The 72,089-nt window shown below is 40.4% G+C and overlaps 2 protein-coding genes across 2 annotated transcripts in view; both read right to left on the bottom strand.

The window, feature by feature from the left end:
- Window positions 1-6,947, bottom strand: part of LOC106548838 (keratin, type I cytoskeletal 19-like) — a 7,520-nt gene extending 573 nt beyond the window's left edge. Inside the window, exons 1-7 of the mRNA XM_087713507.1 lie at window positions 6,309-6,947; window positions 4,526-4,608; window positions 3,959-4,115; window positions 2,879-3,043; window positions 2,291-2,416; window positions 1,916-2,139; window positions 876-1,159 (exon numbers count right to left, since the gene is read on the bottom strand). Coding sequence (XP_087569633.1) covers window positions 876-1,159; window positions 1,916-2,139; window positions 2,291-2,416; window positions 2,879-3,043; window positions 3,959-4,115; window positions 4,526-4,608; window positions 6,309-6,908 — 1,639 coding nt within the window. The 5' untranslated portion in view covers window positions 6,909-6,947. The remainder of the gene's footprint in view (window positions 1-875; window positions 1,160-1,915; window positions 2,140-2,290; window positions 2,417-2,878; window positions 3,044-3,958; window positions 4,116-4,525; window positions 4,609-6,308) is intronic.
- A 17,896-nt stretch (window positions 6,948-24,843) lies between these two features.
- Window positions 24,844-32,660, bottom strand: LOC148045993 (keratin, type I cytoskeletal 19-like). Its single transcript, XM_087713508.1, has 8 exons — window positions 32,022-32,660; window positions 30,623-30,705; window positions 30,055-30,211; window positions 28,975-29,139; window positions 28,161-28,286; window positions 27,786-28,009; window positions 26,740-27,023; window positions 24,844-25,129 (listed from the first exon to the last, which is right to left on the bottom strand). The coding sequence occupies exons 1-8, from the start codon at window positions 32,619-32,621 to the stop codon at window positions 25,104-25,106; spliced, it is 1,665 nt and encodes a 554-aa protein (XP_087569634.1). The 5' UTR covers window positions 32,622-32,660; the 3' UTR covers window positions 24,844-25,103.
- Between the last annotated feature and the right edge of the window lie 39,429 nt (window positions 32,661-72,089).

A 72,089-nucleotide genomic window follows, 5' to 3' on the forward strand; every position in this document is an offset into this window, starting at 1 on the left:
ATCTAAATGAACAAAATAAAACTATTTTTTTCAATTTAGTGTTTTAAAAAAAACTTTAAGAGCAAATGTTGAAAAAACTTGATAACTCTGTTTGCAGATGAAATAAAGTACCTCACAATATTTCAAAAGTTACAGGAGAAGACTGGGATGGTAACATGTAGCTGTTATGTAGCTGTTTAAATTGCTAAGCCCCATTTAAATAACCCAGTTCAGATGAGACAAAGAAAATGGAAGAATTTCTTACATAGGGACCTGAGAATCTAAGGTTTAAGCCAAAAATCATTGAAGGATTAAAGGTATGCTAAACTCTGCCTCAACTCTTGCCCCCCTCCACCAAACAGAAATCTATATGAAGCCTCCAGTTTGGTTGCCATTTGTACAATTATTGCATTGCCCATCTTTTGCTCTTCTGCCAAGCCAACAAAGTGATGTTCTCTGCCTGTTATATATTCCAGCCTCAAATTTAGTTCTGGTTCCTACTACTAATCTGAGGAACTCTGAACTCTGCAAAATATAGCCTCAGCCACTAATTCCAAACTTTATGGGCAACCTTAGTTGAAGAAATGGATGGCACTGAACTCTCTCTTTAGGATAGTAGACACAGTGGCCATATTATTGGCAAACCAAATGATACACAATTCCTTAGTGTGCCAAACAGCTGCATAGATAATGGTCAGATACAGCATGGTAATTTTCCAGCATTCCTATTTCTGATTTTCCATAGTTAACCAGACTTTATGTACTTTTCCATTAAAGAGTTTTCCATTGTTATAAAAAGAAATAAGCTACATTTAAAGTCACCTTTACTGATTAATATTATTCTTTCCTGCAAGCAAAGAAAAAAAGAAAAAAATGATGGTCACGGTAATTCTCACCTGTTTTGCCTCCCTGAGAATGTGAAGATGTCGGATAGTACTGAGGACGTGAAGAAATTCCTCCTCCAATGTGTCCTCCACCAATGCCTCCTCCTATACAGACACCTCCTCCACTATGGCTTCCTCCGCTGATGCTTCCTCCACTGACACCTCCGCCTACACAAACACCTCCTCCACCGAGGCTTCCTCCACTGACACCTCCTCCTACACAAACACCTCCTCCGCTGATGCCTCCTCCACCTCTTCTTCCACCTCCATGTCCTCCTCCATATCCTCCTGAGCCACTGGAAGAAGAGAAATATAACCTCTTATAATATATTTCTGATATAAGTGTAATCCATCCATCCATCAACCAATAATAGAAATTCTTACCCAGGGAAAGAATCGCCGCCCCCCTCAAATAAAATAACTATTATGATGTTAGCATCAAGCTCAATAACATAATTATGATTTAATGTGGGGAAAAGTTCTACATTAATTCTAGTAGATCATCTCCTAACTGGTTGCGTCAGTATTTGTCTGTATGAACTAGTGGTCTAAGTCAATTCAAGGCAATGTGGTAACTTTGTTCACTATAGTTATTCATTATCTCTTTCCTTCTTAATTCACAGACCTTCTTTAGGCATTATACATGTAAACTTCCCCTCTTCTAAGTAAGTGGCATAACCTGTTTCTAGTCATGTTTTTTCCAGTGACAGTTAATATTGCCAAATTTCAGTTCACAGGGAAACCAACAAAACTGGAGTTTGAGTACAGCTCAACTCTACCCTCCTTGGCTTCCATATGAAATTCTGCAGTATTACTTTTACTCTAAAGGCAATGGTAACTTCTGATAAAAAAGTCACTGAAGCAATTTCGGGGTGTTAAGGTTGTGCGGAATGCTCACAAATTAAGTATAATACGACACCCTAACGGGGCTAGAACCTTCCAGGAGAAGCTTATGATTTAATGATAAATGATTATCAGCAAGTTTTGTTCAAGAGCACAGAGCCTTACTTCTGCCTGGAAAGCAATCAATTCACATTTCCTAGTCAACATACATTTCTTGCTGCCCTTCCTCAAGCAATCGGCGGTATTGGCAGATTTCCTGTTCCAGACGAGTTTTGATGCCAAGGAGAAGCTGATATTCTTGATTCTGACTTTCAATCTCACACCGGATGCTAGCCAATTCTCCTTCTACTGGTTCAATCATATTCTGAATCTGTTGTAGCTGCATGTTGTACCGACGTTCTGTATCCTCCAGATTGGTTTGCATAGATTGAATCTGAAAATAGAAAGGCAATACATAGGACCTGATCTTCAAGAAAATGCTGAGGTTCTTTTAGCAGAAGGGAAGGGAGAATAGAAATATTTAGTTACTAGACAATCATTTGTATAACATGCTGACTTAATCGTTTCCACATGCTGTCACTTACCAGGCTTATTTGGGACTGGAGCTCAATCTCAAGGGTTTGGTACTCGCGTCTCAGTTCTGAAAGTTGATGGTTGCTTGAACTTATTTCCTGATCACTTGAAGTCACTTCTTGGCGAACCTCTTCCATCTGAAAGAATCAAAGGAATAAAAATAAGAAAAAAGAAGAAGGTAATTTGGGGGCATGGGAAAATTTGGAGTAGAATTGGCAGTGGAGTTAGACCATGTTAAGATGTCTTCTTTTGAAAATATCTGATTCATCCTAACATGCTAGTCCATTTCTTTCTTTCTCCAAAGCCCCTCTCCTTCCACAGCCGCTCTTTTATAGGTGCTATTCCATTGCACTGCTCCAACTGCACAACCCTTCAAAGGGGCACAATGGGACTGATTGCCTGTTTTGCTTGGGGGAAGGAATGGAAAAGGGATTATTGTTGTTGTTTTCTCCTTATTTGTGGGTTTCCCTGAATTGAGCTTTTATTGTCAATGAACTGTTGATCTGTTTTATGTTAAGAATTATGCTAATCACTTTCTCACCACCTGCAATTTCAGATCACTGGAAGATGAACAGACTGTTTAAATATATTTCACTTGCCTTGCTTTCATACCAGGCTTCAACCTCTTTTCGGTTTTGTTCAATGATGTTTTCATATTCACACCGGAGCTGATCTAAACGTTGTTTCAAGTCTTGTCCAGGGGCAGCATTCACTTCAACACTGACATCACCATGGCCTCTCTGGCCTCGGAGTCCTCTCAGTGTCTGTAGTAATGGGGATGAAGAAATGAATCATAAGAAACTGACACTAAAAAACACTTTAAAAGGAGAATAACTCAATTTGTAATGTTAAAAAAAAACACCAAAATAAAGTAGAAGGATGTTTTACATTTCCTTCTCATGAAAGAAAATGTTTTTATGACAGGTCAATGCCTGGCATACATTTGTTTTGTAATCCAGGTCTATCTATGGACAATATAACTTCTTATAGTTCCATGATTTCTTCAGTCTCCCTTCCCTCTCTCTGAAGTTAGTGTTCTGACATGAAATGCAAAAGGACTCAACATTTGGTCACTATGCAAAAATATTCTTAAAAAAACAAATTACTAGATGATTATTCCCAGTAAATATAATCATGGGTAGCAGTAGCCTCCCCCACACCTCATGTATAGGCCCTTTGGGTTGCTCAGACTCACTGTGGCAACAATTTTGTGAATGTTCAAACCACAATCTGCTCTCCAAATTCTGAATTTGCCTACTGAACCAGTTTGTGTGTGCATCTGTGCATAATATTTATTTATATCCCATCTTTATTAAATTTATCCATCTTTCCCTATGGAAAAAATAAAAGAAGAGGTAGGCCTATAAAATGTGGAAATGTGAGATTTGGTGAGAAAGTAGATTACTGCATCTTCACAAAATGAAGGGCAAGGTGCCACTTCAAAGACATTTGTTTCCTGGATGCTGTTTTGTTTTGAATTGTGTGTCACCGACTCTTTACTACAGAAGTGTTGCCTGGCCCAAGCTATATCAAGGAACAGCAGTGAAATATTTTTGGGTGTCATTCAATTCATTCTTTGAATTTTGCTCCCAAACAAAGTGGGTGGTTAATAGCCTATTACCTGAAAAGTAAGGGTCAGAAGCTCTGGATGTTAGACTTCTGTTCACTGCTGCTCTTACCTCCTCATGATTCTTCTTCAGACATATCAGCTCTTCTTTGAGGGATTCAAATTGCATTTCCAGTTCTGACTTGGCAAGAGTGAGTTGATCCAAGAGTGGGCGTAATCCATTGATGTCAGCCTCCACATTCTGACGGAGACCAGCTTCAGTGTTATATCTATTCCACAGGAGAGTTTACAGGTTTCATGATTAACACATTTGCACAAAGTGCACCAAAAAACAAATCCTAGTGGAAAAAGGTCAACAATCCCCCAAAGTACAGTGAAGAGTGAAGATGCTCAGAGATTATTGAAGGATGAATGTTTATTTAAGGAGAAGAACACATGGAAAAACAGGGGAGAAAGGGGATGAAATGGAGTGTCTTCCCCCAAAAAAGCACTTTAAGCTGGAGAAATTCTGAAAAGGGACATTTCACACAATGTGATTGTGTGAAACCTCCCATCTTTGAATTGTACTATTACTAGCTACTTGGAGTTTGTAATCAAGAAAGTGGTAAATCCCTTTCTCAAGCAAAATAACTGAGTGCAGCAAGATTAGAAGGAAGCAAGTGAAGTGAATCATACTCACTTCAACTTAAAATCTTCAGCAGTCATCCTGGTGTTATCTATATTCAGCAGAATTTTGTTATAATCATCTGTTTCAGCAATCAGCTGAAAAATAAATAAATAATAGAGTTGTTTATGACACAGCAATAAGTAAACCACTATGATTGTTTTGATTGCTTGGTACAACTGATGTTGAAATATGTGATTTTGATCTGTCTGTAAGATTACACTTTAAGAAATGTGAAGTCTGAAAAGGTAACACTTTCTTCTTCTTCTTCTTCTTCTTCTTCTTCTTCTTCTTCTTCTTCTTCTTCTTCTTCTTCTTCTTCTATCTTTCTTCTCCTACTATTTTCTGGTTTGATATTAGTTCTACTTTTAAGACCTGACTTTATGAATATCTGTTGTGTTTTGCTTATATCTGAAGACATGACCTCCTGCGTCTATGCACCAACATTATTTAGTTTCTCTGGCTGCTGAGTTTATGACAGTTCCCATTGAAAACCATTTTACTTGAGAAGGAAGAATCACTGATTGACCAATCGCATCTATTGTCATCTGGTGTTCCAAGTATTAACTAGAGAACACACATACTTGAATCAATGCCTAGATAGAGAGTTCTGTGCAGTAGACATGGAATCATATGTGCTTCCTGCCCCCTTTCATTATGGCAAATAAGGATTTGAATCTACTTCCCAAACTGATGTCTATAAATATTCTAGACTGGGTTCTTTTATACCTTGCTAGAAAAGATACCAAGAAATCCTAAAACACAGAGAGTGAAAGTAAAAGTAACATTTCCCATTTTAAAGTACATAAAATATGTGTACTTCATAGCTAATTATCATTACAGGATTTCTTGTCTCCCAGGGGTTCCATTTTTGCCTAATACCTCTCTTTAATATACTTCTTCTTTTTTGTTTAATCTCTAAACAAATATTTCTAAATAATTCAGTCTTGTTATATATGATGTTCTCAGTAAATCTATTTGAAGAAAATAATATCTCTGCTAAAATATATCTCTTGGAAACCCTGCTGACATCAACCTGTTATTTTTTTGTTTACATTATATGGTTGATCTGTATTAAATACAGACTGGATGATCAAATGATGCATTTAGAGAATTAAGAATATTTTCAGTTAATAACTTGTTAAATTAGTAACTAATCTTTAAGTTATCATATCAGTATTAATCACAATCTAACAAGAATGAAGCATAGGAGCCATAATCCAGATTCTAAGGGCAAATGTAATTTGAAATATGCATGTCACCTCTGATAAGAATATCTCCTTCCAAGGCTGCTATGGCAACCTTTCTCATTTGCAGCACAATCTTGGAAAAAGCCAAGTTTGGTCTTAGGTGTTGTCAACTCATATTTCAAACTTCAGTGAATATCTGCACAGTCCTAATAAATAATTTAAAAGGCTGCTGCCACTGCCACAAAAGAACTAATTCTTATACTGATGTTGTCTTTTTTTCTCATTAGCTTTTTTCTGTGTAGTAATGTGAGAAGGGGGCAGGAATATGATTGGTTTTCATTTTCATTAATTTAGAGAAGCTGTAGATTATGAAGAATTAAATTAGCATTAGTGTGAAAGGAACAATTAATGTAGGATTAAACTCTATGCTTATTTAGAAAATGATTATTTCTATCTCATCTCATGTCCTTGATCTATTGATCTCTTTTCTCTTCCTTCCATTTCTCCTTCCAAATTCTCTTTCATTTCTAGGGGCCTTCCCACTTCATCTTTTATATAGATGGCATTAAAGCAGTAATCTACCGTATGATCACAGATTGTATACATACCTCATTGTAGAGTTGGTCAATTTCTTGGTAATAGTGACTATAGTCCTTGTCTGGTCCAATATCACCATGCTTCTGATACCATTCTTTGATCCAGATCTCAAGCTGACAATTTTCATCTTCCAGTCTTTTCACTTGGTCCAGATAATTAGCCAGGCGATCATTAAGATTCTGCATGGTTGCCTTTTCATTGCTGGAGAAGATGCCTCCATCACCACCACTAAAACTACCACTGCTGAATGGGTAGCCAGAACCACCACCATAGCTGCCACCGCCATAACTGCCACCACCATAGCTGCCACCACCATAGCAAACACCACCATATCCACTTCCCCCATGGCCACCATAACTTCCACCACCATAGCTGCCACCACCATAGCTGCCACCACCATAGCAGCTACCTCCATAACTTATTCTCCCTCTACTAATTCTCCCACAGCTACCACTGCTGAAACCACCTCCTCCATAGCCACTCCGGGATCCTCCATAACTTTTTCCAGAAAGTCCCCTTGAGGACCCTGAGGATGTAATCTTGATGCTGCTTCCACCACAGATCCTGCCACCACCAACACTGCTTCCACCACCCTTAGTGCTGAAACTCATAGTGGTTTAGATTTGGAATCCAAATATTAGAAAAGGCCCACTGCACAGCCTGGTACTGGAATTCCAACTGTAATCCTTCATCCCATTTGCCCTTATTTATATCCCCAGTGGAGGGAGTTGCCACAAAGGCTGTTCCTGGTCCCTCCCATGGTATTTGCCAATCCCTTTGTTTATGCCAAGATTTATCTCCCAATGGGAGGTTTTTTTTAAAGTTATCAAAGGCAATCTGATACGTAGTTGGCTTTGTCACTCCCACAGAAATTTTAAGTGATGATAAAGATATAGCTGCATATTCAGCCTTATATTTTGCTAATTTCTCCTGTATGTTTCAATTTTTGTTTGCCAGCACATCATCATCTTTGGCAGTGAAGGAAAAGGCCTTCATAAGTCTTTACATTAAAGTAAAAGAGAAGGCTCAAGAGAGAAGTTGATGTCAACTCTTAATTGCCACGTTGACTCTTAGCAACCACAGTTGTTGGACATTGTAAATTAATACAAACAAGATTCTGGGAAGGATGATCTTAGCACTTTAATACATTTTTAATTAATATAAAAGGCTTTGTGGTTTACATGTTTTGTTTTGGTGCTGGTTAAAATACATAAAATTAAATAAATTGCATAGGTTATTTTCATAATAGAGTATAAGAGAGAGTAATTTTTGATCACTAAAGATAATTATTTTTAAAATTTGAACGAATGGCCAAATTACCACATGGGAGGGGCAATAGTATGCTAATGTTATAAAAAAAGATTTTTAGTCTGATTTTATTTTTTATTTTTATGGTTCCTTTGGATGGTTCTTTTCCACTTAGCATGACATGGAACCCTCATTCGGAGCCTGTGCACTACTGGCAGTTTTCTAAATTTTCACTCACAATGTTCTTGTATCATTCAAGAAATTGGTATTTAGCTCAGTTTTTTTAAATATTTACCTGGTATTGCTGAACCATTTTCATAACCAGCTGACTGGTGATGTATATGGAGGTGGGGAACGGGGTAGGAAGTCTGAGTTGCACCAGTGTTTACCATCTTTAATTCACTGACCATCTTTTGATAGCTTATTATATTTCACTTTTTCACATTAGTGTTGTTTTCATGCAGATAATATTGATATCCAAATCAACAAGTGCAGCAGATGCTTCTGTTCTATTCAATCTTTCATTATGATGTACCAGTTCAGACCAAGATCTTTTTCATTGTTCATCTCTCCATTCTGCAGAAGGTTGTCCAAGTCAACACACATATTACCATAATAACACATTTAGGCTGCAAAAATCTGGATGACTACTAGAAATAGACCGCCTGGTACTTTTTTCAGATCTTCCTTTGGTGTGCTTAGTATACAAAAGTGTACAAAGCAATTACATTGTACTCCAATAAACTAGCATAATTGGAAGCTATTGTATATATCTGAATGTTTGTACATATTTTAAAAAGTGCATTTGAATGTGCTATGATTTAAAGACTTTGATGGTGAACGAGCAATGAGTAGATCCTCTTTGCCAGTGAAAACAGGCTCCCGAGCTCCGTTTTAGACTGCGACGGTTTCCTGCCACTCTTTGCCAGCAAAAATGGAATTCAGGAGGGCCACCCGATATCTATTTTCGCTGGCAGAGGCACTACGGACCAGTCCTTTGATGTTTCCAGGGTAGCCCTGCAGACCAGCTCTAAGCACCCTGCAGGCCAAATCTGGCCCGTGGGCCTTGAGTTTGACACCCCTGCCCTAAACTCTAATGGACAATGTCAGAAATTCCCCCCCCCCAATTCTTGAAATGTTGCAATTAGAATTTTTGGTAAGATGCAGCTTGCTGTAATTATAGCAGCCAAATCAGGTTCAGCAGCATCCGTCTGCTGCCTGTTAACTAGTTTAGGAAGAGGAGGGAAAACAAAACCCAGAGCAGCTGTTCCAGCTTCTTTTGTTCCCTGGGCTGTGCTGCTATGGCTCAGATTTAAACACTTGATAAAAGAAGTATTTTCATCACAATGATCACACCCAGAGTTTCCTCATCGATTACCTTTCCTTACTAAGCATCTCATACTAAGCAAACATCTCATTTAATAACTCTTCCCTAAACTCCCTAAACTATGCAGATGTGGTTTTGCTAATATCATCTACGCATATTCCAGTGATGTGCTTACTTCAGCTCTACTTTCCCCTTTACTCATTCTTTAAACAATGTTAGCAAAAGTGGGATTGTTTTCCAACTCCTTTCTCTTTCAGTTTCTCCCTTTTTGTTTGTTTTAGTCAACCTATACAACTTCATACAGGTAATCCTTAACTTACAACAGTTAATTCAGTGACTGTTCAAAGTTACATCATCACTGAAAAAAGTGATTTATGACCATTTTTCACACGTACAACTATTGCAGCATCCCCAGGGTCATATGATCAAAATTCAGATGCTTGGGAACAGACTCATATTTATGACGGTTACAGTATCCTGGAGTCGCATCACAAGCAAAGTTAATGGGGAAGCCAGATTCACTTAACAACTGTGTCACTAACTTAACAATTGCAGTGATTCACTTAACAACTGTGGCAGGAAAAGTTGTAAAAGGAGCAAAACTCACTTATCAAATGTTTCACTTTACAAAAGAAATGTTGGACTCAGTTGTGGTTGTAACTTGAGGACAACCTGTAAGCCATTTTCTGTTTGAGCTCAGTTTAGTTTTTCTCAGAGGGCATCCTCTTTGAAAGAATGAAGACATGGATTTACTAGCATTTTTTTTGTTTATGGAGATGCATTTTGAAGGGCCATTGCTTTATGATGATTTACTGTGATTTTTGGTGCTTTGTCATTTCATAAGGATGAAATCCTTTCAACCTTCCACTGCATTGTGTGCAACATGGATGTTTGTGCTTCAGGAATGAATGGAAAGGGGAGATTCTTCAGGAGACATGGAAGCATGAGCATAGCATCTCTTTGACATGAACAGATGGGTCTGCTTTAGTGGTTAGTGTTGTAGCCTCGTAAGTCCTCGGATGACAGCTCGGCAGCAGCCAGGCGCGTCTTAGCAAATCAGACGCGCCTGCCGGTTGCCGGGCTGTCATACGCGAGGCTATTGGTTGAACTACTTGACAGCCGAGTATAAAAGGCTGTCAGACGAAAGAGAGACGCCGGTCTACTCACAGTTGATGTTCTATTCGTTCTTGTTTGAATAAATGGTTCAAGGTTACCTCAGATGCCTCCTCGTAATTTCTACCGCCAATCTAACACTGGCGACGAGCGGTAGGGGACTCCGGCTCTGAGCACAACCTGACACCTGAAGAACAAGCAATGCTTATATTAGGCGCATAGACCGGACAAACCAACCGCGCCTCATTCGCCTCAACCGCCTCACAGAATCGCCTCAGCCGATTACTGATGGCTGGCATGCCAGCCTTCGCTCCTTTCGGAGCTGGCGGAGAGTCCTGGGAAGCCTTCTTAGAAAGGTTCGAGTGCTTCCTCATTGCCAACAACCGGCAGGGGTACTCTCAAGCGAGAAAATGCGGTTTTTTTCTTGACCGCCTGCGGCTCTGAGATGTTTGCAACGGCCAGATCTTTTGCTGCCCCTAGGGCCATTTATGACTTAACCTGGCAGGAACTGACAGACGGGCTTCAAGCCTACTACGCCCCTATGCCTTCACAGATCGCACGCCGTTTTGCCTATCGCAGGCGAGTGCAGAAGCCTTCTGAAACAGTTAACCAATTTCTCCAGGCTCTGCGAGTCGCTGCAACACAGTGTGACTTTCTTGATCTCGAAGACAATTTGGCGGAGCAGTTTGTTTGTGGCCTCAAGGACATATTCCTGAGGCGCCGTTTACTAGGGAAGCCAAAAGTAATGTTGGTTTACGCTATTGATGAGGCTCGGGCCGCTGAACTAGCAGACCTCTCCTCCATCGAGATTGACGTTACTTATCGCAAATAGCTGTTTCTGCTAATATGCCTGCCTCGCCTGCCTTGCCTGCCTTGCCTGCCCTGTCGGCTCCAGATCCATCGCCGCCACAACAGTCCACCTACATAACCAACCTAATAGATGAACTAGCTCCACTGCCAGAACACCTCCGTTCCATGCAAGTGGATCGCCTGAGGGCCACCCCTCGCCGTCCGCAACCGCAGCAGACCCAAGCGCTGATCCGCTCTCCTGCCGCGGCTTCTACTTGCCTAGGCTGTGGAGGCGCACACCCCCGGTCTACCTGCCCATTCAAAGCCACAATCTGCCACCACTGCGGCAAGAAGGGCCATCTAGCGCAAGTCTGCTGAGCCGCTCTGCCTCCTCTGTCTCCGTCTGACCAACCTACTGCCTACGGCTCACCTCCACCCCTGAAGAATCCATCCTCCCGGAGGCCTCAGCCGCACCAAGATGACTGCTACGACACGCTTACTGAAGCCGTCCCCGCCATTCCCGATGTTGCTGTCAATCTGGCCTCCGAGGGTAGCAATAGCAGTTAGACTTATATACCGCTTCATAGGGCTTTCAGCCCTCTCTAAGCGGTTTACAGAGTCAGCATATTGCCCCCAACAACAATCCGGGTCCTCATTTTACCCACCTCGGAAGGATGGAAGGCTGAGTCAACCTTGAGCCTGGTGGGATTTGAACAGCCGAACTGCTGAACTGCAGTCAGCTGAAGTAGCCTGCAGTGCTGCATTTAACCACTGCGCCACCTCGGGTACGCTGAAGATTGCCATAACTGTCTCAATAGAGGGCTGCCCCTGTCTAATGGAGGTCGATTCTGGCTCCTCCCGCTCCCTCCTTTCGTGGGCTACCTTCTCTAAACTCTGCCCTTCTGTGACCAAGTCCAACTTTCACCGCCGGACGCCATCCTAAGGAACTATCAAGGGTCACAAATCCCCACCCTGGGGTGCTATGGGTTGAGGGTTACCTATGGGAGTCACTGTGCTGTCCTCCCAGCCCTAATAGTGCTCAAGCCTCTTCCCTCAATCCTGGGTTTAGATTGGTTTTCTCCTTTAGGGCTATCCCTTACTGGAGTGCACAGTATAATGGACACGCCCCCTCCCGATGTAGCAGCAGTCCTATCAGACTATGCTGACATTTTTGATGGACAGCTAGGCCAATACAAGGGCAACCCCATCTCCCTTAACTTGGACCCCCAGGTTGCTCCAATCAGGCTGAAGGCCCGCAGGGTGCCCTTTGCCTTGAGGCCAAAGGTTGACACCGAGCTTGACAAGCTTGTGGCACAGGGCATGCTGGAGCCCGTCAACCATTCTCGCTGGGAAACCCCCATAGTGATTCCCGTGAAGGCCAACGGTTCCATCCGCATCTGCACCGACTACAAGTCGACGATCAACCTTGGCCTCCAGGCAAACCCCTATCCAGTCCCTGTCATGCAGCATCTGCTCCACTCCTTGGGGCAGGGCTGCATTTTCTCTAAACTGGATATGGTGCAGGCCTACTAGCAGCTTCCTGTGGATGACAATGCGGTGGCAGCCCAGACCATGGTCACCCACTGGGGGGCTTTCTGTTGTCGCCGCCTACAATTTGGCGTATCCGTTGCCCCGGGGATCTTCCAGAGCTTCGTGGAGCGTTTGCTCCATGGGCTCCCTGGCATTGTTCCCTATTTTGATGACATCCTGATCGCTGCAAGCAGCCGCTCAGACCTCATCAAAGTTCTCAGGAGGGTCCTCGACCGTTTCAGGGGCGCGGGTTTAAAATTGAAGCGCAGCAAATGTTCCTTTGCTGTGCCCCAAGTGGAATTCCTGGGCTTCTTGATAGATGCCCAGGGAATCCACCCCACCCCTTCCAAAATTGCAGCCATAAGGAACGCTCCCTGCCCCAACTCGAAGGCGCAACTTCAAGCGTTCCTCAGCCTTTTAAATTTTTACGCACAAGGCATCACTAGCCAATCCGCTGCATCGGTTGCTCGACCAATCCACGACCTGGCGCTGGGGCAGCCGCGAAGCGCATGCGTTCGTGGCTGTCAAATCCCTGCTGACGTCAGAGGCAGTCTTAGTACAATACAGTGACAAGCTGCCCCTGACTTTAGCCTGTGATGCCTCCCCCGTGGGTTTGGCGGTTCTGAGCCATGTCCTTCCCAATGGCTCAGAAGCCCTCATAGCTTTTTACTCCTGGACACTTTCCTCCGCCGAGAGGAACTACAGCCAGATTGACAAGGAGGCTCTGGCTGCGGTGTCCGGGGTTAAAAAGTTCCACGATTACCTATATGGTTGGCACTTTACCCTCTACACCGACCACAAGCCGCTCCTTGGGCTTCTGGCCAGTGATAGGCCGACCCTGCCCATTCTATCCCCTAGGATGACCCGTTGGATGGAGTTCTTGGCGGCGTACTCCTATGCCCTATGCTACCATCCAGGCAAGCACCTAGGGCATGCAGATGCCCTTAGTCGCTGCCCCCTTCCCTGCGAGGATACTCAATCGGTTCCTTGCCTTTCTGTCCTCTCCATTGCCGAGCTGGACTTGCCCCTAACATCCATGGATGTGGCCTCCCACTCTCAAGCTGACCCTGTCCTGTCTCACGTAATGACATGGGTCCTGAGAGGTTGGCCTACAGCTACCACACCGCCAGATTGCAGGGCCTTCAAGTCCCGTCAGCTGGAACTATCCCTCCACTCAGGCTGCCTTCTCTGGGGCGACCGTGTGGTCATCCCATCGGTCCTTCGCCACCAAGTATTACAGTGGCTTCATGCAGATCACCCAGGGGTCGCACGCATGAAGGCGCTCGCCCAAAGTTATGTTTGGTGGCCAGGCTTAGATTTGGAAATCAAGGCCTGGGTTGCCCAATACGTAACCTGCCAGCAGTCCCGGCCATCTCCCCCCTCCTCTCCCTCCTGGGAGTGGGAGATGCCCCGCGGGCCCTGGTCCCGTATTCACATAGACTTTGCAGGCCCCTTCCACGGCCAGGTATTCTTGGTCGCTGTAGATGCGTACTCTCGCTGGGTGGAGCTGGTTCTTATGCACTCCACCACAGCCGAGAGCACTGTGCGGGCCTTGCGACGATTGTTCGCAACACATGGGTTGCCGGACACAGTGGTGTCCGACAATGGTCCACAATTCTCTTCTACAGTCTTCCAATCATGCCTGGCCACCCAAGGGGTTCGCCATGCGCCGCTTGCCCCTTACCATCCGGCCAGCAATGGCCGGGCAGAAAGGGCAGTTCGTTCGGCCAAGGAGGCTTTGGGCCGTATGAACCGAGGCGACTGGCAGGCAAGGGTGGATGTGTACTTAATGGCACAGCACTCCACTCCTTGTCCCCTAACTCAGAAAAGCCCCGCAGAGCTGCTGATGGGCAGGCGCCTGCAGACCACCCTGGATAGACTGCACCCCCTCTATTCAGGGATTCAGCTGGCAACCTGGGGTCTCCCTCCCGCTCTTTCCTTCCTGGGGACGTGGTGTGGGCTCGAAATTACTCCGGTGATCCTTGATGGGTGCCTGCCACCATCATCGAGGTAACGGGACCCGTCTCCTACAGGGCCAGACTTCCAGATGGCACCATTTGGCGGCGGCACCTGGATCAATAGAGGAGCTGCCACAACAACGAGAAGCCAACTCAATCTGTCCCGCAGGGGCCAGCCGCCGACGCCTCACAGCCAGCCCCGGTTCCGCAACCAAGCTCGCCATTGCAACACATTCCAGCCTTTCCGTATGCAGGCCAGCCTACTCCAGCCTCCGGGTCTCCACCCTTTGCTGGCAGATCCATCCCATCTCAAGCCGAGCCCGCAAACATCCAGCCCTAGTTAGTAGGCCTCTTTGGGCCTGGCCCTCCCCAATCCCAGGCCGCCTACCGGCCTATTCAAAATCCACCGCCATCCTCGGCCGCGCCGCCTTTGCCCAGCCTACCTTCTCAGTCCAGTCATCCAGCACACCCGGGATGTTCTTCTGACGTCACCTGGAGCTACACTCCCCGAAGGGAGGAGCTCTTACAGGGACATCTTCTTCCATCTCCGCCTGCAGTCCAACTGCGGTGGTCAGGGCGTGTCCGCCGCTCCCCTGCTTACTTAAGCGACTACGCCTGCGCCGTTTCAGATGCATGCGCATCACTGGGGGGGAAGGAGTGTTGTAGCCTCGTAAGTCCTCGGACTTACGAATGACAGCTCGGCAGCAGCCAGGCGCGTCTTAGCCAATCAGACGCGCCTGCCGGTTGCCGGGCTGTCATACGCGAGGCTATTGGTTGAACTACTTGACAGCCGAGTATAAAAGGCTGTCAGACGAAAGAGAGACGCCGGTCTACTCACAGTTGATGTTCTATTCGTTCTTGTTTGAATAAACGGTTCAAGGTTACCTCAGACGCCTCCTCGTAATTTCTACCACCGATCTAACAGTTACTTTTTAAACCCAACTCTCTAAACCAATCCTGTTCATTGTCAGTAACCATTAATACACCCATTCCAACTTTTTGTCCATAAATCAGGGGGAGTGATTTTAAAGCCCACGTGAAAATTTGCACTTGAATATGGAGTTACCTTTTTCTTTTTAAAATGCATTTTTCTCAAAATTTGTATTTCTAAAGGTTCCCCTACACAAACACCTCAAAATGCTTCAAATGCATTCCTGTGCGGTTTTTTTTAAAATATGGATTGCATTGGAATATGCAAAAACTCATTTACATGTTTATATTTACACATTTACATATCAGTGCAAAATATGAAATCAAGTTAGTCCATGTAAGATAATTCATCACAATCTAATACTCTGAATTTCCCTTACGGTGTGGTTCTTGTAAGACTGTAGAACTTGTAATACATGCTGAAATACATATCAAAGAGACCTGAGAAATTAATATCAGCACAATGCTTCTTGTTATTTTTTTTCTTATTTTCTATATCCAAAACAGTTGTGATTTCAGATATTTCTAGGAAACTATATCAATCTGAAAAGAGCTGGAAGGGACCTTGGAGGTCTTCTAGTCCAACACCCCCTGCTCAAACATGAGACCCTATATGATTTCAGAATGGTGGTTGTCCAGTCCTTTCATAAACCTCCAGCTATGAAGCCCCTACAACATCTGAAGGCAAACTGTTGCACTGGTTAATTATCTTCACTGTCAGGAAGTTTCTCCTTAATTCCTGGTTGCTTCTCTCCTTGATTAGTTTCCATCCATTGTTTTTTTGTCTTGCCTTCTGGTGCTTTGGAAAATAAGTTGACCCTCCCTTCTATATGACACCCTCTCAAATACCAGAATACTACTATTGTGTCATCCCTAGTTGTTCTTACCTCTGGACTGTCCATATCCAATTTCTGCAACCGTTCTTCATATGTTTTTATCTGTAGGTCTTTAATTGTCTTAGTTGCTCTTCTTTGCACTTTTTCCAAAGTCTCAACAACTTTTTTGTAATGTGGTGACAAAACTGGATGCAGTCTTCTAGATGTGGCCTGACTAAGAGTTTATAGAGCGATACTAATACTTTTGATTCTATGCCTCTATTTATACAATCAAGGATTGTATTAGCTTTTTGAGATGCAGCTGTTCACTCCTGGCTTATGTTTAAATGATCATCCACTAGCCCTCCAATATACCTCTCACAGTTACTTTTTTGAGCCACGTTTTGCCTACTCTGGTTTTTCCTGCCCAGGTATATAACCTTGCTTTTCTCCACTTTAAATTTCATGTTGCTAGATAGGACCCATTGTTCAAGTCTGTCAAGATCTCTCTGGATCCTGAGCTTGTCTTCTGGGGTGTTGGCTATTCCTGCCAGCTTAGTGTCATTTGAAAATTTGATGAGTTCCCCTTCTGTTCCCTCATCTAAGTCATTTATGAAGATATTGAAGAGTACCGGCCCTAAGACAGACCCTTGTAGTACCCCACTGCTTACTTCCCTCCATGTAAACACAGTACCATTAAGAATTGAGTATGTATTATCAGCTAGGTGCAATCAGGATTTTTTTAAAGATGTGATACAATGGTTGTGAGGTAACATCTGCCAGCTCCTTCAGAAGTCTGGGTTGTAATCCATCAGGTCCCAGTGATTTATATTCATCAAGGTCAGACAGATGTTCTCCTACCATTTTCTTATTTTAATTTTTATTTCTAGTCTGTCTTTTATAATTATGTTTTGGTAATTCTGAACTTACTGTTCTGTACTTTCTGAGTAAGTACTACCCTGAAACAATATTAAAAATACTTAAATCATCCCTAATCACTTTGGATTTAGATAATAAAATCTGGATTATTTTCATGGCTGGTACTTGTACTATGAATAAGGAGTACTACATAATTCTTATGAATTGTGGTATCTCCTAACCTAGTAAGCTTTTTGTTTCCCAGAGGGCACTCCAGAAATATTGTTCCAGCTTGTGCATTAGTGAGCTCTCCAGAAAAGAAATGGAAGTATCTGACAAAATTTGAGGAATTATAACATTTGATGCTCATTTTAAACAATGCAAACATGGGACTAGTAATCTCAGATCATAATGGATGTTGGAATTTCCATAATAGGCAGCTGAATCTGATCTCCTGCCTGTTTGCTGAGAAATTAAAACTTGGTCTGGGAAATACCTTAGAACAGTCAAATTGTACCTCGGTAACTTCCACAGACAAACATCCAGGGGTGGGCTGCTGGGGGTTCGCAGAGATTCAGGAGAATCTCTAGCTAAGATTCTATGCAGTTTGGAAAACTCCCAAATCCCATTCCTGGTTGACCATGGCCATCCTGCCCCAGAGTCACCAGTGCAGGGTGCACACAGAGGCTCAGGGAGGGTGAAAAAAGGGACTACCTGAAGGTTGCGAAGAGGGGCTCCAGAGCCTGGGTAGGCCATTTTCACCCTCCCAGAGGTTCGAGGAAAGCCTCCGGAACCCGGAGAGGGCAAAAATGATGCCCCCCCCACAGTGGTGCAGGAGGCCAACTAGACCACCCTCACCTTGGCCACGCCCATCCAGCAACTGGGCAGAGAACCCCTTGCTAAAAATTTTGAAGCCCACATTTTTTTAGGGGGGGGGTGAATGGTAGAATTTGAAATTTAATAAATTCAGATATGGAAAATATGTAGTTAAAGTATTTATCCAGTACTACAAAAGCTCAGATTAGAAGTGTAAATCTCTTTAGAGCTATTTTATTTCAAGTGCATTAATTTAATAGAGCATGAAAAGAAAACAAGAGTCATTTCCTTCTAACAATAACATTTATTTTATCTCCCCCCCTCCATATGCATAACTCATCCACCCATTTATTGCTCCACTTATAAGCATGATTTCTATGAATGTCTCAATGTAGGTATTAGGAAATGAGGCTTTGGGAAATGGATCCACAATAGGCAAAGGAAAGATAATAGGCAAAGGAAAGATAACTTACATTATCAGGGATGAAAGGATAATCTTAATGGAAAAGATGCCAAGTTCAAAGCAGATTTGTTCTCATGTATACGTGAAAGATTTATGGAAAAGGGGGTGGCATTGTTGAATTACTTATCCCTACTTTCATTTGTCCCTACCTTCATTTGTTCATTCAGAACTCACAACAGAACCTTTATAATTCATCTGTATTCAGTGATTCTGTATAACTGGTATATAAGCAAGAACTTGCTATATGGAAAGGAGATTGGAAATTTGCAACTAGGTATCTTCTTCACTTCCATCTCCACCTGATTTTATTATTTTACTTTTTTTAAGGAAATTAATATGTTGCATCTCTAGCCAAAATTTGGCCTTGTTGTTAGAACATTTAAAAATGGTAGCTAGCCCAGTATTTTATTTGTAATATTTCAACCTGCCCCAGGATGCAGGGAGGCTAAAATAAGAAACGTCCTTGATGATGGAAGAGACGATGATGATCAATTTCATAAGACACTTGATAAATGAATCCTTTATATCCTACCCTACACTCATTTTAAGGGCAGTGAACTTTGTCCCATGGTAGCCATTTGTTTCATAGGTCCAGGGCATTCAGTATCTCAAAGGTGCTTTTCAACCAAAAAGCTGGAATGCGTTACTCACTTTGTTAAGATACCAGGTTGACAATTTGCAAGTCTGTGTTTGAAGCCCAAGTGCTGCTGTGTGTCGGAATGAGCTGCCATCATTCATCCCACTCCTGCCCACCTAACAGTCTGAGGACACGTGAAAATGCAAGTAGATAAATAGGTGCCACTTTAATGGGCTCATTAACAGGCATATGAAAGGAGCCCCATCTGAGCATCCCCCAGACAACAGTGATGTCACTGGCTGATCCTTTCACCACGGAAGTACTTTAAACCTTCTAACATGGAAGTATAGTATAACCAAAAAAATCATTTATCCAGAAGAAGTTTAAGCACAATTTAGAACAATGTTGTAGGTTTCCTGCCATCATTGGTCTTCATCCATGACCCTCCTGACTCCTGTGTAAATCTAGAGGGATCTGACAAAGATTGATCTGATCAATCTTTGCTGGAATAGCCTTCCCAAAGTTAAATGTCTATGGAGATTCTCAGTCATCCAAGTCATGGTTGTCAAATGTTTTCTCCCCCCCCCAAAAAAAAGCAGCTGCTCTATGTTTTTTTTTCTTGAAGAAGACTTTTCACTTCTCACCCAAGAAACTTCATCAGTTTTGATTGGATAGTGGGGTCTGGGGTAGAAGGTGTAGTTCTGACAGGATGGGGGGAATGGAAGGATCATATCTCTTCACAGTCATCTGGTTGTTAGCACTCTTTATGAGAGCCATTGAGACCACTTTATCTGTGCCCCTACGTTCACCTGAATCAGGGTGCAAGTGAGTGTGGAAGCTTCTTGGAACTGCTGAAAGGACTGTGTTGTAGACAGAAGATATGTGGTGTCTTATCCCTCCCTCTCTGTTGAGGGAAGGCTGTTCAGTTTTAACACAGATGACTTCTTTGACCCCATTTTCTAACCTTTCAAAGTCACATTGACTTCCAGAAGCAATTGGGGTTAACAGATGTTGTCATTTATGTATGCTGGTTGTTGCTCTGCTTTGTTTTTTTTCAACTGCCAATTGATTGCTATGGGTCGTTGTGCTTTTGTATTGTCAGGTCATAGTTGTTTATCCGGGGTAATTTTTATAATCACAAATAATTTTTTCAAACTGTATGGAAAAACAATGCTTCACTTGCTATCTTGATTTGTTTGTGATGATGATGATATAGGTGACTATGGGTGTAGCAGGAACAGAGTTCTGAATCTCAGTTGGAAGGCATTCTTGCCTAAGAGGATGCCTACACAAAACTATGACTGGTGAAGGCTTGGCAAATCTCCACCCAGGTGGGGTTATCATGATGCTCAAAGAAGAGACTGTGCCTGAAGTTATTAAGCTGACTGAAAAGGATGAGTAATGGTAGTGGGTTCCCAGGACAGACCTGCGCTAGGGGGAGGAATTACCTCTCTAAAATTTAATCTCTCTAGATATTTTTTCAAGCATTTTTACTGAGTTATAAAGTATTATAAAATGCAAAATACAAATGTAAAAGAGCAGGGGGGGAGGAGAAAGGGGGAAGAGAAGTGAGGAAAGATAGGGGGAGAAAAAAGCATTCTGACACTCTCTGTTACATAAATAAGGCATTAACATCAAATCACAGGTTTTTGATTTTTCATAATAATATAAGCAAGCCATTTCTATAAAGATCAATTACTAGTCTTTATAAAACCAAAGTCAGAGTTTCGTTCTTTTCCACATCAAGCACGAAGTTCAGAAGTGGTCTCCATGTGGAAACCAATATGGTTCCACATATGTTCTTTTCTTTAATCTAAGTGGTCAGTTTTGCCATTTCAGCCAGCTCCCTCAACTTCTGCAACCATTCAACCATGGTAGAATGGAAACGTCTGTGTTTCTCTAGATTTTAATTTATCTTAAAAGAGCAAGATTAAATACTTACTCCTTATTTTTTGGTATGTGTTCTGAAACTTCATGCAGGGTCCCAGATATTTGGGGCTGGTTAATTTCTTGAAGTAATTACGTAGAAGGCCTAGGAATGGCCTTAAAGGACAAGAGAAAGAAGCGCTAGTAAGGGAATGGTTAGATGAGTGAGGCTTGAGCCCAAGAAAATAACTTGAGATAATGTATAGTTTTCCCGTTAGTTCTCATGAAGATCCGGAAAACACATTCTGAATTCAATATTCTCTTATTACTACTGTTACAATAAAAATAGTTCATGACCATGGCATTGGTTTCTTAGTCTGGTCTATCTTGTAACGGTAACACTGATACAATGCACCTTATCAACATGAAAGAGTTTCTCATCATTGTATAATTAAGTCCAAAGTGTAATATCCAATATAAATATTTGCCAATTGTCCAACAGAAAATTAGATATGGTGTGTTATACACAAATGGTCTACTTGCTATCACATATAAAGCTGATTTAGGATTATGTACTGCTACTTTGTGAGATAGGGACAATGCAGTGGCTCCGTAGTTAAGATGCTGTGCTTGTTGCCTGGAAAGCCAGCAGCTCAGTTTGAGATCCGTGTGCTATTCAATGGGTTGAGTTCCCATCCTTGCCCTAGCTCCTGCCAACCTAGCAGTTTGAAAGCATGCAGATGTGAATAGATAAATAAGGTATGACTTTGGTGGGAAGATAACATTGCTCCATGATGTCATGCTGGCTACATGACCCTGGGCATATTTTCAGACAGCACTGGCTCAATGACCTTGAAACGGAGATGAGCATTGCCCCTATATACTCGGCAATGACTAGCAGAGTAAAATCCGCAGGGACTCATTTACATTTTTACTTCATGAGATATCTAAAGTTCATAACTTACTTTTTCATTTGAAAGTGGTTACAATGAAAGAACATGTTAGCCCCCATTTCATGATCATAGCTTTTATTATCTGGAATTTCCTCACACTTACTGGAAAGTGTTGTTGTTATAAAACATGATGCTCAGAAAAGAAAGTGGGAAAACTGAAAAGAAAGCTTTGGCTTAATTAAATAGACAGATTAAAGAAATCCCTCCCTTTGAATGTTAATGCCAAAATATTCTGTGCACCATGGATGCTTATGCTATGGATTGCACTACCGAAAGCTTGTGCATAATTCACAGCATTGCTTAAAAGATACTACTGATTTATAACTTAATGGGATGAAACAGAGCAGTTATTCAATACATAGAAATAATCATGAGAAATGAATTTATATTAAAGTTAAATCTCAATGAAATCAAGTAAAACTTAGTTTTGGTTTCCAGCTCACTAATCAAATATCCAATGCATCTCTCAGACAGAAAAAAATATGCATCTTTGCTCAACATATTTGAATATTGGTTGGTTGGTTGTTGTTGTTTTGAATATTTGATATTTATCAAACAAAAACGACCTACTATTAGGACCTGTCATGGTCAGTAGATGCTGGAATTTTCAGGCAAGAGGGGAGTTATAGCCATGTGATCAAAACCAAAAATCTTTTGAAAGTGTGTTGTGTTATGCAGGGGAAGACTTTGCTCATAGGATCATAAGTACTAACTTGATTATTTTTTACTCCTGTAGATGACCCTGCTCTATGCTTTCAAATTGGATGCTCATTTAAGATAGGTTACATTTTGCCTTTCCTCGAAAACAGCATGTAGTTTTTCATGGTATCCAAGAGTAGATAAAATCAGGCAGCCATTGGTATTACACTATAACTGATCCTGGCAAATTTGGATTCCCAAATGTGGCAGGGGAGGAGATTTTTTATTACCACAAAAGAGGAAATTTAGAAAGACAGAAACATGATAAGCCATATAGATTTTCAAGCCATTTCTTCACGCTACAAATATGCCCAGGAAAAAAAATATCAAAATATTTTTGTAACATTGGATTTCAAAATAGGCTGATGAGTGCGATAAATAACTAGCATTTACATTGATGAAGTTTTACTTGGTTTTACTTCTGCCCTATTCACATAAAAAGCACCCCTTGATTTATCACACAGATTAACTAAATTATTAAAACAGTGATTCAATTACAAGGATTAGGCTGCTATGGAATATTATAAATCTGGTTAAGGATGGATGTGGATGTTATTCATCAGATGTGAAAGAACAACTACTGTACATAGTTATAGAGAGAGAGAGAGGGAACTTTCCTTCCTTCCTTCCTTCCTTCCTTCCTTCCTTCCTTCCTTCCTTCTTCCCCTATCTTCCCCTCCTCTCCTCCTGATTCTTCCCAATCAGTCTGTTAAGGGTTTGAACCAATTAGTGTAAAAGCCTTTCAAAAGTAAGACAAACGCAGTGGCTTCCCCTCCCTGATGTAGGGATTAACTTAATTCTGTTGACAGAACTGTCTTTCTAACATCAATTATATTTACTTATGAAACAGATTAACACTTTTTTATTAATAGATTGCTTCATAACAGCTTATTCGCTATGGCACATGGTAATAGTTTTGACAAGAAATGAATGGTGCAACGTTTATTAGTATGGGTAAGCTATTTTGCAAAGTGCCTGTCAGAAGAAGCTGACATGTGTATGCCATTACACAACTTCATGATAGGCATGGGTTTAGAATTGGTCGTAACTCTGAACAGTCTCTAAGTGACTTGTATATAAATACCCAGAGCTCTTAGCAATGGACTTTTATAGTTCTGGAAGTTTGCCACGTTGCTGAAAGGCTACAGTAGTAGCTCAAAACATGAATGAAATGAAAGGCCTAAAATGATGCCAATGTCTACATCGTCATAATCATCAAGAACAACAACAATTACATTTTGTTCTGTTTCTCTTCCCCACACACAAGTTATGCCATGTCATGTACTCAAACGAGGCTAAGTGGGATCAAGTCTGATGAGCATTTGGATGGGAGGAAATGTCCAGGAAATCTAAGACCGGTGTCAAATAGCATCCCAGAAGAAAGCATCAATAAATAGTTGCCAAAAAATCTTACATGCCTATCCATGAAGTTCTCAAAAATGAAGCTTTATCTATTTTTGAAGCATTTTGTATTTTAAAAACAGGAAGGGAAAATATGATTCTGTGTGACTGGATTTAATAATGTTAAAGAACCCTGGTGGCGCAGTGGTTAGAGTGCAGTACTGCAGGCTACTTCTGCTGACTGCCTGCAATTTGGCAGTTCAAATCTCACCGACTCAAGGTTGACTCAGCTTTCCATCCTTCCAAGGTGGGTAAAATGAGGACCCAAATTGTTTGAGGCAATATGCTAATTCTGTAAACTGCTTAGAGAGGGCTGTAAAGCACTGTAAAGTGGTATATAAGTCTAAGTGTTACTGCTATTGCTATTGCTAAAGGACTGCACATTTTAACATATTAATAGTGTCTGGATCTTCTCTCTACCTTTTAGGTTATTTTAATTACTATTAAGTACAATCATACTATCCCTGTTGTGTTGTTACCCTCTCCACATAATGTACCACCAATCAAACTATCCACAACAACAACCAAGAAATGAGATTGTAAGACTTGATCTTTCTTCTCAAAGAAATCAATGCAGAAGGGACAGAGACTGAGGTAAGCAATGTGGATGCTACTTAGACTTCAACACTTAGGATCACAGTGGACAAGACTTATGGTCCATTTTATGCTGCCAAAGTATATATTTATTGAGAATTATCTTGTCCCTAAATGGAGGCACAATTTCAGATGTTTGTAAAGTAACTTTTACTGTTGGTAGAAAATCAGCCATATTTTTCTCTGTAAAAAATAATAAAAGCCCAGAGTTGCTTGATAATGAGTAGTAAATGAGCTTAATAAAATAAAAATACAATTCTGTTTCTTCAGATAGAAATTAGTATTATAAAAAATGCAATCCTTAATTACACATAAACAGTTACTTAGCATCCAATCACACATACTTTGTTGATGGACGTCTTGCCAATGTATCATTTCAAATATAAGCTTACATTTTGTAATGGTTGCTTTAATTCAAAAACTACCTCTAGCAGAGTTTCACATTGTCAGTTGAAAGGTATGTTGGATTGTTTTAAAAAGGGCATTAATTCCCTCTGTGAGTGGAGATTTGCAAAGCCATTTGCAAAGTCTGAACCACATCTATAGACTACTTACACTAATTAAATGCTTGCATGGCAAAAATAACAAGAGAGACAGATTTTTTTTTGATTGCAACAAGCAGCAACAGAGCTTTATTAGACAATTTTCATTAGTATCAAAAGCCCAAGGACAGTCACAAATGAACTGAAGAAAGAGAAAGCATATCCTCCAAGAAAATGCTTTAAAGAGTGGATGAAACAGAGAAATCTTTTGTGATGGTCATTGACATAGAAATGGAAGAGCAGAGACCTATCTACTATGAGGATTTATGCAGAGAATTTGAGCAGATCTTTTTTGATCATAGAAATTCTTGGAGGAATTTGGAAGTATCAGTCACAAGATTTTCTTCCATGTCCTGTCGAAAAAGAGAAAGAGAGAAAAATGCATCTATGGGGAAACTTACAAATACAAACAACAAGAACTGAGAAGCAAAACTCATGGATTTTTGGTGGTCAAATATATTTTCTAAAGACTAGGAGAAAGTCTGTTCCCTGCAGAGACTCTCTTTATCCTGACAGAATGAAATAAACAACCAACAAACCCTTTGAAATGATGGGTTTTATATTACTTTAAATATTTTTAAAAACTACTGAAAAAGAAAAGCATTTCAGATACTGAACAGCAGCAAATGTTATAAATTCATTTAAATTAAAGCTGTCTTAGGGTGTTCTGAATTTTTTTTAGAACTAATCTAAATGAACAAAACAAAACTATTTTTTTCAATTTATCAGCATCTTTCAGATGATCTCCTTCCATTTTCTTTGTTTCATCTCAAAGGTAATCTATCCTTGTCCAGACTGATGGCAGGGGCATTTCCAAGGGTGACAGAAAATGAAGATGTGCAGGAGAAGGAATGACAGAATCTGGGATGGAGTTAGAAGAGGGATCAGCCTAGAATCTCTATGTAGCCACAAGTGGACCAAATTTAACCTCCCTTGAATTCCATTGACCCTATCTAATTCCAAGCAGGTATTAAGCATTAGTTGAGAAAATTCCTGTGCATGGGCTGTTTAGCAATAAAAAAGTTTAATTGGACCTTCACATGTGGACCTGGTCTTTTGCACCTGAGAAGATGACAATTATGACTCATTTGATCAAAGCTCCACCCCTTGTTTAGGCACCCAAAAATGTGTATTGGGAGGAAAGTGTTTTTAAAAAAACTTTAAGAGCAAATGTTGAAAAAACTTGATAACTCTGTTTGCAGATGAAATAAAGTACCTCACAATATTTCAAAAGTTACAGGAGAAGACTGGGATGGTAACATGTAGCTGTTATGTAGCTGTTTAAATTGCTAAGCCCCATTTAAATAACCCAGTTCAGATGAGACAAAGAAAATGGAAGAATTTCTTACATAGGGTCCTGAGAATCTAAGGTTTAAGCCAAAAATCATTGAAGGATTAAAGGTATGCTAAACTCTGCCTCAACTCTTGCCCCCCTCCACCAAACAGAAATCTATATGAAGCCTCCAGTTTGGTTGCCATTTGTACAATTATTGCATTGCCCATCTTTTGCTCTTCTGCCAAGCCAACAAAGTGATGTTCTCTGCCTGTTATATATTCCAGCCTCAAATTTAGTTCTGGTTCCTACTACTAATCTGAGGAACTCTGAACTCTGCAAAATATAGCCTCAGCCACTAATTCCAAACTTTATGGGCAACCTTAGTTGAAGAAATGGATGGCACTGAACTCTCTCTTTAGGATAGTATTGGCAAACCAAATGATACATAATTCCTTAGTGTGCCAAACAGCTGCATAGATAATGGTCAGATACAGCATGGTAATTTTCCAGCATTCCTATTTCTGATTTTCCATAGTTAACCAGACTTTATGTACTTTTCCATTAAAGAGTTTTCCATTGTTATAAAAAGAAATAAGCTACATTTAAAGTCACCTTTACTGATTAATATTATTCTTTCCTGCAAGCAAAGAAAAAAAGAAAAAAAATGATGGTCACGGTAATTCTCACCTGTTTTGCCTCCCTGAGAATGTGAAGATGTCGGATAGCACTGAGGACGTGAAGAAATTCCTCCTCCAATGTGTCCTCCACCAATGCCTCCTCCTATACAGACACCTCCTCCACTATGGCTTCCTCCGCTGATGCTTCCTCCACTGACACCTCCGCCTACACAAACACCTCCTCCACCGAGGCTTCCTCCACTGACACCTCCTCCTACACAAACACCTCCTCCGCTGATGCCTCCTCCACCTCTTCTTCCACCTCCATGTCCTCCTCCATATCCTCCTGAGCCACTGGAAGAAGAGAAATATAACCTCTTATAATATATTTCTGATATAAGTGTAATCCATCCATCCATCAACCAATAATAGAAATTCTTACCCAGGGAAAGAATCGCCGCCCCCCTCAAATAAAATAACTATTATGATGTTAGCATCAAGCTCAATAACATAATTATGATTTAATGTGGGGAAAAGTTCTACATTAATTCTAGTAGATCATCTCCTAACTGGTTGCGTCAGTATTTGTCTGTATGAACTAGTGGTCTAAGTCAATTCAAGGCAATGTGGTAACTTTGTTCACTATAGTTATTCATTATCTCTTTCCTTCTTAATTCACAGACCTTCTTTAGGCATTATACATGTAAACTTCCCCTCTTCTAAGTAAGTGGCATAACCTGTTTCTAGTCATGTTTTTTCCAGTGACAGTTAATATTGCCAAATTTCAGTTCACAGGGAAACCAACAAAACTGGAGTTTGAGTACAGCTCAACTCTACCCTCCTTGGCTTCCATATGAACTGAAATTCTGCAGTATTACTTTTACTCTAGAGGCAGTGGTAACTTCTGATAAAAAAAGTCACTGAAGCAATGTCAGGGTGTTAAGGTTGTGCGGAATGCTCACAAATTAAGTATAATACGACACCCTAAAGGGGCTAGAACCTTCCAGGAGAAGCTTATGATTTAATGATAAATGATTATCAGCAAGTTTTGTTCAAGAGCACAGAGCCTTACTTCTGCCTGGAAAGCAATCAATTCAAATTTCGTAGTCAACATACATTTCTTGCTGCCCTTCCTCAAGCAATCGGCGGTATTGGCAGATTTCCTGTTCCAGACGAGTTTTGATGCCAAGGAGAAGCTGATATTCTTGATTCTGACTTTCAATCTCACACCGGATGCTAGCCAATTCTCCTTCTACTGGTTCAATCATATTCTGAATCTGTTGTAGCTGCATGTTGTACCGACGTTCTGTATCCTCCAGATTGGTTTGCATAGATTGAATCTGAAAATAGAAAGGCAATACATAGGACCTGATCTTCAAGAAAATGCTGAGGTTCTTTTAGCAGAAGGGAAGGGAGAATAGAAATATTTAGTTACTAGACAATCATTTGTATAACATGCTGACTTAATCGTTTCCACATGCTGTCACTTACCAGGCTTATTTGGGACTGGAGCTCAATCTCAAGGGTTTGGTACTCGCGTCTCAGTTCTGAAAGTTGATGGTTGCTTGAACTTATTTCCTGATCACTTGAAGTCACTTCTTGGCGAACCTCTTCCATCTGAAAGAATCAAAGGAATAAAAATAAGAAAAAAGAAGAAGGTAATTTGGGGGCATGGGAAAATTTGGAGTAGAATTGGCAGTGGAGTTAGACCATGTTAAGATGTCTTCTTTTGAAAATATCTGATTCATCCTAACATGCTAGTCCATTTCTTTCTTTCTCCAAAGCCCCTCTCCTTCCACAGCCGCTCTTTTATAGGCGCTATTCCATTGCATTGCTCCAACTGCACAACCCTTCAAAGGGGCACAATGGGACTGATTGCCTGTTTTTCTTGGGGGAAGGGATGGGAAAGGGATTATTGCTGTTGTTTCTTCTTATTTGTGGGTTTCCATGAATTGACCTATTACTGTCAATGAACTGTTGATCTGATACTTACAAGCTGTTTTATGTTAAGAATTATGCTAATCATTTTTTTCTCACCACCTGCAATTTCAGACATTTTTTGTGGGACTCCCATATCTCCTGCTTTTCATCTCCAATTTCTCCAACCTTATTCAGATTGCTTCTAGAATGTCTTGGGGATATACAAATAGATATTTAGCTATTTCTTGCAACCTACAACTTGGGCTTCTTTTGGCTCTTGTCATCAAAGCCCACAAAATATTTCTATATGTTGTGGGTGATGAAAAGCATTTATATTTTCTAATCACTGGAAGATGAACAGACTGTTTAAATATATTTCACTTGCCTTGCTTTCATACCAGGCTTCAACCTCTTTTCGGTTTTGTTCAATGATGTTTTCATATTCACACCGGAGCTGATCTAAACGTTGTTTCAAGTCTTGTCCAGGCGCAGCATTCACTTCAACACTGACATCACCATGGCCTCTCTGGCCTCGGAGTCCTCTCAGTGTCTGTAGTAATGGGGATGAAGAAATGAATCATAAGAAATTGACACTAAAAAAACATTTTAAAAGGAGAATAACTCAATTTGTAATGTTAAAAAAAACCCCAAAATAAAGTAGAAAGATGTTTTACATTTCCTTCTCATGAAAGAAAATGTTTTTATGACAGGTCAATGCCTGGCATACATTTGTTTTGTAATCCAGGTCTATCTATGGACAATATAACTTCTTATAGTTCCATGATTTCTTCAGTCTCCCTTCCTTCTCTCTGAGGTTAGGGTTCTGACATGAAATGCAAAAGGACTCAACATTTGCTCACTATGCAAAAATATTCTTTAAAAACAAATTACTGGATGATTATTCCCAGTAAATATAATCATGGGTAGCAGTAGCCTCCCCCACCCCTCATGTATAGGCCCTTTGAGTTGCTCAGACTCACTGTGGCAACAATTTTGTGAATGTTCAAACCACAATCTGCTCTCCAAATTCTGAATTTGCCTACTGAACCAGTTTGTGTGTGCATCTGTGCATAATATTTATTTATATCCCATCTTTATTAAATTTATCCATCTTTCCCTATGGAAAAAAATAAAAGAAGAAGTAGGCCTATAAAATGTGGAAATGTGAGATTTGGTGAGAAAGTAGATTACTGCATCTTCACAAAATGAAGGGCAAGGTGCCACTTCAAAGACATTTGTTTCCTGGATGCTGTTTTGTTTTGAATTGTGTGTCACCGACTCTTTACTACAGAAGTGTTGCCTGGCCCAAGCTATATCAAGGAACAGCAGTGAAATATTTTTGGGTGTCATTCAATTCATTCTTTGAATTTTGCTCCCAAACAAAGTGGGTGGTGGATAGCCTATTACCTGAAAAGTAAGGGTCAGAAGCTCTGGATGTTAGACTTCTGTTCACTGCTGCTCTTACCTCCTCATGATTCTTCTTCAGACATATCAGCTCTTCTTTGAGGGATTCAAATTGCATTTCCAGTTCTGACTTGGCAAGAGTGAGTTGATCCAAGAGTGGGCGTAATCCATTGATGTCAGCCTCCACATTCTGACGGAGACCAGCTTCAGTGTTATATCTATTCCACAGGAGAGTTTACAGGTTTCATGATTAACACATTTGCACAAAGTGCACCAAAAAACAAATCCTAGTGGAAAAAGGTCAACAATCCCCCAAAGTACAGTGAAGAGTGAAGATGCTCAGAGATTATTGAAGGATGAATGTTTATTTAAGGAGAAGAACACATGGAAAAACAGGGGAGAAAAGGGGATGAAATGGAGTGTCTCCCCCCAAAAAAGCACTTTAAGCTGGAGAAATTCTGAAAAGGGACATTTCACACAATGTGATTGTGTGAAACCTCCCATCTTTGAATTGTACTATTACTAGCTACTTGGAGTTTGTAATCAAGAAAGTGGTGAATCCCTTTCTCAAGCAAAATAACTGAGTGCAGCAAGATTAGAAGGAAGCAAGTGAAGTGAATCATACTCACTTCAACTTAAAATCTTCAGCAGTCATCCTGGTGTTATCTATATTCAGCAGAATTTTGTTATAATCATCTGTTTCAGCAATCAGCTGAAAAATAAATAAATAATAGAGTTGTTTATGACACAGCAATAAGTAAACCATCTATTGTCATCTGGTGTTCCAAGTATTAACTAGTGAACACACATACTTGAATCAATGCCTAGATAGAGAGTTCTGTGCAGTAGACATGGAATCATCTGTGCTTCCTGCCCCCTTTCATTATGGCAAATAAGGATTTGAATCTACTTCCCAAACTGATGTCTATCAATATTCTAGACTGGGTTCTTTTTTATACCTTGCTAGAAAAGATACCAAGAAATCCTAAAACACAGAGAGTGAAAGTAAAAGTAACATTTCCCATTTTAAAGTACATAAAATATGTGTACTTCATAGCTAATTATCATTACAGGATTTCTTGTCTCCCAGGGGTTCCATTTTTGCCTAATACCTCTCTTTAATATATTTCTTCTTTTTTGTTTAATCTCTAAACAAATATTTCTAAATAATTCAGTCTTGTTATATATGATGTTCTCAGTAAATCTATTTGAAGAAAATAATATCTCTGCTAAAATATATCTCTTGGAAACCCTGCTGACATCAACCTGTTATTTTTTTGTTTACATTATATGGTTGATCTGTATTAAATACAGACTGAATGGTCAAATGATGCATTTAGAGAATTAAGAATATTTTCAGTTAATAACTTGTTAAATTAGTAACTAATCTTTAAGTTATCATATCAGTATTAATCACAATCTAACAAGAATGAAGCATAGGAGCCATAATCCAGATTCTAAGGGCAAATGTAATTTGAAATATGCATGTCACCTCTCATAAGAATATCTCCTTCCAAGGCTGCTATGGCAACCTTTCTCATTTGCAGCACAATCTTGGAAAAAGCCAAGTTTGGTCTTAGGTGTTGTCAACTCATATTTCAAACTTCAGTGAATATCTGCACAGTCCTAATAAATAATTTAAAAGGCTGCTGCCACTGCCACAAAAGAACTAATTCTTATACTGATGTTGTCTTTTTTTCTCATTAGCTTTTTTCTGTGTAGTAATGTGAGAAGGGGGCAGGAATATGATTGGTTTTCATTTTCATTAATTTAGAGAAGCTGTAGATTATGAAGAATTAAATTAGCATTAGTGTGAAAGGAACAATTAATGTAGGATTAAACTCTATGCTTATTTAGAAAATGATTATTTCTATCTCATCTCATGTCCTTGATCTATTGATCTCTTTTCTCTTCCTTCCATTTCTCCTTCCAAATTCTCTTTCATTTCTAGGGGCCTTCCCACTTCATCTTTTATATAGATGGCATTAAAGCAGTAATCTACCGTATGATCACAGATTGTATACATACCTCATTGTAGAGTTGGTCAATTTCTTGGTAATAGTGACTATAGTCCTTGTCTGGTCCAATATCACCATGCTTCTGATACCATTCTTTGATCCAGATCTCAAGCTGACAATTTTCATCTTCCAGTCTTTTCACCTGGTCCAGATAATTAGCCAGGCGATCATTAAGATTCTGCATGGTTGCCTTTTCATTGCTGGAGAGGAGGCCTCCATCACCACCACTAAAACTACCACTGCTGAATGGGTAGCCAGAACCACCACCATAGCTGCCACCGCCATAACTGCCACCACCATAGCTGCCACCACCATAGCAAACACCACCATATCCACTTCCCCCATGGCCACCATAACTTCCACCACCATAGCTGCCACCACCATAGCTGCCACCACCATAGCAGCTACCTCCATAACTTATTCTCCCTCTACTAATTCTCCCACAGCTACCACTGCTGAAACCACCTCCTCCATAGCCACTCCGGGATCCTCCATAACTTTTTCCAGAAAGTCCCCTTGAGGACCCTGAGGATGTAATCTTGATGCTGCTTCCACCACAGATCCTGCCACCACCAACACTGCTTCCACCACCCTTAGTGCTGAAACTCATAGTGGTTTAGATTTGGAATCCAAATATTAGAAAAGGCCCACTGCACAGCCTGGTACTGGAATTCCAACTGTAATCCTTCATCCCATTTGCCCTTATTTATATCCCCAGTGGAGGGAGTTGCCACAAAGGCTGTTCCTGGTCCCTCCCATGGTATTTGCCAATCCCTTTGTTTATGCCAAGATTTATCTCCCAATGGGAGGGTTTTTTTTAAAGTTATCAAAGGCAATCTGATACGTAGCTGGCTTTGTCACTCCCACAGAAATTTTAAGTGATGATAAAGATATAGCTGCATATTCAGCCTTATATTTTGCTAATTTCTCCTGTATGTTTCAATTTTTGTTTGCCAGCACATCATCATCTTTGGCAGTGAAGGAAAAGGCCTTCATAAGTCTTTACATTAAAGTAAAAGGGTGAATTTCTACTGGTTATCCTTGAACAGATTAGTTATGCTTAATGATGATCCATTGAAATCAATGGGGCAAGTTTGTGTAACTAATTTTGTTCTTTATTTTACATTCTAGTATATACCAATAAAAAACAAATGTAGTTTGTTAATATTACTCAGTATCATCATTGTAGTTTTATGGAACAGATATTCTTAATATTTCCTTTGGCAGAATTCTTTTACAACCAAACTTACAAAACAAATATAAAAAATGTTCCTTTTAACATTTAAGTATCCAGCAAGATTATTATAATTTCATAATCTATCACTGAAAATGGAAATTAATCATCAGAAAGAGAAGGCTCAAGAGAGAAGTTGATGTCAACTCTTAATTGCCACGTTGACTCTTAGCAACCACAGTTGTTGGACATTGTAAATTAATACAGACAAGATTCTGGGAAGGATGATCTTAGCACTTTAATACATTTTTAATTAATATAAATGGCTTTGTGGTTTACATGTTTTGTTTTGGTGGTAGTTAAAATACATAAAATTAAATAAATTGCATAGATTATTTTCATAATAGAGTATAAGAGAGAGTAATTTTTGATCACTAAAGAGAATTATTTTTAAAATTTGAATGAATGGCCAAATTACCATATGGGAGGAGCAATAGTATGCTAATGTTATAAAAAAAGATTTTTAGTCTGCTTTTATTTTTTATTTTCATGGTTCCTTTGGATGGTTCTTTTCCACTTAGCATGACATGGAACCCTCATTAGGAGCCTGTGCACTACTGGCAGTTTTCTAAATTTTCACTCTCAATGTTCTTGTATCATTCAAGAAATTGGTATTTAGCTCAGTTTTTTAAAATATTTACCTGGTATTGCTAAACCATTTTCATAACCTGCTGACTGGTGATGTATATAGAGGTGGGGAACGGGGTAGGAAGTCTGAGTTGCACCAGTGTTTACCATCTTTAATTCACTGACCATCTTTTGATAGCTTATTATATTTCACTTTTTCACATTAGTGTTGTTTTCATGCAGATAATATTGATATCCAAATCAACAAGTGCAGCAGATGCTTCTGTTCTATTCAATCTTTCATTATGATGTACCAGTTCAGAACAAGATCTTTTTCATTGTTCATCTCTCCATTCTGCAGAAGGTTGTCCAAGTCAGCACACATATTACCATAATAACACATTTAGGCTGCAAAAATCTGGATGACTACTAGAAATAGACCGCCTGGTACTTTTTTCAGATCTTCCTTTGGTGTGCTTAGTATACAATAGTGTACAAAGCAATTACATTGTACTCCAATAAACTAGCATAATTGGAAGCTATTGTATATATCTGAATGTTTGTACATAATTTCAAAAAGTGCATTTGAATGTGCTATGATTTAAAGACTTTGATGGTGAACGAGCAATGAGTAGATCCTCTTTGCCAGTGAAAACAGGCTCACGAGCTCCGTTTTAGACTGCGACGGTTTCCTGCCACTCTTTGCCAGCAAAAATGGAATTCAGGAGGGCCACCCGATATCTATTTTCGCTGGCAGAGGCACTACGGACCAGTCCTTTGATGTTTCCAGGGTAGCCCTGCAGACCAGCTCTAAGCACCCTGCAGGCCAAATCTGGCCCGTGGGCCTTGAGTTTGACACCCCTGCCCTAAACTCTAACGGACAATGTCAGAAATTCCCCCCCCCCCAATTCTTGAAATGTTGCAATTAGAATTTTTGGTAAGATGCAGCTTGCTGTAATTATAGCAGCCAAATCAGGTTCAGCAGCATCCGTCTGCTGCCTGTTAACTAGTTTAGGAAGAGGAGGGAAAACAAAACCCAGAGCAGCTGTTCCAGCTTCTTTTGTTCCCTGGGTTGTGCTGCTATGGCTCAGATTTAAACACTTGATAAAAGAAGTATTTTCATCACAATGATCACACCCAGAGTTTCCTCATCGATTACCTTTCCTTACTAAGCATCTCATACTAAGCAAACATCTCATTTAATAACTCTTCCCTAAACTCCCTAAACTATGCAGATGTGGTTTTGCTAATATCATCTACGCATATTCCAGTGATGTGCTTACTTCAGCTCTACTTTCCCCTTTACTCATTCTTTAAACAATGTTAGCAAAAGTGGGATTGTTTTCCAACTCCTTTCTCTTTCAGTTTCTCCCTTTTTGTTTGTTTTAGTCAACCTATACAACTTCATACAGGTAATCCTTAACTTACAACAGTTAATTCAGTGACTGTTCAAAGTTACATCATCACTGAAAAAAGTGATTTATGACCATTTTTCACACGTACAACTATTGCAGCATCCCCAGGGTCATATGATCAAAATTCAGATGCTTGGGAACAGACTCATATTTATGACGGTTACAGTATCCTGGAGTCGCATGACAAGCAAAGTCGATGGCGAAGCCAGATTCACTTAACAACTGTGTCACTAACTTAACAATTATAGTGATTCACTTAACAACTGTGGCAGCTAAAGTTGTATCAAATGTTTCACTTTACAACAGAAATGTTGGACACAGTTGTGGTTGTAACTTGAGGACAACCTGTAAGCCATTTTCTGTTTGAGCTCAGTTTAGTTTGTCTCAGAGGGCATCCTCTTTGAAAGAATGAAGGCATGGATTTACTAGCATTTTGTTGTTTATGGAGATGCATTTTGAAGGGCCATTGCTTTATGATTATTTACTGTGATTTTTGGTGCTTTGTCATTTCATAAGGATGAAATCCTTTCAACCTTCCACTGCATTATGTGCAACATGGATGTTTGTGCTTCAGGAATGAATGGAAAGGGGAGATTCTTCAGGAGACATGGAAGCATGAGCATAGCATCTCTGACATGAACAGATGGGTCTGCTTTAGTGGTTACTTTTTAAACCCAACTCTAATCTAATCCTGTTCATTGTAAGTAACCATTAATACACCCATTCCAACTTTTTGTCCATAAATCGGGGGGAGGGATTTTAAAGCCCACATGAAAATTTGCACTTGAATATGGAGTTACCTTTTTCTTTTTAAAATGCATTTTTCTCAAAATCTGTATTTCTAAAGGTTCCCCTACACAAACACCTCAAAATGCTTCAAATGCATTCCTGTGCGGTTTTTTTTTAATATGGATTGCATTGGAATATGCAAAAACTCATTTACATGTTTATATTTACACATTTACATATCAGTGCAAAATATGAAATCAAGTTAGTCCATGTAAGATAATTCATCACAATCAAATACTCTGAATTTCCCTTACGGTGTGGTTCTTGTAAGACTGTAGAACTTGTAATACATGCTGAAATACATATCAAAGAGACCTGAGAAATTAATATCAGCACAATGCTTCTTGCTTTTTTTTTTTCTTATTTTCTAAATCCAAAACAGTTGTTATTTCAGATATTTCTAGGAAACTATATCAATCTGAAAAGAGCTGGAAGGGTCTTCTAGTCCAACACCCCCTGCTCAAACATGAGTCCCTATATGATTTCAGAATGGTGGTTGTCCAGTCCTTTCTTATAAACCTCCAGCTATGAAGCCCCTACAACATCTGAAGGCAAACTGTTGCACTGGTTAATTATCTTCACTGTCAGGAAGTTTCTCCTTAATTCCTGGTTGCTTCTCTCCTTGATTAGTTTCCATCCATTGTTTTTTTTTGTCTTGCCTTCTGGTGCTTTGGAAAATAAGTTGACCCTCCATTCTATATGACACCCTCTCAAATACCAGAATACTACTATTGTGTCATTCCTAGTTGTTCTTTTCTCTGGACTGTCCATACCCAATTTCTGCAACCGTTCTTCATATGTTTTTATCTGTAGGCCTTTAATTGTCTTAGTTGCTCTTCTTTGCACTTTTTCCAACAACTTTTTTGTAATGTGGTGACGAAACTGGATGCAGTCTTCTAGATGTGGCCTGACTAAGAGTTTATAGAGCGTTACTAATCCTTGATTCTATGCCTCTATTTATACAATCAAGGATTGTATTAGCTTTTTGGGATGCAGCTGCACACTCCTGGTTTATGTTTAAACGATCATCCACTAGCCCTCCAATATACCTCTCACAGTTACTTTTTTTGCCTACTCTGTATTTGCCTACTCTGGTTTTTCCTGCCCAGGTATATAACCTTGCTTTTCTCCACATTAAATTTCATGTTGCTAGATAGGACCCATTGTTCAAGTCTGTCAAGATCTTTCTGGATCCTGAGCTTGTCTTCTGGGGTGTTGGCTATTCCTGCCAGCTTAGTGTCATTTGCAAATTTGATGGGTTCCCCTTCTGTTCCCTCATCTAAGTCATTTATGAAGATATTGAAGAGTACCAGCCCTAAGACAGACCCTTGTACTACCCCACTGCTTACTTCCCTCCATGTAAACACAGTACCATTAAGAATTGAGTATGTATTATCAGCTAGGTGCAATCAGGATTTTTTTAAAGATGTGATACAATGGTTGTGAGGTAACATCTGCCAGCTCCTTCAGAAGTCTGGGTTGTAATCCATCAGGTCCCAGTGATTTATATTCATCAAGGTCAGACAGATGTTCTCCTACCATTTTCTTATTTTAATTTTTATTTCTAGTCTGTCTTTTATAATTATGTTTTGGTAATAATGGACTTACTGTTCTGTACTTTCTGAGTAAGTACTACCCTGAAACAATATTAAAAATACTTAAATCATTCCTAATCACTTTGGATTTAGATAATAAAATCTGGATTATTTTCATGCCTGGTACTTGTACTATGAATAAGGAGTACTACATAATTCTTATGAATTGTGGTATCTCCTAACCTAGTATGCTTTTTGTTTCCCAGAGGGCACTCTAGAAATATTGTTCCAGCTTGTGCATTAGTGAGCTCTCCAGAAAAGAAATGGAAGTATCTGACAAAATTTGAGGAATTATAACATTTGATGCTCATTTTAAACAATGCAAACATGGGAATAGTAATCTCAGATCATAATGGATGTTGGAATTTCCATAATAGGCAGCTGAATCTGATCTCCTGCCTGTTTGCTGAGAAATTAAAACTTGGTCTGGGAAATACCTTAGAACAGTCAAATTGTACCTCGGTAACTTCCACAGACAAACATCCAGGGGTGGGCTGCTGGGGGTTCGCAGAGATTCAGGAGAATCTCTAGCTAAGATTCTATGCAGTTTGGAAAACTCCCAAATCCCATTCCTGGTTGGCCATGGCCATCCTGCCCCAGAGTCACCAGTGCAGGGTGCACACAGAGGCTCAGGGAGGGTGAAAAAAGGGACTACCTGAAGGTTGTGAAGAGGGGCTCCAGAGCCTGGGTAGGCCATTTTCACCCTCCCAGAGGTTCGAGGAAAGCCTCCGGAACCCGGAGGGGGCAAAAATGATGCCCCCCCCCACAGTGGTGCAGGAGGCCAACTAGACCACCCTCACCTTGGCCACGCCCATCCAGCAACTGGGCAGAGAACCCCTTGCTAAAAATTTTGAAGCCCACATTTTTTTAGGGGAGGGGTGAATTGTAGAATTTGAAATTTAATAAATTCAGATATGGAAAATATGTAGTTAAAGTATTTATCCAGTACTACAAAAGCTCAGATTAGAAGTGTAAATCTCTTTAGAGCTATTTTATTTCAAGTGCATTAATTTAATAGAGCATGAAAAGAAAACAAGAGTCATTTCCTTCTAACAATAACATTTATTTTATCTCCCCCCCCTCCATATGCATAACTCATCCACCCATTTATTGCTCCACTTATAAGCATGATTTCTATGAATGTCTCAATGTAGGTATTAGGAAATGAGGCTTTGGGAAATGGATCCACAATAGGCAAAGGAAAGATAATAGGCAAAGGAAAGATAACTTACATTATCAGGGATGAAAGGATAATCTTAATGGAAAAGATGCCAAGTTCAAAGCAGATTTGTTCTCATGTATGAGTGAAAGATTTATGGAAAAGGGGGTGGCATTGTTGAATTACTTATCCCTACTTTCATTTGTCCCTACCTTCATTTGTTCATTCAGAACTCACAACAGAACCTTTATAATTCATCTGTATTCAGTGATTCTGTATAACTGGTATATAAGCAAGAACTTGCTATATGGAAAGGAGATTGGAAATTTGCAACTAGGTATCTTCTTCACTTCCATCTCCACCTGATTTTATTATTTTACTTTTTTTAAGGAAATTAATATGTTGCATCTCTAGCCAAAATTTGGCCTTGTTGTTAGAACATTTAAAAATGGTAGCTAACCCAGTATTTTATTTGTAATATTTCAACCTGCCCCAGGGTGGAGGGAGGCTAAAATAAGAAACGGCCTTGATGATGGAAGGGACGATGATGATCAATTTCATAAGACACTTGATAAATGAATCCTTTATATCCTACCCTACACTCATTTTAAGGGCAGTGAACTTTGTCCCATGGTGGCCATTTGTTTCATAGGTCCAGGGCATTCAGTATCTCAAAGGTGCTTTTCAACCAAAAAGCTGGAATGCGTTCCTCACTTTGTTAAGATACCAGGTTGACAATTTGCAAGTCTGTGTTTGAAGCCCAAGTGCTGCTGTGTGTCGGAATGAGCTGCCATCATTCATCCCACTCCTGCCCACCTAACAGTCTGAGGACACGTTAAAATGCAAGCAGATAAATAGGTTCCACTTTAATGGGCTCATTAACAGGCATATGAAAGGAGCCCCAACTGAGCATTCCCCAGACAACAGTGATGTCACTGGCTGATCCTTTCACCACGGAAGTACTTTGAACCTTCTGACATGGAAGTATAGTATAACCAAAAAAATCATTTATCCAGAAGAAGTTTAAGCACAATTTAGAACAATGTTGTAGGTATCCTTCCATCATTGGTCTTCATCCATGACCCTCCTGACTCCTGTGTAAAGCTAGAGGGATCTGACAAACGATCAATCTTTGCTGGAATAGCCTTCCAAAAGTTAAATGTCTATGAAGATTCTCAGTCATCCAAGTCATGGTTGTCAAATGTTTTCTCCCCCCCCCCCAAAAAAAGCAGCTTCTCTGTGTTTTTTTTCTTGAAGAAGACTTTTCACTTCTCACCCAAGAAACTTCATCAGTTTTGATTGGATAGTGGGGTCTGGGGTAGAAGGTGTAGTTCTGACAGGATGGGGGGAATGGAAGGATCTTATCTCTTTACAGTCATCTGGTTGTTAGCACTCTTTATGATAGCCATTGAGACCACTTTATCTGTGCCCCTACGTTCACCTGAATCAGGGTGCAAGTGAGTGTGGAAGCTTCTTGGAACTGCTGAAAGGACTGTGTTGTAGACAGAAGATATGTGGTGTCTTATCCCTCCCGCTCTTTTGAGGGAAGGCTGTTCAGTTTTAACACAGATGACTTCTTTGACCCCATTTTCTAACCTTTCAAAGTCACATTGACTTCCAGAAGCAATTGGGGTTAACAGATGTTGTCATTTATGTATGCTGGTTGTTGCTCTGCTTTGTTTTTTTTTTTAACTTCCAATTGATTACTGTTGGTTTTTGTTCTTTTGTATTGTCAGGTCATAGTTGTTTTATCCGGGGGAATTTTTATAATCACAAATAATTTTTTCAAACTGTATGGAAAAACAATGCTTCACTTGCTATCTTGATTTGTTTCTGATGATGATGATATTGGTGACTATGGGTGTAGCAGGAACAGAGTTCTGAATCTCAGTTGGAAGGCATTCTTGCCTAAGAGGATGCCTACACAAAACTATGACTGGTGAAGGCTTGGCAAATCTCCACCCAGGTGGGGTTATCATGATGCTCAAAGAAGAGACTGTGCCTGAAGTTATTAAGCTGACTGAAAAGGATGAGTAATGGTAGTGGGTTCCCAGGACAGACCTGCGCTAGGGGGAGGAGTTACCTCCCTAAATTTTAATGTGTTTCTCTAGATATTTTTTCAAGCATTTTTACTGAGTTATAAATTATTATAAAATGCAAAATACAAATGTAAAAGAGCAGGGGGGGGGAGAAAGGGGGAAGAGAAGTGAGGAAAGATAGGGGGAGAAAAAAGCGTTCTGACACTCTCTGTTACATAAATAAGGCATTAACATCAAATCACAGGTTTTTGATTTTTCATAATAATATAAGCAAGCCATTTCTATAAAGATCAATTAGTAGTCTTTATAAAACCAAAGTCAGAGTTTCATTCTTTTCCACATCAAGCATGAAGTTCAGACGTGGTCTCCATGTGGAAACCAATATGTTTCCACATATGTTCTTTTCTTTAATCAAAGTGGTCAGTTTTGCCATTTCAGCCAGCTCCCTCAACTTCTGCAACCATTCAACCAAAACTGAAAAGAAAGCTTTGGCTTAATTAACTAGACAGATTAAACAAAAATCCCTCCCTTTGACTGTTAATGCCAAAATATTCTGTGCACCATGGATGCTTATGCTATGGATTGCACTACCGAAAGCTTGTGCATAATTCACAGCATTGCTTAAAAGATACTACTGATTTATAACTTAATGGGATGAAACAGAGCATTCAATACATAGAAATAATCATGAGAAATGAATTTATATTAAAGTTAAATCTCAATGAAATCAAGTAAAACTTAGTTTTGGTTTCCAGCTCACTAATCAAATATCCAATGCATCTCTCAGACAGAAAAAAATATGCATCTTTGCTCAACATATTTGAATATTGGTTGGTTGGTTGGTTGTTGTTGTTTTGAATATTTGATATTTATCAAACAAAAAAGACCTACTATTAGGACCTGTCATGGTCAGTAGATGATGGAATTTTCAGGCAAAAGGGGAGTTATAGCCATGTGATCAAAACCAAAAATCTTTTGAAAGTGTGTTGTGTTATGCAGGGGAAGACTTTGCTCATAGGGTCATAAGTACTAACTTGATTATTTTTTACTCCTGTAGATGACCCTGCTCTATGCTTTCAAATTGGATGCTCATTTAAGATAGGTTACATTTTGCTTTTCCTCAAAAACAGTATGTAGTTTTTCATGGTATCCAAGAGTAGATAAAATCAGGCAGCCATTGGTATTACACTATAACTGATCCTGGCATATTTGGATTCCCAAATGTGGCAGGAGAGATTTCCTTTTTTATTTTTTATTACCACAAAAGGGGAAATTTAGAAGGACAGAAACATGATAAGCCATATAGATTTTCGAGCCATTTCTTCACGCTACAAATATGCCCAGGAAAAAAAAAATCAAAATATTTTTGTAACAATTGGATTTCAAAATAGGCTGATGAGTGCGATAAATAACTAGCATTTACATCGATGGAGTTTTACTTGGTTTTACTTCTGCCCTATTCACATAAAAAGCACCCCTTGATTTATCACACAGATTAACTAAATTATTAAAACAGCGATTCAATTACAAGGGTTAGGCTGCTATGGAATACTATAAATCTGGTTAAGGTTGGATGTGGATGTTATTCATCAGATGTGAAAGAACAACTACTGTACATAGTTATAGAGAGAGACACAGGGAACTTTTCTTCCTTCCTTCCTTCCTTCCTTCCCTCCTTCCCTCCTTCCTTCCTTCCTTCCTTCCCCTATCTTCCCCTCCTCTCCTCCTGATTCTTCCCAACCAGTCTGTTAAGGGTTTGAACCAATTAGTGAAAAGCCTTTCAAAAGTAAGCCAAACGCAGTGGCTTCCCCTCCCTGATGTAGGGATTAACTTAATTCTGTTGACAGAACTGTCTTTCTAACATCAATTATATTTACTTATGAAACAGATTAACACATTTTTATTAATAGATTGCTTTATAACAGCTTATTCGCTATGGCACATGGTAATAGTTTTGAGAAGAAATGAATGGCGCAACGTTTATTAGTATGGGTAAGCTATTTTGCAAAGTGCCTGTCAGAAGAAGCTGACATGTTTATGCCATTACACAACTTCATGATAGGCATGAGAAATCTATGCAATATTGGATGCATCCCAGAAATTAATCCAAATTTTAAGAGAAGATATGGAAGAATCAGTTCCCACTCCAAATGCAACAACATACAGGGAGAGACGCAATGTTTGTTTTCATTTTCTCTGCCTCCTTCAGGATTCCATTGATGGTCCTGCCAAGAGACTCTTCTGCAAGCTGTTGTGATCCATACTGATAACTTTATGCAAAGTGTTGGCATTTTGGCTTCCTTTCATTTCTGCACACACTGGAGAACCAGTCAGGGAGGCTGATGAAATTACCAAGTTCTATTTAAATAAGTATCAGCTTTTTAATACAAACATTCAAGGAATTGGGATGAAGTCTATAAAATCAGGATGAAATCAAGATGGAATATCACTGCCGATTTCCATAGGAAGGCAGAATCTGTTGAATTAAAGCTGAAGCTTGGAAAAATACAAAATTTGCTATTCTAGCAGACTGACCTAATAGCTTTTTGTTCTAATGAAGATGGAAACCCTACCCTTCATACAGAAAGAGTGGGAGTGGATCAGTGATGGGTTTCAAATTTTTTTAGAACCTCTTCTGTAGGTGTGGCCTGCTTTGTAGGAGTGGCTTGCCAGCCATGTGACTGGGTGGGCATGGCTTGCTGGCCATATGAATGGGTGGATGTGGCCAACTTGCAAAATGTGGTGAAACTCACTTAACAACACTCTTGCTTAGCAACCAAAATGTTGGCTCAGAAGCTGGCATTTGAAGCACACAAGTCTTAAAGCTGTCAAGTTACAAGACCCTTGCATCCCTAACTCTTTAGAAAAAAAACCCAGGGGTGTTCAAACTTGACAGCTTTAAGACTTGTGGACTTCAACTCCCAGAATTCCTCCTCCAGTCATGTTGGCTCAGGAACTCTGGTATTTGAAGCACAAAAGTCTTAAAACTGTCAAGTTACAAAACCCTTGCACCCCTAACCCTCTAGAAAAAAACCCCAGGGGTGTTCAAACTTGACAGCTTTAAGACTTGTGGACTTAAACTTTCAGAATTCCTCCTCTCGCTCTTCTTCTTGATGATCTGTGGACAGGCGGGAGGAGGGAGCTGGAACCAGTTCTAAACGGCACTGTAGATTTGTGAAACCTCTTCTATAGAAGAGGTTAGAACTGGCAGGAACCCACCCCTGGAGTGGATCTTAACTTAAAAAGATGGGGGGGAATAGTTCGGCCTTATTTTAATATTAATTTTAATAATTTAATAGTCCTGAATGAGCAGTATATCAAAATTTCTGATTTGAGAGGAAGTTGAACAAAGAGGACACAGAGGGGTAGATATCCTCACCTATTATGACTCAAAAAAACCCCATTCTTAATGCCATTATAAGAGAAGCTTCAATGCATTAGATTTAGAAACCACAAAATTTATATTATAATAAATTTGTTAGTCTATAATATATAGTTAGATATATTGTTGTTTCATTGTGAAACACAGATCTCTTCCTGGACTGTCTATCATAATCAATGCAGAAATTTATTTCCATTTTCAGAATAATCCAAAATAGCTTTCAACATATATACTTATCCTTGTATTAAAAATGCTATATACAATCTCAACAAGTATCTTTTTTCTGCTGATTGTCCACAACTGAAAAAATATTCAACTGATTATTCGTTGCTCTGCAATGTATTTGTGTGTTGTATAATTCTACATCCTAATGTAATATTGAACACATATAAGCAGATTGTTTTTCCATTTAACATTATATTTATAAACTACTTAATGGATGATAAAACATGAATGAGACATTAATTGCTTCACTCTAAGATGAGTTCTTAAAATCATAACAGAGGGACGCTACAGGATTGTTAAAACATCAGGCTTTTTCCAGGGCAGTATCTTCTACAAGTTGTATAGAAGCTGAAGTCTAGCAATGATGTTCATCAAGTTGCTTCAGAATAGTTAGGTAATGTGGGAAGAACTGATGCTGTAGATTAAATATGAGTGGCCTATTGTCTCTCATAAGCCTTATTTGCTTATTAGTGTCTGAAATGGCTTTTCCTTTCCCCATCATCAGCCCTGAACTGAGAAGGGGAAAGTAGGACTGAGGGGGAAAAATAGACTTTAACTTGAAAAATTCCTCCCCAATAAAAGGTCCCTTTCTGTTTACATTAGGATTCTGTGGTTTCTTTTGCAAAAGTGCAATAGTGAGAAAGAAAAAAAATAATGTACTGGTACTTGAGCCAGCAATTGTGATTATGAAGATAAAGGAGGAGTCAATTAGGGAGGTGTAATGGAAAGATTTTGCAGATAGAGGTGTATGTTATTAACATTAGGAAGATAAGCTTAATTGCAAAATGAAATGCCACTGTGCTCTCACACCCACAATAGATGAGACATATATATATATTGACTTAACTTAGGGCACGGTTGTATTAAAGAGAAAATTGGAGTAGTGCTTCTTCCCATAAAGTCTAGGCTTAAGAATTAGAAGGTGATTAAAGCACTCCATCATCCTCCCCCATGCCCTCTTTTTTTTGAACTGCAGACTTTAACGTGGCTCACAGAATCTAGTATGACCCTTGGAACAATTGAAAATGTACACTCTTGCTACAGAATATATATATTTCAGGGGAAATGAGCTTTCCTGCTATCCTATGTTTTATACAAGTAGTCCTTGATTACCAGCATTTGTTTAGTGACTGTTTAAGGTTATAACAGCCCTGAAAAAAATTAACACAATCATTTTTCACACTTAACAACTGTTGCAGCAGCATTCCCATAGTCATGTGATTAAAATTCAGAAGCTTAGCAACTTGCAGGTATTATGACAGCTGCAGTGTCCCAGAGTCATGGGATTACCTTTTGCAAGTTTTACACTTGATAGCTGCAGTGATTAACAATTTAGATGTACTTACAAGCAAATTGATAGTAACTGCAAATTTAGATTTACCACCTCATTGAAAATTAAGTCTGTTGGCAGTAAAAAGAATGTTGCAATGAGGAGACAATTAAGGTTGTTATCCTCTCCCCCAGATAGAGGAATCTGGACTTTTACCATGAACCAAGATATTTATTTTCAAAATATATCCAACCACTAGTTTTTTGCTCTGGGTGGAAAGATCCAGTGTCAGCCTCTCAAAAGCACCCAGGATGGGAGAAATTTAGAGAGGACAGAACGAAAGTTTCTTGTGCTGGTTTTAGGTCCACTAGGTTTAAAACTTTCCCAACAGAGCTAGCCTTCAACTTACATCCCTTGGTTTATGACCATTTGAAGTCACAATGGTATTGAAAAAAATACTTGTGACCAGTCCTCACATTTATGACCCTCAAAGCATCCCCATGGTCACGTGATCAAAATTCAACCCCTTGGCAAATAGCATATTTATGATAGTTGAGCATTTTGCAACCTTTCCAGCCAGCTTCCAATAAGCAAACTCCACAGGATAAGCAAGATTCACTTAAAGAGCACATGATTCACTTAACAATGGCAGTAATTTGCTTAACAACCATCATGGCAAAAAAAGTCATAAAATCAAAGGTGACTTACTTAACAACTGCCTTCTTTATCAGTGGAGGTTCTGCCTTCAACTGTGGTCATAAGTCCAGGATTATGTGTACTTAACCATGCCCCCCCCCCAACATGAAGTCCTTAGCTGGTTTCAGTCACTTCTCTCCCATTTCTCATACTAAGATGAAAAATTTAAAGAAATAAAACCCAGAATGGGAAGGGGAAAAAAAGGAAAGGAAATCATTCTTCCCTCCCTTTCCCTCTTCTAGTTTAAATCTAAGATGTCTTTAGTTATATCAGAGGTTTAGTGTTGAAAAGCTGATCGTTCATTTCACATTGAATAGGTGCCATCATTTTTCCTTTATCCATGTGGTAGTGGAACAAAATCGGCTTTGTGAAAATACTTAAATAAATACTGGACTTCACTGCTATACTGAAAATTTGTTTAGTTAGCAAGCTGCTGCATCATCTAGTTCAGGTGAAGATGCCACAGATCAAAGTTGTTTCCGTGGTCGACTGGCCCACTGATTTAGAAGAATATACCTTTCCCCTTTGCTTTATTTCAGTATTTGATTGCATTTGTATTTGTATTTGTATTTATTTGTCTTGTATGCCGCCCACTCCCGAAGGACTCCGGGCGGCTCACAATAGACAAGGGAGGGGGGAAGACTAGACAAAGACAACACTTTAAAAACAAAACCACAACATTCACAATTTCCACGGGGCTGGATGTTTCACAGCCCCCTCCCCCGGCCTCCTGGAGCAGCCAGGACTCAGTGGCTTTGCGGAAAGCCGGGAGGGTCATAAGGGTCTGGATCTCGACAGGGAGATCATTCCAGAGGGCTGGAGCTGCAACAGAGAAGGCTCTCCCCCGGGGGGTCGCCAGCCGATATTGGCTGGCGGATGGAATCTGGAGGAGACCTAACCTGTGAGATCTGATCGGTCTATGGGAGGTAATCGGCAGGAGGTGGTCTCTCAAGTACCCAGGTCCGATGCCATGTAGGGCTTTATAGGTAGCGACCAGCACCTTGAAGCAGATTCGGAGACTAATGGGTAGCCAGTGCAGCTCACGGAGGATAGGTGTGACATGGGTGTACCTGGGTGCACCCACAATCGCTCACGCGGCTGCGTTCTGGACTAATTGAAGTCTTTGAACACTCTTCAAGGGCAGCCCCATGTAGAGCGCATTACAATAATCTAGTCTTGAGGTCACAAGGGTGTGAGTGACTGTCTGAAGGGCCTCCCGATCCAGGTAGGGTCGCAATTGGTGCACCAGGCGAACCTAGGCAAAGGTCCCCCTGGTCACAGCTGACAAATGGTGTTCTAAAGTCAGCTGGGGATCCAGGAGGACTCCCAAATTGTGAACCCTCTCTGAGGGGCGCATAATTTCACCCCCAGCCTGAGAGATGGAATAGTTAGCCAATCTTTGGGAGGGAACATCAGAAGCCACTTGGTCTTGTCTGGATTGAGTGCCAACTTGTTTACTCCCATCCAGACCCTAACAGCCTCCAGGCACTGGCACATCACTTCTACTGCTTTGCTGAGTTGGCACGGGGCAGACAGATACAACTGCGTATCGTCTGCATATTGGTGGTACTTAACCCCGTGCCGGCGTATGATCTCACCCAGCGGTTTCATGTAGATGTTAAATAGGAGGGGGGACAGGACTGAACCCTGCGGCACCCTGTAGTTAAGGGGCCTTGGGGTCGATCTCTGCCCTCCGACCAACACCGACTGCGACCTGTCTGAGAGGTAGGAGGAGAACCACCGAAGGACTGTGCCTCCCACTCCCACCTCTCGCAACCGTCGCAGAAGGATACCATGGTCAATGGTATCAAAGGCCGCTGAGAGGTCAAGGAGCACAAGGATAGAGGGGTGACCCCTATCCCTGGCCCGCCAGAGATCATCGATCAGCACGCCCAAAGCAGTTTCCGTGCTGTAGCCAGGCCTGAAGTCTGACTGAAAGGAGTCTAGATAATCGGCTTCATCCAAGGACCGTCGGAGTTGAGAGGCCACCACTTTCTCAACAACCTTCCCAACAAGTGGTAATGCAGCATTGAAGCTACCCAAAATGCATTGTTATATATCCAATGACAGTGATGGCTAACCTTTTCCGGACTGAGTGCCCAAAGTCCTTGTGAGCCCTCAAAATGCAATGCACACATGCCCCCACATATTCACCCCCGTGCATGCGTGTGTGCCCCCTGCATGCTCCCCACACACTGCACATGCATGCATGCCTCCACATGCACCCCACCTCCCACATGCGCCTCCTGCATATGGGTGTATCCCCTACATGTGCCCCGCCCCGCGCGTATGCGGCAGAGACCTAAAGACCAGCTGGGTAGAACTGAACCAAGATGATGGCTCACATGCCCATGGAGAGGGTGCTGCATGCCACCTCTGGCACGTCATCACGGTCCTATGATGATTCAGCACTAAAGCAGATAATAACCCCAGCAGAAGTTGGATGATACTATATATACTGTGGAGTCCTTGGTAATTTATTAGCTTAGTGGTTTGTTTGCAGATGTTTCATTATGTGACTAGGTAACATCTTCATGCAGAAATTTATTAGATGAAAATGTTTAGCAAAGTTTCTATGAGATGTTGAGAATATAAAAAGCAAGTAACAAAGAGGCATACTTAACTCAATGAGGTTCTCAGGACTGAATTTAGATGAATAGGAGTGAAAATGCTTTCTAAATACCACACTCAGCTTTGCTGCATTTCAGACTTTTAGAAATGCTAAGCAAAGACAATTTCATTTTTTTTTAATTTGCAGAGTATTTATATACAATTCCTTAAAATTAATTCAATTGTTAGATGTAAGTGTGTCTCAAAAGTCAGATTTCAAAATTAAATTATGAAGTACTTCAAATCCAGAATAGATTCTAATTCTCAAATTCTATTTAATTTTTATTACACACACAATTCCTTTTCAATGAAATGCTGAACTCAGATATCTTTGTTTATGATGTTTATATTATAATTTATCTTTGGGAGCTCAAAGTTATACTGTATTTGGGGGCATTTTTTTCCTTAACCATATCCCTATAACAGCTTTATGATTGAATTGAGAAGTAAAGAATAGCATGAGGTCACTTTGTGGGGATTTGAAATGGGTGTCCCTGACCGGCATTTTAGCGACAATCCATTTTAGTAGGCATATTAGTTTCTGTCACTTAATAATTTAATAACTGGATAATCCCTGAGTATAATCTCATTATTACTGCCTTTGTAGCCAAAAATGCATATTTGGCCTTTATTTTTGTTTTAAATAATATTGGCTAGGAAAGTTAACATCATTCTCCCTGCATTAGTAATTACACCTAAAACTACATTTTATCAAAATCAAGTTTTTAAAGTGAAACATAGGCTAGCTTCAAGGAACACAATAAAACCCCAATCTGCATTCACAGAGTGGCTATGTTGACATAACATGGTTTGTTACATCATGGCTTAATGTAATGAGGTTCTGATTCACAGAGTCAGTACATTGGCTGGATCATGGTCACCTTTAATTTGCTGGATGCTGCCTGTTAGTAAAATATCAAAGAATTGCATAGATTATATTTGCTGCAACTTGTGGTTCAGCAAAAAGCTGAAGTAAACTAGGAATCAAAAGCAATAGAACAGTTGTTCAAGTTCTTGTTTCTTTGTTCAGTCCCAATTATTGTCCTAGACTTAGCACATAGCTATTTGATTTTATGGCCTCTCTGTCTCAACTGACCTTTCATGATGTGACTCTGAGAGAAAGCAGGCTGCCTAGAAAATTGTCAGCACCTGTGCTGCTTTCTGCTCCTTAGTCCCTCCCCCTGCATCAGCCGGCAAGCTAGAGTATAAATGCGGTGCTGTGAAACAGCCAAGAGCCTCATGGGAAAGAGAAGAGGGAAAGGGATGTGAAGGGAAGTAAAGCAGCCTAAAAAAAGAAAAAAAAAAGAAAGAAAGAAAGAAAGAAAGAAATGGCATGAAAGGGGGTGCTTTTCTCTAGCAATACTCAGTTGGGGTAGCACAAGGAGTAGCATTGGGAAGAGTGGAGCTAATGAATAGTATTATGTGAATGTTTGTAGGGACCTAGGTGGTTTAATAGTTTCATTGTCCTAAGCCCATCAAATTGGATATAGTTTAAAAGAAAACTATATAAACCTATGTTAAGGAATCCTTCCACCCTTTCCTCCTTGCTGTATTCTAGTCCTTTTGATAAGAGATAAAAAGAGGCATTTTATTAGAACAATACTAACCTGGATATATCAGTTTTCATACCTTAAAAAAGTTAACTAGCATTTTATTGCTTTCAAAATTTCTACATATGCAGTTGCTTCCCTTCCTCAAGCCACTGGTGGTTCTCCTGACCAAGCTGTTTATGATAGCAAGGAGTATCTTGGTACTCTTGGTTTTGACTGAATCTCACATTTGATACAAACTGGCTTTCTTTTTAATGTCTCTGTCACATTCATGAACTATTGTGCATACCTGTTGTAGCTTATTTCTGTAGTGTTCAGGTTGTTTTGCAAATATATGTTTTTACAAGGCTGAGGCTAAGTTATCAAGAGCTTGAGCAAATTAACTAGTTTTAATTCAAACAAACCCACATATATAGACCCAAATTATTCTGCTTGGTTAACTGAATTGTGAAAGAAAACTACATATGTGAGGTGCTATTTTTCTCTATATTGAATGCTGATTAATTTGGTAAAAACTATCTTACTTTTCTGCAACCTATATAATGGATGAAAAAAATTGTCAGTGTAGGTTTTTCTCAATTCATTTCAATTGTAGCCTTGTTTTGGGTTATTTTTATTGTAAGTTTCTCCGAGCGACTGAAATGCCAAAGAGAGTAAGACTTGAGACAAGGCTTGGGAAAAAGATATCAGCTTTTATTTATGGCCACAGCAAATATCCAAAACATACAAACAAATGCATGTAAGGAATAGCCACACCTTGCAAGAGTGACTCAGAACATTATATACATTTTAGGCAGATAGAAACAACGTTTATCCAAATAGAGACAAAGATTCATTACCAACATGTGATCTTTAAATCATTCTTTTGTTCAAGCTCCTGTCTCTGTCTACCTTATCTATGGAGGATTCCTATAACCTTGTGTATGGGGTGGCAGCCCCCCTTTGCCAAGTTGTTTTTCGGCAGAATGCTTTGAGGATTTATGAGCCAGGAAAACTCCCTAGTTTGGTTCCTTTTATCTAGCGGCCTGATATTCCCATGTAATATTGATCGTGATGGTGGGAGAGCCTGCAATTCCAACATTATACTTATCTGCCATTTTGCGTCTTCTACAAGACACAGCTGCCTAACGCTACTCAACCCACACTAATCACTTATCTTTCTCACATGTTACATTAGCTGACTTGCCAAATCTTTTTTAAGCAGCAGAAAATGCAGCCTTTGACAAAATTGCTGGTCTTCAAAGGTTAACCTACTTTCCTTATATGCTATTGTTCAACCTTTGGCTTTTCTCTATTATCTCTTCATATTCCAAGTCCTTAGGATTATCTCCATATGCTGGACAGGATAATTAATTTCAATTGTTAACCTTGAAAACCATTCTCTACCTGCAGGTCAGAACCTAAATTCTAGGAATAAAAATATACTGAGTCCATCACACAAACGTGCACACTAAATTTGTACCAGAGTACTGGTCATAGCCAAATAATTGTTTTATTGCTGCTGTTCATCTTGTTACTTGCTGCTTTCCTCCCAAGGGGCCCAGGCATAATTTTAACTCTGGTTTCTAATTCATGCATGTCCAACAGTATCCTTAGTTCAATTATCTGAATTGGATCAATTTTCCAAATGAAAATCTAAATCAGATCCATATGTAGCAATACTCTGAAAAATCTAAAGGTGCAGTGATATCTTTTGATCTATTATGTTGAAAGTTAAGGGATTCTCCCATTAAAAGCATGCCTAATCTATCTGAAAGACTAATCTTTATCAATCTGGAATATTCCAACTATAATTCACACATCACAAAGCTATTTATTTATACCCATATGGAAGATACAAACTCTGAATTATCCATAAATGTCCAGTCCCCAAACCTATTTATTAGACAAAAAAAGGAACAAAGACCCTACTTATGAATCAACTATACTCCATTCTTCAAAACTCAGCCACAGCAAAACACGAGAATCTTCCAGGAGTCTTTACTAATTAAGATCCTAATTACTATTTAAATTTCAGACAGTTTAAAACAAACTATGCCAGAAGTTCATGATCCTTTATTATCATATCTAGTGAAAATTGAACGATTATGAAATGACCTAGAAATGCTGCAGCTCTCTGCAGCAAGAGAGACTCATGTGTAGGTATAGATTATATTTCTAATTAGCTATTTATTTTAAAAACTTTGAAATAAAGGAGTGAGAAAAAACTTAAGTTGCACCAGCTCTTACTGAAGAGATTCATACCACATCTCCAGATCAGACTTTTCCAAGGTCAAGTTATCCAAAAGTGAACATAAGATCAGCGTCTATGGTTTGCTGCATGCCATCTTCAGTCTCATCCTTATTTTACAAGTGGAAAAATTTTAAAGTTCCTTTACATTTATATTTATTTTATTACTAACTTTTCTACGTGGTTTCATCTAAGTAATCTCCAGTTTTATAGGATATTTGGTTAGACTTCTCCTTATCCCTCCATCCTCATTTAATACATTTAGAAAAAAATAAATTGGGAAGGCTGATTTGGTTCTTGCCTAAGGACCTTGGTAAATTAAGGCACTAGTCTAGATGGAAAGCAGGACACACTGAGTTCAAGTCCTGCCTTAGCTATGGAAGCCATAGCTGTCTAACCCATCTCACATTGTTGTTATGAGGAAAACAAAAGGAAGAAGTACTATATAAGAATGGTGAAATATAAAAGTATGTTTCAGCCCAAAACAGAAGTTTGCGGGTAACTATGAAAAGTATCTTTAATTCTTAAGACTCCTACCCATTGGGGAAGAGTAAGGAGCAAAGGAGAATTGGAGGAAAATAACAAAAAGGAAAGTAGAATCTATACAAAACAAAAGAGAAATGGATTGCTTAAATCTAATATTTAATTGAGCCATGGACACTGGAGAAAAATGGAACTCTTTTAAACATTGTCTAAATTTTATTTTTTGCCTCTTTCATTGCTAGGTGTTAGGAAAAACAGTTCCTAGAATTTTCAGATGGCTTGTGGCAGCCTAATACATTTGCACAAAAAGCTAATATCAAATTGAGAGCCAGATTGGTGTGGCCATTAAAACTAGAAAATAGGCAATCCATGACTTCTAATCCCACCTCAGACATAAATCTATATAACATTTTTCACTGGAATTTTAGAACCACACATCTATTAACAAATAATACAGTAGTACATATTTACATGCTCCAAAGATAAGAAAGATAGAAAAAACCATCAGAATAGCAAATATTTCTGAGATTCTTTGTGGTAATACATCCATTCAATTTATGATGATGATGATGATGATGATGATGATGATGACGACGATAATGATGATGATGCCGGACTTCCATTTTTTTGGAACATTGTCTGTAAAATGTGAACATGATAAGGGAAAGAGTGAAACCACTACTGCTTGGAGAGTTATGTCCCCTAGCAAGAAAGTAGGTTATTCGTTCCACACATGTGGTATGCAAATCTTCAGAACACCCTGCCAAATTCTTCAGAACAAGGCAGAAGGCATTCTCTTCACCCAGCAATTCTTGGGCCCTGTGCAAAACGGGGGCAAAGCTTTGATCCTGACGCAGAGCCAATCACGCACCTCCCTCTCCTAGACAGGAAGAGATGAAAATTTCTTGGCACTTTCATTCTTTTGGGTCATTGTCTATAAAATGTGAACATGATAAGGGAAAGAGTGAAACCACTACTGCTTAGAGAGTTATGTCCCCTAGCAAGAAAGTAGGTTATTCTTTCCACACATGTGGTATGCAAATCTTCAAAACAACCTGCCAAATTCTTCAGAACAAGGCAGAAGGCATTCTCTTCACCCAGCAATTCTTGGGCCCTGTGCAAAACGGGGGCAGAGCTTTGATCCTGAAGCAGAGCCAATCACGCACCTCCCTCTCCTAGACAGGAAGAGATGAAAAATTCTTGGCACTTCCATTCGTTTGGGTTATTGTCTATCATATGTGAACATGATAAGGGAAAGAGTGAAACCACTACTGCTTGGACAGTTATGTCCCCTAGCAAGAAAGTAGGTTATGCACCTCCCTCTCCTAAGCAGCTCCCTCTCCTAACCCTTCACCCAGCAATTCTTGGGCACTGTGCAAAATGGATCAGAGTTTTTGCCCTTAAGAAGAGCCAATCATGCACCTCCCTCTCCTAAGCAGGAAGAGATGGAAATTTCTTGGCACTTCCATTCTTTTGGGTCATTGTCTATAAAATATTAACATGATAAGAAAAAGAGTGAAACCACTACTGCTTGGACAGTTATGTCCCCTAGCAAGAAAGTAGGTTATTCTTTCCACACATGTGGTGTGCAAATCTTCAGAACAACCTGCCAAATTCTTCAGAACAAGGCAGAAGGCATTCTCTTCACCCAGCAATTCTTGGGCACTGTGTGCAAAATGGATCAGAGTTTTTGCCCTTAAGCAGAGCCAATCATGCACCTCCCTCTCCTAAGCAGGAAGAGATGGAAATTTCTTGGCACTTCCATTCTTTTGGGTCATTGTCTATAAAATATTAACATGATAAGAAAAAGAGTGAAACCACTACTGCTTGGACAGTTATGTCCCCTAGCAAGAAAGTAGGTTATTCTTTACACACATGTGGTGTGCAAATCTTCAGAACAACCTGCCAAATTCTTCAGAACAAGGCAGAAGGCATTCTCTTCACCCAGCAATTCTTGGGCCCTGTGCAAAACGGGGGCAGAGCTTTGATCCTGAAGCAGAGCCAATCACGCACCTCCCTCTCATAGACAGGAAGAGATGGAAATTTCTTGGCAATTCCATTCTTTTGGATCATTGTCTATAAAATATGAACATGATAAGGGAAAGAGTGAAAGCACTACTGCTTCGACAGTTATGTCCCCTAGCAAGAAAGTAGGTTATTCTTTCCACATATGTGGTGTGCAAATCTTCAGAACAACCTGCCAAATTCTTCAGAACAAGGCAGAAGGCATTCCCTTCACCCAGCAATTCTTGGGCACTGTGCAAAATGGATCAGAGTTTTTGCCCTTAAGCAGAGCCAATCATGCACCTCCCTCTCCTAAGCAGGAAGAGATGGAAATTTCTTGGCACTTCCATTCTTTTGGGTCATTGTCTATAAAATGTGAACATGATAAGGGAAAGAGTGAAACTACTACTGCTTGGAGAGTTATGTCCCCTAGTAAGAAAGTAGGTTATTCTTTCCACATATGTGGTGTGCAAATCTTCAGAACAACCTGCCAAATTCTTCAGAACAAGGCAGAAGGCATTCTTTTCACCCAGTAATTTTTGGGCCCTGTGCAAAATGGATCAGATCTCCTGCCCTGAAGCATAGCCAAACACGCACCTCCCTCTCATAGACAGGAAGAGATGGAAATTTCTTGGCACTTCCATTCGTTTGCATCATTGGCTATAAAATGTGAACATGATAAGGGAAAGAGTGAAACTACTACTGCTTGAAGAGTTATGTCCCATAGCAAGAAAGTTGGTTATTCCTTCCACACATGTGGTGTGCAAATCTTCAGAACAACATGCCAAATTCTTCAGAACAAGGCAGAAGGCATTCTTTTCACCCAGTAATTTTTGGGCCCTGTGCAAAATGGATCAGATCTCCTGCCCTGAAGCATAGCCAATCACGCACCTCCCTCTCCTAGACAGGAAGAGATGAAAAATTCTTGGCACTTCCATTCTTTTGGGTTATTGTCTATCAAATGTGAACATGATAAGGGAAAGAGTGAAACCACTACTGCTTGGAGAGTTATGTCCCCTAGTAAGAAAGTAGGTTATTCTTTCCACACATGTGGTGTGCAAATCTTCAGAACACCCTGCCAAATTCTTCAGAACAAGGCAGAAGGCATTCTCTTCACCCAGCAATTCTTGGGCCCTGTGCAAAATGGGGGCAAAGCTTTGATCCTGAAGCAGAGCCAAACACGCACCTCCCTCTCATAGACAGGAAGAGATGGAAATTTCTTGGCACTTCCATTCTTTTGCATCATTGTCTATAAAATGTGAACATGATAAGGGAAAGAGTGAAACTACTACTGCTTGAAGAGTTATGTCCCCTAGCAAGAAAGTTGGTTATTCTTTCCACACATGTGGTGTGCAAATCTTCAAAACAACCTGCCAAATTCTTCAGAACAAGGCAGAAGGCATTCTCTTCACCCAGCAATTCTTGGGCCCTGTGCAAAATGGGGGCAAAGCTTTGATCCTGAAGCAGAGCCAAACACGCACCTCCCTCTCATAGACAGGAAGAGATGGAAATTTCTTGGCACTTCCATTCTTTTGCATCATTGTCTATAAAATATGAACATGATAAGGGAAAGAGTGAAACCACTAATGATTGGAGAGTTATGTCCCCTAGAAAGAAAGTAGGTTATTCTTTCCACACATGTGGTGTGCAAATCTTCAGAACAACCTGCCAAATTCTTCAGAACAAGGCAGAAGGCATTCCCTTCACCCAGCAATTCTTGGGCCCTGTGCAAAATGGGGGCAAAGCTTTGATCCTGAAGCAGAGCCAATCACGCACCTCCCTTTCCTGGACAGGAAGAGATGGAAATTTCTTGGCAATTCCATTCTTTTGGGTCATTGTCTATAAAATGTGAACATGATAAGGGAAAGAGTGAAACCACTAATGATTGGAGAGTTATTTCCCCTAGTGAGAAAGTTGGTTATTCTTTCCACACATGTGGTGTGCAAATCTTCAGAACACCCTGCCAAATTCTTCAGAACAAGGCAGAAGGCGTTCTCTTCACCCAGCAATTCTTGGGCCCTGTGCAAAATGGGGGCAAAGCTTTGATCCTGAAGCAGAGCCAATCACGCACCTCCCTCTCCTAGAAAGGAAGAGATGAAAATTTCTTGGCACTTCCATTCTTTTGCATCATTGTCTATAAAATATGAACATGATAAGGGAAAGAGTGAAACCACTAATGATTGGAGAGTTATGTCCCCTAGAAAGAAAGTAGGTTATTCTTTCCACACATGTGGTGTGCAAATCTTCAGAACACCCTGCCAAATTCTTCAGAACAAGGCAGAAGGCATTCTCTTCACCCAGCAATTCTTGGGCCCTGTGCAAAACGGGGGCAGAGCTTTGATCCTGAAGCAGAGCCAATCATGCACCTCCCTCTCCTGGACAGGAAGAGATGGAAATTTCATGGCAATTCCATTCTTTTGGGTCATTGTCTATAAAATGTGAACATGACAAGGGAAAGAGTGAAACTACTACTGCTTGGAGAGTTATGTCCCCTAGTGAGAAAGTTGGTTATTCTTTCCACACATGTGGTGTGCAAATCTTCAAAACAACCTGCCAAATTCTTCAGAACAAGGCAGAAGGCATTCTCTTCACCCAGCAATTCCCTCTCATAGACAGGAAGAGATGGAAATTTCTTGGCACTTCCATTCTTTTGGGTCATTGTCTATAAAATGTGAACATGATAAGGGAAAGAGTGAAACCACTACTGCTTGGAGAGTTATGTCCCCTAGTAAGAAAGTTGGTTATTCCTTCCACACATGTGGTGTGCAAATCTTCAGAACAACATGCCAAATTCTTCAGAACAAGGCAGAAGGCATTCTTTTCACCCAGTAATTTTTGGGCCCTGTGCAAAATGGATCAGATCTCCTGCCCTGAAGCATAGCCAATCACGCACCTCCCTCTCCTAGACAGGAAGAGATGAAAAATTCTTGGCACTTCCATTCTTTTGGGTTATTGTCTATCAAATGTGAACATGATAAGGGAAAGAGTGAAACCACTACTGCTTGGAGAGTTATGTCCCCTAGTAAGAAAGTAGGTTATTCTTTCCACACATGTGGTGTGCAAATCTTCAAAACAACCTGCCAAATTCTTCAGAACAAGGCAGAAGGCATTCTCTTCACCCAGCAATTCTTGGGCCCTGTGCAAAATGGGGGCAAAGCTTTGATCCTGAAGCAGAGCCAAACACGCACCTCCCTCTCATAGACAGGAAGAGATGGAAATTTCTTGGCACTTCCATTCTTTTGCATCATTGTCTATAAAATATGAACATGATAAGGGAAAGAGTGAAACCATTAATGATTGGAGAGTTATGTCCCCTAGAAAGAAAGTAGGTTATTCTTTCCACACATGTGGTGTGCAAATCTTCAGAACACCCTGCCAAATTCTTCAGAACAAGGCAGAAGGCATTCTCTTCACCCAGCAATTCTTGGACCCTGTGCAAAACGGGGGCAGAGCTTTGATCCTGAAGCAGAGCCAATCACGCACCTCCCTCTCATAGACAGGAAGAGATGGAAATTTCTTGGCACTTCCATTCTTTTGGGTCATTGTCTATAAAATGTGAACATGATAAGGGAAAGAGTGAAACCACTACTGCTTGGAGAGTTATGTCCCCTAGTAAGAAAGTTGGTTATTCCTTCCACACATGTGGTGTGCAAATCTTCAGAACAACATGCCAAATTCTTCAGAACAAGGCAGAAGGCATTCTTTTCACCCAGTTATTTTTGGGCCCTGTGCAAAATGGATCAGATCTCCTGCCCTGAAGCATAGCCAATCACGCACCTCCCTCTCCTAGACAGGAAGAGATGAAAAATTCTTGGCACTTCCATTCTTTTGGGTCATTGTCTATAAAATGTGAACATGATAAGGGAAAGAGTGAAACCACTACTGCTTGGAGAGTTATGTCCCCTAGTAAGAAAGTAGGTTATTCTTTCCACACATGTGGTGTGCAAATCTTCAAAACAACCTGCCAAATTCTTCAGAACAAGGCAGAAGGCATTCTCTTCACCCAGCAATTCTTGGGCCCTGTGCAAAATGGGGGCAAAGCTTTGATCCTGAAGCAGAGCCAAACACGCACCTCCCTCTCATAGACAGGAAGAGATGGAAATTTCTTGGCACTTCCATTCTTTTGCATCATTGTCTATAAAATATGAACATGATAAGGGAAAGAGTGAAACCATTAATGATTGGAGAGTTATGTCCCCTAGAAAGAAAGTAGGTTATTCTTTCCACACATGTGGTGTGCAAATCTTCAGAACAACCTGCCAAATTCTTCAGAACAAGGCAGATGGCATTCCCTTCACCCAGCAATTCTTGGGCACTGTGCAAAATGGATCAGAGTTTTTGCCCTTAAGCAGAGCCAATCATGCACCTCCCTCTCCTAGGCAGGAAGAGATGGAAATTTCTTGGCACTTCCATTCTTTTGGGTCATTGTCTATAAAATATTAACATGATAAGAAAAAGAGTGAAACCACTACTGCTTGGACAGTTATGTCCCCTAGCAAGAAAGTAGGTTATTCTTTCCACACATGTGGTGTGCAAATCTTCAGAACAACCTGCCAAATTCTTCAGAACAAGGCAGAAGGCATTCTCTTCACCCAGCAATTCTTGGGCCCTGTGCAAAATGGGGGCAAAGCTTTGATCCTGAAGCAGAGCCAAACACGCACCTCCCTCTCATAGACAGGAAGAGATGGAAATTTCTTGGCACTTCCATTCTTTTGCATCATTGTCTATAAAATGTGAACATGATAAGGGAAAGAGTGAAACCACTAATGATTGGAGAGTTATGTCCCCTAGAAAGAAAGTAGGTTATTCTTTCCACACATGTGGTGTGCAAATCTTCAGAACAACCTGCCAAATTCTTCAGAACAAGGCAGATGGCATTCCCTTCACCCAGCAATTCTTGGGCACTGTGCAAAATGGATCAGAGTTTTTGCCCTTAAGCAGAGCCAATCATGCACCTCCCTCTCCTAGGCAGGAAGAGATGGAAATTTCTTGGCACTTCCATTCTTTTGGGTCATTGTCTATAAAATATGAACATGATAAGAAAAAGAGTGAAACCACTACTGCTTGGACAGTTATGTCCCCTAGCAAGAAAGTAGGTTATTATTTCCACACATGTGGTATTCAAATCTTCAGAACAACCTGCCAAATTCTTCAGAACAAGGCAGAAGGCATTCTCTTCACCCAGCAATTCTTGGGCCCTGTGCAAAATGGGGGCAAAGCTTTGATCCTGAAGCAGAGCCAAACACGCACCTCCCTCTCATAGACAGGAAGAGATGTTAATTTCTTGGCACTTCCATTCTTTTGCATCATTGTCTATAAAATGTGAACATGATAAGGGAAAGAGTGAAACTACTACTGCTTGAAGAGTTATGTCCCCTAGCAAGAAAGTTGGTTATTCTTTCCACACATGTGGTGTGCAAATCTTCAAAACAACCTGCCAAATTCTTCAGAACAAGGCAGAAGGCATTCTCTTCACCCAGCAATTCTTGGGCCCTGTGCAAAATGGGGGCAAAGCTTTGATCCTGAAGCAGAGCCAAACACGCACCTCCCTCTCATAGACAGGAAGAGATGGAAATTTCTTGGCACTTCCATTCTTTTGCATCATTGTCTATAAAATATGAACATGATAAGGGAAAGAGTGAAACCACTAATGATTGGAGAGTTATGTCCCCTAGAAAGAAAGTAGGTTATTCTTTCCACACATGTGGTGTGCAAATCTTCAGAACAACCTGCCAAATTCTTCAGAACAAGGCAGATGGCATTCCCTTCACCCAGCAATTCTTGGGCACTGTGCAAAATGGATCAGAGTTTTTGCCCTTAAGCAGAGCCAATCATGCACCTCCCTTTCCTAGGCAGGAAGAGATGGAAATTTCTTGGCACTTCCATTCTTTTGGGTCATTGTCTATAAAATATTAACATGATAAGAAAAAGAGTGAAACCACTACTGCTTGGAGAGTTATGTCCCCTAGCAAGAAAGTAGGTTATTCTTTCCACACATGTGGTGTGCAAATCTTCAGAACACCCTGCCAAATTCTTCAGAACAAGGCAGAAGGCATTCTCTTCACCCAGCAATTCTTGGACCCTGTGCAAAACGGGGGCAGAGCTTTGATCCTGAAGCAGAGCCAATCACGCACCTCCCTCTCCTAGACAGGAAGAGATGGAAATTTTTTGGCAATTCCATTCTTTTGGATCATTGTCTATAAAATATGAACATGATAAGGGAAAGAGTGAAAGCACTACTGCTTGGACAGTTATGTCCCCTAGCAAGAAAGTAGGTTATTCTTTCCACACATGTGGTGTGCAAATCTTCAGAACACCCTGCCAAATTCTTCAGAACAAGGCAGAAGGCATTCTCTTCACCCAGCAATTCTTGGACCCTGTGCAAAACGGGGGCAGAGCTTTGATCCTGAAGCAGAGCCAATCACGCACCTCCCTCTCCTAGACAGGAAGAGATGGAAATTTCTTGGCACTTCCATTCTTTTGGGTCATTGTCTATAAAATATTAACATGATAAGAAAAAGAGTGAAACCACTACTGCTTGGACAGTTATGTCCCCTAGCAAGAAAGTTGGTTATTCTTTCCACACATGTGGTGTGCAAATCTTCAAAACAACCTGCCAAATTCTTCAGAACAAGGCAGAAGGCATTCCCTTCACCCAGCAATTCTTGGGCCCTGTGCAAAACGGGGACAAAGCTTTGATCCTGAAGCAGAGCCAATCACGCACCTCCCTCTCCTAGAAATTAAGAGATGAAAATTTCTTGGCACTTCCATTCTTTTGCATCATTGTCTATAAAATATGAACATGATAAGGGAAAGAGTGAAACCACTAATGATTGGACAGTTATGTCCCCTAGAAAGAAAGTAGGTTATTCTTTCCACACATGTGGTGTGCAAATCTTCAGAACAACCTGCCAAATTCTTCAGAACAAGGCAGAAGGCATTCTCTTCACCCAGCAATTCTTGGACCCTGTGCAAAACGGGGGCAGAGCTTTGATCCTGAAGCAGAGCCAATCACGCACCTCCCTCTCCTAGACAGGAAGAGATGGAAATTTCTTGGCACTTCCATTCTTTTGGGTCATTGTCTATAAAATATTAACATGATAAGAAAAAGAGTGAAACCACTACTGCTTGGACAGTTATGTCCCCTAGCAAGAAAGTTGGTTATTCTTTCCACACATGTGGTGTGCAAATCTTCAAAACAACCTGCCAAATTCTTCAGAACAAGGCAGAAGGCATTCCCTTCACCCAGCAATTCTTGGGCCCTGTGCAAAACGGGGACAAAGCTTTGATCCTGAAGCAGAGCCAATCACGCACCTCCCTCTCCTAGAAATTAAGAGATGAAAATTTCTTGGCACTTCCATTCTTTTGCATCATTGTCTATAAAATATGAACATGATAAGGGAAAGAGTGAAACCACTAATGATTGGACAGTTATGTCCCCTAGAAAGAAAGTAGGTTATTCTTTCCACACATGTGGTGTGCAAATCTTCAGAACAACCTGCCAAATTCTTCAGAACAAGGCAGAAGGCATTCTCTTCACCCAGCAATTCTTGGGCCTTGTGCAAAACGGGGGCAGAGCTTTGATCCTGAAGCAGAGCCAATCACGCACCTCCCTCTCCTAGACAGGAAGAGATGGAAATTTCTTGGCACTTCCATTCTTTTGGGTCATTGTCTATAAAATGTGAACATGATAAGGGAAAGAGTGAAACCACTACTGCTTGGAGAGTTATGTCCCCTAGCAAGAAAGTTGGTTATTCTTTCCACACATGTGGTGTGCAAATCTTCAGAACAACCTGCCAAATTCTTCAGAACAAGGCAGAAGGCATTCTCTTCACCCAGCAATTCTTGGGTCCTGTGCAAAACGGGGGCAGAGCTTTGATCCTGAAGCATAGCCAAACACGCACCTCCCTCTCATAGACAGGAAGAGATGGAAATTTCTTGGCACTTCCATTCTTTTGGGTCATTGTCTATAAAATATGAACATGATAAGGGAAAGAGTGAAACCACTACTGCTTGGAGAGTTATGTCCCCTAGTAAGAAAGTTGGTTATTCCTTCCACACATGTGGTATGCAAATCTTCAGAACAACCTGCCAAATTCTAATGGTCCTGATGGCTCACTCCGGGCATGCTCCAGCAAAGACTCTCTGGCCACTGCCATTTCACCCATCCGGGGGTCCTCTTTCACATGCCCCCTCCATACCCTATTGCAACACCCAACACCTGGCACCTACTAATGTACCACATGTGACCCCCCCTTTTTCCTCCTCCCTGTGGCAACTCCAAAATAGTGTACATAGTGGCTATAGCTGCAATGTCACCATCTTGGATGTTGACACACAGTATAAATTCAATGAATTTGATCAATATTCAGTGATGACAAGGTTAATTTTTGTCAGTGTGGAATGATCAGTAAGAAGAGGTGTAATAGAAAGGCAGCCTGAAGGTTACCCAAGTCCAATCCTATTTTTAGTGGCATGGAAAATCCTGCATAACAACTGCACCAGCAGTTTTTCCTGTTATATTCCTATTGAAATCTACTGAATTAAGGGACAATTATTATGGGGGAGCCATGGCTTTATTAACACCATACATCTATACCCAGTATTTATTGAATATTTTTCAGGTCTGTTTCTGTAGCTCTCAGTTATATCCACTAGCAGAAAAGTAGGTTCTCTTTTCCACACATGGGGTATGCAAGCTTCTCTCTTGGAGAAATGCCCTCTTGAAGGCACAGTCTGCATGTCTGATTGTCCAACAATTCGTTGGTGTTCAGGATGGCTTGATCTCTAGCTTTCTTCTGTACCATTAATGACCCTGAATCCTTGGAGAAAGGAGGTAAACCAGTGCAAGGCTATGCTGCCCAGGCCCAGCCTCCATCGTTGACTTCAAAGGATAGTAAAATATTGATGCTATTGAAGGTTGCTAAGAGGTCAAGGTATCATCTCTAAGGGGGAAAAGCGAAGTTTAGAACAAAGAGTTCTCATTAGTTTATAATATACATTCATATTTTCAGTTAACCATAATGTCACCAATCATCCAGAATTTCAAGAATAGTTTCCCATTATTAATTATTAATCCATATAGTGGTTAAGTATTTCAATTCATGTATATATCAATTATTCCTTAAATCATTGTTGATCTGTTTAATATACAAAGATTTTCTAATATAAATTGGTCACTACATACAATTATACCAAAGTATTCAAATCATCCCTCTCTTATACATTAAAATCATTATTGTCCTCTATATATCATATAAGTAGTACTCTATATCGTAAAAAAAAAAAAACTACTACAACGTAAGTAAAACATTTCATTCCCAGTTTTTTTTATCTAACCGTTGGTAAAACAAGTCCCACACTTTATAATATTGCTCATCCACTTGTTCTCTAATTTCAAATGTAAGCTTACACATTTTGGCACATTCCATTATTTTCTGAGTCGTTTCCTCTTGTTGACGGTACTTTCTCGTTTTACCAATTTTTGGCAAATACAATTCTAGCAGCTGTGAAAACATTTACGATCAGAAATTTCAAGTGAGTATTGTATGTTTCTGGTCTTATTCCCAATAAAAAGAGTTCTGGTGTTAAATCTATATGTGTATGAATCATCTTCTTCAACCACATGTGGATTTCAATCCAATATTTTTCTTGGCACTTCCATTCTTTGGATCATTGTCTATAAATATTAACATGATAACGGAAAGAGTGAAACCACTACTGCTTGGACAGTTATGTCTCCTAGCAAGAAAGTTGGTTATTCTTTCCACACATGTGATATGCAAATCTTCAGAACCTGCCAAATTCTTCAGAACAAGGCAGAAGGCATTCTCTTCACCCAGCAATGCTTGGGCACTGTGCAAAACGGGAGCAGAGCTTTGATCCTGAAGCATAGCCAATCATGCACCTCCCTCTCCTAAGCAGGAAGAGATGGAAATTTCTTGGCACTTCCATTCTTTTGCATCATTGTCTATAAAATATGAACATGATAAGGGAAAGAGGGAAACCACTAATGATTGGAGAGTTATGTCCCCTAGAAAGAAAGTAGGTTATTCTTTCCACACATGTGGTGTGCAAATCTTCAGAACAACCTGCCAAATTCTTCAGAACAAGGCAGAAGGCATTCTCTTCACCCAGCAATTCTTGGGCCTTGTGCAAAACGGGGGCAGAGCTTTGATCCTGAAGCAGAGCCAATCACGCACCTCCCTCTCCTAGACAGGAAGAGATGAAAAATTCTTGGCACTTCCATTCTTTTGGGTTATTGTCTATCAAATGTGAACATGATAAGGGAAAGAGTGAAACCACTACTGCTTGGAGAGTTATGTCCCCTAGTAAGAAAGTAGGTTATTCTTTCCACACATGTGGTGTGCAAATCTTCAGAACACCCTGCCAAATTCTTCAGAACAAGGCAGAAGGCATTCTCTTCACCCAGCAATTCTTGGGCCCTGTGCAAAACGGGGGCAGAGCTTTGATCCTGAAGCAGAGCCAATCATGCACCTCCCTCTCCTAGGCAGGAAGAGATGGAAATTTCTTGGCACTTCCATTCTTTTGCATCATTGTCTATAAAATATGAACATGATAAGGGAAAGAGTGAAACCACTAATGATTGGAGAGTTATGTCCCCTAGAAAGAAAGTAGGTTATTCTTTCCACACATGTGGTGTGCAAATCTTCAGAACAACCTGCCAAATTCTTCAGAACAAGGCAGAAGGCATTCCCTTCACCCAGCAATTCTTAGGCCCTGTGCAAAATGGGGGCAAAGCTTTGATCCTGAAGCAGAGCCAATCACGCACCTCCCTTTCCTGGACAGGAAGAGATGGAAATTTCTTGGCAATTCCATTCTTTTGGGTCATTGTCTATAAAATGTGAACATGATAAGGGAAAGAGTGAAACCACTAATGATTGGAGAGTTATTTCCCCTAGTGAGAAAGTTGGTTATTCTTTCCACACATGTGGTGTGCAAATCTTCAGAACACCCTGCCAAATTCTTCAGAACAAGGCAGAAGGCGTTCTCTTAACCCAGCAATTCTTGGGCCCTGTGCAAAATGGGGGCAAAGCTTTGATCCTGAAGCAGAGCTAATCACGCACCTCCCTCTCCTAGAAAGGAAGAGATGAAAATTTCTTGGCACTTCCATTCTTTTGCATCATTGTCTATAAAATATGAACATGATAAGGGAAAGAGTGAAACCACTAATGATTGGAGAGTTATGTCCCCTAGAAAGAAAGTAGGTTATTCTTTCCACACATGTGGTGTGCAAATCTTCAGAACACCCTGCCAAATTCTTCAGAACAAGGCAGAAGGCATTCTCTTCACCCAGCAATTCTTGGGCCCTGTGCAAAACGGGGGCAGAGCTTTGATCCTGAAGCAGAGCCAATCATGCACCTCCCTCTCCTGGACAGGAAGAGATGGAAATTTCTTGGCAATTCCATTCTTTTGGGTCATTGTCTATAAAATGTGAACATGATAAGGGAAAGAGTGAAACTACTACTGCTTGGAGAGTTATGTCCCCTAGTGAGAAAGTTGGTTATTCTTTCCACACATGTGGTGTGCAAATCTTCAAAACAACCTGCCAAATTCTTCAGAACAAGGCAGAAGGCATTCTCTTCACCCAGCAATTCTTGGGCCCTGTGCAAAATGGGGGCAAAGCTTTGATCCTGAAGCAGAGCCAAACACGCACCTCCCTCTCATAGACAGGAAGAGATGGAAATTTCATGGCACTTCCATTCTTTTGCATCATTGTCTATAAAATATGAACATGATAAGGGAAAGAGTGAAACCACTAATGATTGGAGAGTTATTTCCCCTAGTGAGAAAGTTGGTTATTCTTTCCACACATGTGGTGTGCAAATCTTCAGAACACCCTGCCAAATTCTTCAGAACAAGGCAGAAGGCGTTCTCTTCACCCAGCAATTCTTGGGCACTGTGCAAAATGGATCAGAGTTTTTGCCCTTAAGCAGAGCCAATCATGCACCTCCCTCTCCTAGGCAGGAAGAGATGGAAATTTCTTGGCACTTCCATTCTTTTGGGTCATTGTCTATAAAACATTAACATGATAAGAAAAAGAGTGAAAGCACTACTGCTTGGACAGTTATGTCCCCTAGCAAGAAAGTAGGTTATTCTTTCCACACATGTGGTGTGCAAATCTTCAGAACACCCTGCCAAATTCTTCAGAACAAGGCAGAAGGCATTCTCTTCACCCAGCAATTCTTGGACCCTGTGCAAAACGGGGGCAGAGCTTTGATCCTGAAGCAGAGCCAAACACGCACCTCCCTCTCCTAGACAGGAAGAGATGGAAATTTCTTGGCACTTCCATTCTTTTGGGTCATTGTCTATAAAATATTAACATGATAAGAAAAAGAGTGAAACCACTACTGCTTGGACAGTTATGTCCCCTAGCAAGAAAGTTGGTTATTCTTTCCACACATGTGGTGTGCAAATCTTCAAAACAACCTGCCAAATTCTTCAGAACAAGGCAGAAGGCATTCCCTTCACCCAGCAATTCTTGGGCCCTGTGCAAAACGGGGGCAAAGCTTTGATCCTGAAGCAGAGCCAATCACGCACCTCCCTCTCCTAGAAATTAAGAGATGAAAATTTCTTGGCACTTCCATTCTTTTGCATCATTGTCTATAAAATATGAACATGATAAGGGAAAGAGTGAAACCACTAATGATTGGACAGTTATGTCCCCTAGCAAGAAAGTAGGTTATTCTTTCCACACATGTGGTGTGCAAATCTTCAGAACAACCTGCCAAATTCTTCAGAACATGGCAGAAGGCATTCTCTTCACCCAGCAATTCTTGGGCACTGTGTGCAAAATGGATCAGAGATTTTGCCCTTAAGCAGAGCCAATCATGCACCTCCCTCTCCTAAGCAGGAAGAGATGGAAATTTCTTGGCACTTCCATTCTTTTGGGTCATTGTCTATAAAATATTAACATGATAAGAAAAAGAGTGAAACCACTACTGCTTGGACAGTTATGTCCCCTAGCAAGAAAGTAGGTTATTCTTTCCACACATGTGGTGTGCAAATCTTCAGAACAACCTGCCAAATTCTTCAGAACAAGGCAGAAGGCATTCTCTTCACCCAGCAATTCTTGGGCCCTGTGCAAAACGGGGGCAGAGCTTTGATCCTGAAGCAGAGCCAATCACGCACCTCCCTCTCCTAGACAGGAAGAGATGGAAATTTCTTGGCAATTCCATTCTTTTGGATCATTGTCTATAAAATATGAACATGATAAGGGAAAGAGTGAAACTACTACTGCTTGAAGAGTTATGTCCCCTAGTAAGAAAGTTGGTTATTCCTTCCACACATGTGGTGTGCAAATCTTCAGAACAACCTGCCAAATTCTTCAGAACAAGGCAGAAGGCATTCTCTTCACCCAGCAATTCTTGGGCCTTGTGCAAAACGGGGGCAGAGCTTTGATCCTGAAGCAGAGCCAATCACGCACCTCCCTCTCCTAGACAGGAAGAGATGGAAATTTCTTGGCACTTCCATTCTTTTGGGTCATTGTCTATAAAATGTGAACATGATAAGGGAAAGAGTGAAACCACTACTGCTTGGAGAGTTATGTCCCCTAGCAAGAAAGTTGGTTATTCTTTCCACACATGTGGTGTGCAAATCTTCAGAACAACCTGCCAAATTCTTCAGAACAAGGCAGAAGGCATTCGCTTCACCCAGCAATTCTTGGGCGCTGTGCAAAATGGATCAGAGTTTTTGCCCTTAAGCAGAGCCAATCATGCACCTCCCTCTCCTAAGCAGGAAGAGATGGAAATTTCTTGGCACTTCCATTCTTTTGCATCATTGTCCATAAAATATGAACATGATAAGGGAAAGAGGGAAACCACTAATGATTGGAGAGTTATGTCCCCTAGAAAGAAAGTAGGTTATTCTTTCCACACATGTGGTGTGCAAATCTTCAGAACAACCTGCCAAATTCTTCAGAACAAGGCAGAAGGCATTCTCTTCACCCAGCAATTCTTGGGCCTTGTGCAAAACGGGGGCAGAGCTTTGATCCTGAAGCAGAGCCAATCACGCACCTCCCTCTCCTAGACAGGAAGAGATGGAAATTTCTTGGCACTTCCATTCTTTTGGGTCATTGTCTATAAAATGTGAACATGATAAGGGAAAGAGTGAAACCACTACTGCTTGGAGAGTTATGTCCCCTAGCAAGAAAGTTGGTTATTCTTTCCACACATGTGGTGTGCAAATCTTCAGAACAACCTGCCAAATTCTTCAGAACAAGGCAGAAGGCATTCTCTTCACCCAGCAATTCTTGGGTCCTGTGCAAAACGGGGGCAGAGCTTTGATCCTGAAGCATAGCCAAACACGCACCTCCCTCTCATAGACAGGAAGAGATGGAAATTTCTTGGCACTTCCATTCTTTTGGGTCATTGTGTATAAAATATGAACATGATAAGGGAAAGAGTGAAACCACTACTGCTTGGAGAGTTATGTCCCCTAGTAAGAAAGTTGGTTATTCCTTCCACACATGTGGTATGCAAATCTTCAGAACAACCTGCCAAATTCTAATGGTCCTGATGGCTCACTCCGGGCATGCTCCAGCAAAGACTCTCTGGCCACTGCCATTTCACCCATCCGGGGGTCCTCTTTCACATGCCCCCTCCATACCCTATTGCAACACCCAACACCTGGCACCTACTAATGTACCACATGTGACCCCCCCCTTTTTCCTCCTCCCTATGGCAACTCCAAAATAGTGTACATAGTGGCTATAGCTGCAATGTCACCATCTTGGATGTTGACACACAGTATAAATTCAATGAATTTGATCAATATTCAGTGATGACAAGGTTGATTTTTGTCAGTATGGAATGATCAGTAAGAAGAGGTGTAATAGAAAGGCAGCCTGAAGGTTACCCAAGTCCAATCCTATTTTTAGTGGCATGGAAAATTATGTCCTGCATAACAACTGCAACAGCAGTTTTTCCTGTTATATTCCTATTGAAATCTACTGAATTAAGGGACAATTATTATGGGGGAGCCATGGCTTTATTAACACCATACATCTATACCCAGTATTTATTGAATATTTTTCAGGTCTGTTTCTGTAGCTCTCAGTTATATCCACTAGCAGAAAAGTAGGTTCTCTTTTCCACACATGGGGTATGCAAGCTTCTCTCTTGGAGAAATGCCCTCTTGAAGGCACAGTCTGCATGTCTGATTGTCCAACAATTCGTTGGTGTTCAGGATGGCTTGATCTCTAGCTTTCTTCAGTACCATTAATGACCCTTAAACCTTGGAGAAAGGAGGTAAACCAGTGCAAGGCTATGCTGCCCAGGCCCAGCCTCCATCGTTGACTTCAAAGGATAGTAAAATATTGATGCTATTGAAGGTTGCTAAGAGGTCAAGGTATCATCTCTAAGGGGGAAAAGCGAAGTTTAGAACAAAGAGTTCTCATTAGTTTATAATATACATTCATATTTTCAATTAACCATAATGTCACCAATCATCCAGAATTTCAAGAATAGTTTCCCATTATTAATTATTAATCCATATAGTGGTTAAGTATTTCAATTCATGTATATATCAATTATTCCTTAAATCATTGTTGATCTGTTTAATATACAAAGATTTTCTAATATAAATTGGTCACTACATACAATTATACCAAAGTATTCAAATCATCCCTCTCTTATACATTAAAATCATTATTGTCCTCTATATATCATATAAGTAGTACTCTATATCGTAAAAAAAAAAAAACTACTACAACGTAAGTAAAACATTTCATTCCCAGTTTTTTTTATCTAACCGTTGGTAAAACAAGTCCCACACTTTATAATATTGCTCATCCACTTGTTCTCTAATTTCAAATGTAAGCTTACACATTTTGGCACATTCCATTATTTTCTGAGTCGTTTCCTCTTGTTGACGGTACTTTCTCGTTTTACCAATTTTTGGCAAATACAATTCTAGCAGCTGTGAAAACATTTACGATCAGAAATTTCAAGTGAGTATTGTATGTTTCTGGTCTTATTCCCAATAAAAAGAGTTCTGGTGTTAAATCTATATGTGTATGAATCATCTTCTTCAACCACATGTAGATTTCAATCCAATATTTTTCTTGGCACTTCCATTCTTTGGATCATTGTCTATAAATATTAACATGATAACGGAAAGAGTGAAACCACTACTGCTTGGACAGTTATGTCTCCTAGCAAGAAAGTTGGTTATTCTTTCCACACATGTGATATGCAAATCTTCAGAACCTGCCAAATTCTTCAGAACAAGGCAGAAGGCATTCTCTTCACCCAGCAATGGTTGGGCACTGTGCAAAACGGGAGCAGAGCTTTGATCCTGAAGCATAGCCAATCACGCACCTCCCTCTCCTAGACAGGAAGAGATGGAAATTTCTTGGCACTTCCATTCTTTTGCATCATTGTCTATAAAATATGAACATGATAAGGGAAAGAGTGAAACCACTAATGATTGGAGAGTTATGTCCCCTAGAAAGAAAGTAGGTTATTCTTTCCACACATGTGGTGTGCAAATCTTCAGAACAACCTGCCAAATTCTTCAGAACAAGGCAGAAGGCATTCTCTTCACCCAGCAATTCTTGGGCCTTGTGCAAAACGGGGGCAGAGCTTTGATCCTGAAGCAGAGCCAATCACGCACCTCCCTCTCCTAGACAGGAAGAGATGGAAATTTCTTGGCACTTCCATTCTTTTGCATCATTGTCTATAAAATATGAACATGATAAGGGAAAGAGTGAAACCACTACTGCTTGGAGAGTTATGTCCCCTAGCAAGAAAGTAGGTTATTCTTTCCACACATGTGGTATGCAAATCTTCAGAACACCCTGCCAAATTC

The sequence above is a fragment of the Thamnophis sirtalis genome, unplaced genomic scaffold (genome assembly GCF_051295495.1).
Source record: "Thamnophis sirtalis isolate CommonGarterSnake01/CBP01778 unplaced genomic scaffold, rThaSir2_p1.2 scaffold_4, whole genome shotgun sequence".
In the NCBI taxonomy this organism is placed as follows: domain Eukaryota; kingdom Metazoa; phylum Chordata; class Lepidosauria; order Squamata; family Natricidae; genus Thamnophis; species Thamnophis sirtalis.

What these genes read in the sequence shown, in the direction of transcription:
- LOC148045993 (XM_087713508.1), bottom strand. Translation starts at nt 32,621, where the DNA reads ATGAGTTTCAGCACTAAGGGTGGTGGAAGCAGTGTTGGTGGTGGCAGG. An exon ending in TCCAGTCCCAAATAAGCCTG is followed by an intron (nt 28,010 to 28,160) that starts GTAAGTGACAGC and finishes TTCTATTTTCAG; the next exon opens with ATTCAATCTATGCAAACCAA. An exon ending in TTCTCAGGGAGGCAAAACAG is followed by an intron (nt 25,130 to 26,739) that starts GTGAGAATTACC and finishes CTTTTTCGACAG; the next exon opens with GACATGGAAGAAAATCTTGT.